The sequence below is a fragment of the Miscanthus floridulus genome, chromosome 16, assembly GCF_019320115.1.
Source record: "Miscanthus floridulus cultivar M001 chromosome 16, ASM1932011v1, whole genome shotgun sequence".
NCBI lineage: Eukaryota > Viridiplantae > Streptophyta > Magnoliopsida > Poales > Poaceae > Miscanthus > Miscanthus floridulus.
In genome coordinates, this window is record NC_089595.1 from 112,177,093 (window position 1) to 112,249,181 (window position 72,089).

The window sequence follows — 72,089 nt, forward strand, 5'->3', positions numbered from 1 at the left end:
CTACCTTGCATATCTGCTAGGGCTAACAAACTTGATTGGATGGACAGGATTATATGTTCCATCTTGGGTCCGTCAGTTCTATGCTACACTATGGATTGACCCGCAGCACAGATACATTCACTTTGCATTCAGAGGCAGAGATTACAGGCTGACGAGCATTAGGGTCAGGGAGATACTCAGGCTTCAGGAGCAGCCTGTCATGCTACATGATGTTTGCTATGGACAGACAGCGCCTCCCAGACGCCCTCATGGCGGTATGGTGCCTCCCACAGATTTGGTTCGCCACTGCTTCAAGGAGCCTTTTGGCGAGGGGTCGAGCAAGACTCCCAGTGATCTCACTCCTATAGCTAGAGTGTTGGATGCCATTATGAGGAGGACCTTGATTCCGAGGATGGGGTATCGTGAGGGCTTGACTCACTTACAGCTATGGCTTCTCAACTCTCTAATGCAGCAGACAGTGTTTGACATTTAGGATCTCCTTCTATCAGATATGGAGAATACTATTGTTGAGGGGTTTAGAGGTCATCAACAGTTGCCCTATGCCCATTAGATCACATTTCTTATTCACAGGGCAGTTACAGTGAGGCTACCTGAGATGCTAGCTGAGTACAGTGGTGCTACTATAGAGTTCCCTACATACAACCTGACTCAGATGATCCGCCATAGTACACCACAGGCACCTAGTCAGTCGCGCCATCGTCCAGATGTACTAGAGACTGCAGCCTAGCAGGATGCTATTATCAGGGGTATTGCAGCTACTGAGGAGGAGGAGCTTGCTCAGAAGGAGGGGATGGTCAAGAGTGACCCCAGTGACAGCTCAGACGAGGACTACCGGGACATTCCTCAAATGCCTGCACGTCGACATGATCATGAGGCTGGTAGCTCTAGTTCAGCTCCACCTGCACCATAGATAGACCCCGCTCTCCTTGCTATACTTGAGTGGATGAGGCAGGATCAGGCACGCCAGGCTCAAGAGACCGCTGCCACTTTTGCACAGTTCTAGACTCGGTAGGACGAGTTTCAGAGACAGCAGCTGGCTCTTCAGCAGCAAACGTAGGCTCTACAGTAGCAGCAGTAGGCCATGTATCAGTAGTAGATCCTCATGCAGCAGTAGCTACTTGGATTTATGCATCATGTTGTGACAGCTATTGGGGCTCCACCGCCATAGCCTTTGCCCTAGCTTGGTCAGATGGCCACTACTTCTATGACTCCAGCATTACAGTCTAGTGGGCTTCAGAGTCAGGGACAGCCACCAGCATAGTTTGCTTCACCTACAGAGCAGGTGTCCTAGTATTTTGCTTCGCCAGTGATAGCCTTGCAGTTCACACCTCTTCAGATGGGCTTCACACCAGCTGAGACGTCCTTGCTGCTAGTGCCAGAGACTACAGTGTCCAGGAGCCTTGGTGCATCCTTCAGTGAGTTGATAGGGCAGCCTACTCCTCCATATCTACATGTCCTAGGTCCTTCTACAGTTGTACCTATTAATAGGACTACAGAGACGCTCCCTTCCTTAGTGGCATCATTAGAGCTAGCTGCTTTGATCATACCAGCACAGCCTACAGCAGCTCCAGTTTCCTGATCTGACCTAGACTGCTTCAGCATTGCTTCCAGCTATAGAGGGTCAGACTGCTTAGAGCTTAGGGTCAGATGATGACGGTGCCCAGTTTCAGCTTGCTCCTCGTACCTCAACGCCCGACTCATCCGCTGCAGCCCCGCCGACCGACCCTTAGGTTTTGGTGTTTGATGCCAAAGGGGGAGAGGGATTGAGTATGTTAGACTTAGGGAGAGCGACATATCTAGGGGGAGCTTAGTTTACCTATTAGCTTATCTATTACATTTGGAGTTTTTATGTGTGGTACACTATTATGCATTCATCGTGTGTTTACCATTATGCATTAAACTATATTTATGTGATAGTGATAACTACGTAATTGTGATATAGGACATGTGTGCTCTCTACTTTGAATTATTTACATGTCATATCATTTGTGCTAAGCTCATTTGCTCTTGCTTCTGCATTTTACTCCGATGCGAATGAGTTGTATTACTTGTACTCATGCTTATTTCATATCTTTTGAGTACATCATGTTGGCTTGGGTCATATAAGCTTGCCTACCACTTTTGTTCTTATTGCCAAAAGCTTATATGAACCAAGCATGTCAAAAACCTCAACTCTTTCACATACTCGAGGTAGTATTGTCATCAATCACCAAAAAGGGGGAGATTAAAAGCATCTAGGCCCCTAGTTGGGTTTTGGTGATTAATGATAATACATGATTACTATGACTAACATATGTTTTGTAGAGGCAATTAAGTTAGGTCATGGTAATGGAGATCGATTGGGCTATCATGGTGGTCATGCCCCTTCGATGGAAATCATTTCGGTTTTCAAAGGACGGACGACAAGGTTAAGGATGGACTAGTTCTAAGTGTCGTTTGGAGTTGAAGAGACACTTAGAGTAGTTTAGGACTTTGTTTTTTCTTTGGCCATACTATTAAGGGGGTATGGACAGGTAGCTTGACCTAGGTGAGTCTAGTGAGTTAGGTGTTGTGCACACTTGCTAAATCTAGCACTAGGTAGCTCCAAAATAGCCCTTAGATCCAATGGAGCAAACTTCATTCACGTATGATCGAGAGTTAGAAGTGAATGGAGGGTCAAATACTGATTGGACGCTGGCTCTGGTTTGACCGGACGCTGGTTCAGGGTTCGGTCAGTTCATTTGACTGAGGTGTTTTCATCTGGTGCGACCGGACGCTGAGAGGTCAAGTGACCGGGCGCTGAGGGCCAGTGTCCGGTCGACTCCAGTAAGGTTCCAGAGAGGGAAAATCTTGACCGAACGCGTCCGGTCAGTGCTGACCGGACGCTGGCCAGCATCCGGTCACACTGTAAACACTAGAGTTCAGGGTAAACTGACCGGCGTGTCCGGTCAACATGACCAGAGCGTCCGATCACCCCGTAGAGGCACATAACGGTTCGTTGGTCTTGGCCGCTCGGCTTGATCTAGCTGATCGAGCAGGTTGATTTGGATGGCGAAGCATTGCTGCATGCACCTTTGGTAGGTGGCACCAGCGTTCTTCAAGCCGAATGGCATGGTTATGTAGCAGTACAAACCATACAGGGTGATGAACGAGGTTGCGAGCTGATCAGACTCTTTCATCGTGATTTGGTGATAGCCCGAGTAGGCATCCAGAAAGGAGAGGATCTCGCAACCCGAGGTGGAGTCGACTATCTGGTCTATGCGTGGCAGAGGAAAGTGATCCTTTGGGCATGTTTTGTTGAGGCTAGTATAATCAACGCACATTCTCCACTTCCCGGTCTTCTTTTTAACAAGAACAGGATTGGCAAGCCAGTCGGAGTAGAATACCTCTCTGATGAATTCGGCTGCCAGGAGTTTGGTGATCTCTTCGACTATGGACCTATGGCTCTCATCGTCGAAGCGACACAGGCGCTGCTTGGTGGGCCTCGAGCCTGGGATGAGGCGCAACGCGTGCTCACGTGACCTCCCGCGGTATGCCCGGCATGTCAGAAGGCTGCCATGCGAAGACATCGTGATTGTCGCATAGGAAGTCGATGAGCTCGCATTCCTATTTGGCCAGGGGCTGGGTCCCAATCCAAACCATCTTGGTTGGGTCTATGGGGTCGATTCCCACCACCTTGGTTTCCTTGAGCGGACAGAAGGCCATTGAGGAGGTTGGTTTGTTGCAGTCTGGGACTGCTAGGATCAATGATTCCCTAAGCCATGGGAGCTCAGACGAGTTGACGACCGCAGTGGCAAGCTTATAGTGCTCACGGTCGCACGTGAAGGCGTGCGAAAAGGCGCTACTCATGGTGATGATGTCGTTTGGTCCTAGCATCTTCAGCTTGAGGTAGGTGCAGTTGGGGATTGCCATGAATTTTGCGTAGAATGGCTGTCCCAAGATGGCATGGTAGAACCCTAGAAAATCCACCACTTCGAAGGTGAGGACCTCCGAGCGGAAGTTGGCCCGGTTGCCGAACGTGATGGGCAGGTCAATCTGCCCAAGCGGATATGCCTACGCTCCTGGGATCACCCTGCGGAAGGGAGAGCCCGCTAGGTGGAGCTCCGACCGGGGGATGCGCATGGCGTCGAGGGTGTCGACGTAGAGGATGTTGAGGCTGCTGCCTATATCCATAAGCACCTTGGTGAGGCGCTTCTTGCGGACGATGGGGTCGACGACGAGCGGGTAGCGTTCAGGTCTCACGACGTGGGAGGGATGGTCCCTCTAATCGAAGGTGATCGAAGATTCCAACCAGCTAAGGAAGGAGGGGACGGCTGTCTTGGCGACGCATGCCTCCCTATAGCGTACTTTGTGCTGGCACTTGGACCAGATGGCGTCGGATCTACCAAAGATCATAATGCATTCATCAGTGTTAGGGAAACCGTCTCCGTCCTTGCCCGCCACGCCTCCTTTCTTGGTTGCCGCCTCTTTGCCGTCCCCTTCTTTCGGCCCGCTGGCCTATCGTAGGAAACGTTTGTGGAGCTCGCAGTCCTTGTAGAGGTGTTTGATGGGGTAGGCATGGTTGGTGCATGGACTATCCATGAGCTTGTTGAAGTGGTCAGGCAGTCCCTACTGGGGCTGCTTACCCGTGCGATCAGCCGTGGCGACCAACACGGTGTTGTCTGATCGGTGTAGATCCTTTTTGTTCTTCTTTCCCTTCTGTGTGGAGGGGCCCTCGTCATGGTCCATGCGCTTGGCCTTGCCTTTTTCCCAGCCCCTGTTAAAGACCGCTCCGACCGCCTCCTCACCGGAGGCGTGGTTAGTGGTGATGTCGAGCAGGTCGTGGGTGGTATGGGGCTTCAGGCATCCAAGCTTGTGGATCAGGGACTCACAGGTCATCTTGGAGAGGAATGCGCTGATGATGTCCACGTCGACGACATCAGGGAAGGAGTTGCATCATTGGGAGAACCTACGGATGTAATCTTGTAGGGTCTCGCTAGGCTCCTGCTGGCAACTCTTGAGGTCCTAGGTGTTTCCAGGGCGGACATACATCCTCTAGAAATTTCCAACGAAGACCCTCTTGAGGTCCACCCAGTCACGGATGCTGTCGTGCCGGAGGAATTCAAGCCATGCCTGAACATGTTCCCCCACACAGATGGGGAGATACTAAATGATGAAATAGTCATCATCCACCCCTCTGGCTTGACAGGTGAGTCAGAAATCTTTGAGCCAAATATTAGGGTTTGTCTCCCCGTTGTACTTGGTGATGTTGGTGGGCGATCAAAAGCGCTATGGGAATGGGGCTCTCTGGATACGCCGGTCAAAGGCACATGGTCCTAGGCCCTTAGGGCTGGGACTCTGGTCATCCGATCAGCGATCGTGCCTGGGGCACGTTTCACCGCTCCCCTCGATGGTTCGGTCCGGATCCATGTCGCCTGCTCTCACCACCGCCCGGTGGACGTCATCATCATTCCAAGCCCGATGCCGATTGCTAACGACGCTGCGAGCATCCTAGTGTGGACCGGGCCACTCGTGTACCGGCGGTCGGTGCAAGGCAGGTGCCAGGTTGGACCAAGGCACAGTTGTTGCCTCCCGAGCCACACCTGGCGGATGTAGCAGCGAGCGGATGGAGCGATCTATCTAGTGCGTCCCCGCTCCACTGGTGGGGAGAGAGAGCGCGTGTTGGAGTCATGATGCGGAGCTTTCTGCCTATTGAACGGCGGTGGCTTCTACTAGAACCTGAAGATTCTGGTAGACCGTCCACTCCTAGGGGTCAACGGGCTCGGGAACACACACATAGAAGCATTGCTACGGCAGCCATGTTATGGCTAGCCTAAGCAAACTATGGGAGATCATTCTCCTCATTCATGATGTCGTGTTGGACCTGACGGGTGTGACCCCAGGCGTCGCCCGCTAGGTTATGCGCATGGGGTGCAACTTGCTGCATCGAGCTTGCTGGCGCAGGCGGCGGTTGGTTCTGCCGCCATTGTCATAGTTCCTCGGCATGCCCTTACGCAAATGCAAGGGCCCCCACACGCAGGTCTAGAGGGGTGTGAGTTTGCACAGACTCCGCAACTACCAACGACTATCCTAGAACATCTGCCATAGCACACTCCAGGGACGGACGGTGGCTAGGTGCTACATCGTCGATGCTGGAGCCATCGCTCTCACCCTCGTCATCTAGAAGTTCGGGGAAAGTGGTAGGAGCATAGCTCACCATTCCCACAAATTTGGATGTGAGGGGAAGGTGGTAGCGTCCCTCAGAGCCCCTAAGCGCACGCGTTCGTGGGGGACACGAGGCCATAGGGGAACCGATCGTACGGTGTCCATGATGCAGTCAATACGGTCCCTCCGGATAATCGGCGGGAGATAGTAAATAGAGAGTAAATTACAATATGCATATTACTCACAGCGGGGTCTGACCAGAGAGTTTGCTCGGAATGAAGCGCAGATGCCGTGTCGTCGATGTCATGCGTCCCGGAGCCGATGGAGGGCACCCCTCCGACGGGTGCTGGAATGAGTGCCTCCTCGCGGAGGTGTAGTACGCCAAACCGGTCGGCGATGAAGTCTAGGCTTCCAAAAAGGAAGGCCTGGGATGGCTCAAAGACAGGCAGAACCCACATCCCAACAGGTGGGAGTGCGGGAAATTCCAGAGAGCCAAAGCGAATCATTTTGCCTAAGTCCGCCATGGCAAAGGTGGTGGAAAAGTGGGTCATCCGATGACCAAAAAGTGTTGAACGTACAACGTCTTCCCCACGGACAACGCCAACTATCGGTGCAGAAAGTGACCAATAAGTAAATATTTGTAGTTTTGTCGTACGCTATGATCGGAGGTGGCCTAGCACTCAATGACACATGGTTTATACAGGTTCAGGCAACGTGCCCTATGTCCAGTTTGAGTCGGTCGGTGACTTTATTCCTTAGCCTAGGTGCTCGAAGTTTGCAGTGGGGTTATAAACGAGAAGGAGAAAGATGGGGGATACAAGAGGTCCGTTAGACTCCGGTCAGAAGGACCAAGAGCAACAGGAGCTTCGCTATGAGCTAAGTGTTCAAGCGTGTGCTTGAGGTTCAAACCTGGTGGTTCTGTGGTTGTGAACTAGTGAACTTGATCGATCTAATAAATTTGGAATGACTTGAATGTTGGGAGAGAGCGCATCCCTTTTTATAGATGAAGGAGATGGCCTTACAAGTGAGGGGGAGAGAGTACGTATGTTTCTGAGCCTTGCTACCCACACCGGTGGGTACATGACGATGGTAGGCGCCCATAATACTGTTGTATGTCAGATGCATGTGGGAGGTGGTGTTGTCTTCTTCAGGCATGACAGACGTCGACGCCTACCACACTGTTGATACCTGAGGCATGCAAGGGGTTTTTACCATGTTCGTTCGGTACAGTAAAAGCCGGCGCCCACAACACTGTCGATGCCCAGAGGCATGTGGGGGGCCTTACTGTATGGGAGTTGTAGGCACCCACAATACTATAGAGGAAAATGTTGACGCCTACAACACTATTTGTGTCGGGGAGGTTGTAGAATACTGTTTCTGTAGGTGGACATGGTACGGTCCCTGGTATCGTGGTTTGACTTGTGCGCCCTACCTTGCTTTCCCCATTCATTCCCCGGTCCCTTCCGAGCGGGCGTCCCCGGTTGGTTGGTCCCAGTCAGTTCTGATGGCGCCAGTCAGAGATGAGCAGTGAGCAGGTTTTTGCGTACGTCGGTCGAAGACTTGGGGTCAGAGTCAGAAGTAGTGTTTTGGCTAGGCCTTCCGGTCAGAGAGGCCATCCGGAGGCGGGCTAGAGACCGAAGTGAGCCCTCTGGTCAAAGAGGTGGGCTGAAGTTAGAAAACAGGCATTGCTCCTCCTCGGCCAAACCTTTCGGTTGGTGATTGGATCGCCCTTCAGGCCTGTTTGTTCAGATACTTGGGTCAGCCCATGAGTTGCGCGTTGTCTGCTTAGGTCAAGCCTTTGTTGGGAAGCCGGTCCACGAGGGACCCCGGGCTTATGAACCTGACAGATCATTTTCTCACCTGTCGTCTGCTCAGTGCTCACCAACTCCGTGGTTCACGACAAACGAGAGCCGGCGGCTTGCCAATGAGATCACGTGCGAAAAGGGTGGCATGTCACGTGTCACAGTGGCTTTTAGCATAGGAAAGAGCAGCCGATCTGGGCCGAGCTAAAGGTGGGCCTCCTAGCTCATGCCAGGTCTTCAGGCGGGCCACCGGTGGATGAAATCTGACGCGTCGCTGGGCTTCCCACCGCGGCTGAGCTGAATCCACTCCACCTGACGCTTGAATGCTTGATGCCGAAGCGTGATGAATGAAACAAACAAAAATCTTGAACTCCGGTAAGAAAAACAAAAGTCTTGAACTTCACACGAGAATTTGGTTCCACCATTCTTTTTTATGCCGCTTTAACGAATAGGGTTTTATACAGTGGCGGGTGGAGACCGGAGAGTAGTGCACCATTGTATTGTACCATCGATAATGCTCCCTACTGAGCGTTCATCTGACCGGATGGGATGGATTCACCTATCCCACGTCTCGCGCGCCCCACCCGCATCTCGTGACTCGTGCTCTTACCCACGCCTCGTGACTCGCATCGTGCGCTGCTCGCATCTCACGTCACCCGCGCCTAGCACTCCGCCGCACCTTGTGCTTCCCGCCCGGACTTGCGTTGCGTATAGCTGAGTTCCATGGACCATAGGTGACCTCTGCGTCATGGCATCGAGCTCCGCGTTGGCGTTGAGCTCCACGTCAATGAGCCTCTATTGGGCGGCAACAAGTAGATGAGCACATGTTACAACCGTATGTTTTGTGTGTTTGTATGTTGCATATGTTTTATTTGGATGTTGCGAAAGTAGATCTAGTGTTGCAATGTCTATACACGTATGTTGTAAGTGCATGTTTCAAATGTTTCAGCTATTTCCAAACGTATGTTGCAAGTAGTTTATCTGAATGTTGCACATGTTGCACTGACTAAACACCTATGCTGTAAGTGTATGTTTTCAAATGTTTCAGTTGTTTCAAACGTATGGTGCAAGTGTTTTATCTAGATATTACATATGTTGCAGTGATCATACACGTATGTTGTAAGTGTATGTTTCAAATATTTTAGCTGTTTCAAATGTATGTTGCAAGTGTTTTATCTGGATGCTGCATATGTTGCAGTGGCTATATAAATATGTTGCAAAAGAATGTTCTAAATATTTCATCTATTTCATACGTACATCGCAGCAAATACTTTATTTTAAAAGTGTACCATGAGAAGGCGCGAAAAATAGGTATAGGCAGATGTGATCCTCGCGTGCGTGGGAAGCGAAGTGAACATGGCAGCAAGCGCATACATATCTCTACTATAATGGACCAATCAAAATTATACTGGGTCCCTCGAAAAACGTCCCCCGCTGAGAGCTTCCAACTATTATGCATCCAGAAAAATACACACAGAAATTCATCTCCAATAAATCAAGGACTAATAAAACACCTAAATCAAACGATTCAATATGGGATGGCAGGCTTCTCAACCCAGCCTTCGTAGTTCTCACCCCCACGCCCTCCATCCCACGCACGGATCCAAGCTGCTCCCCCACGCACGTCGCGACCATGGAAGCCTACGCCGATGGAAAAAAAATCAAACACACCACTCCTGACCCCCAACCACGCCCTGGAGCCCAGCGCGTCTCCAACGGCGAGGGATCACGTGCGCAGGCACCAGCACCGGATCCGATTCCGCGCCTTCGGCTAGGCCCTGCCCGCCCTCCACCCGCGACTGCGTTGGCCGTCGGCGCGCCCTCACGGCCTCCGGCCCCTCTCGCTCCTCCGCCTCTACCGGAGTCCGCCCCTAGCTTGCTCGCACGCCCACGTCGCCATGACCACCTCAGGCTCAGACGCCCGGCGGCGCCAGGCTGGGGGACGCCCGACAGGACGCGCGGCGGTAGGTCAGCACGCTCGGACGACGTCCACGGTGGGTGATCCACACCTATCGCCTCGACGAACTCCACCAGCCTTCCTAGATCTGGTAGGATGGCGCACCGGTGTGGTCCCTGGCAGATTTGGGCAGACGTCCGTTGGATGGGGAGATGCAGCTTCCCCGTGGGCGAGCAGCGCGAGGTCGCCCATCGACTCGGCGCCCTCACCGAGCGGCGCGAGGAGCGGAAGGTGATCCCTCCCGTGCGGTGGTGGTAGGCTGCCGTCGCCTGCGCGCTTCAGGACATCGCGTGCCCCTCGTGAGGCCTTGCTGCTGACCACCCCCACTCTGACTGCTACTCTCTCTGATTGCTCGCTGTAGAGGAGACTCGAGGGTGCTGCTGTGCCACGCCGCTGTTGGTGAGTTTGCATATTATCATCTCATCATCTTTGAAGTATATTTCCTCATGAAAAATTGTGACTTTTATTTTCCGCTTTTAATATTTTGCTCTGATAGTGCAACAGCCTGGATCAAAGATTGATAACTAGAGCAATTTATATTCTAAAAGCAAAATAGTAATTTAAATTGATTAGCAATTTCAGTTGCATGGATATGACCATACATGGACTTTTTTTGTAGAAACAAGGAGGGGTAATCCCGGACGGATTATATGTATATTATATATAAAATTTAAAAGTTACAAAGAGAAATAGTGAGCTAAATCTTGACATGAAGGTGTTGTGTTATCTCGTTAGTTTCATTTGGAACAAGTTAATTTCCATTACTTTCTAAATTGGAGAGCTCGGTTTGTTCTAAAAGAATGCTTTGATTTGAACTGACCAGGGGTTCTGACTTGGCATCTTGTGTGGAGTGGTGGTCTAGATGCTCTTTCTTCTCGGCATCGCCCCCGTTCGTCAACTGCAACAAAGAAGTAAGCATAATTTTAGAGCTTCTTCAATGCATTTGATTAAGTACCTCAGTGAATTTGTGTGCAAATTTTACACCTCCAGTTATTGGCGGTGTGGCTATGTTTTGTTGGTGAACTGAACAAGCTTTGGAAATATTGTAATTTGCTTCTTCTCGATTATTAATATGGAGAGAAATGGTTTATTGCCCTTGTGATGCATAAGAATTGTATGCTACATTAAATATATGTAGTTATGTACCGTGCTCAAGTCATGGTTTATTCTATATATTTCTCTGAAATTAAACCATTTCTTTCCATTTCATTTTTCTAATATATGATAGAATCTATAAAATCAAGGTATTTTGAGAAGCCCATTGGTTTTCCTGCAGAAGTACACACCCTTGTTTTGATTTGAAAAAGAATGCTCTCTTGTGGGTGGAGTATCTCATGTAGTTCAGTCTTCACTGTTCTAAAGATAAAGAGATGCAATTGTCTTAGGGCTTGTTTGTTTCCATCCAAGAATGTATAATGGGATAATGGTGTGTATGCCCTCGGTCTGGACGCCAATAGTGTTTTTACTCCTCCTTTTTAGATTTTGTGATTTTGCCATCGCCATTTTCAAGCGAATGGACCGATTGCCGTTGGTTTGGACGTCCTTTACTTATAACCGGATTTTAAGGTTTTTTTAAAATAAAATATATGGAAAACGGAGAAAAGGAAAATATTGCCCCCTCTGGACTTATGTAGCCTGAGTTCCTTCCTTTCATGTTCTGGTCCTATGGAACCCTGCCTACAACCATTGTGCACCCACAAAATTACACATAGGAATTCGTCTCCATTAAAATCAAGTGCTAATAAAACACCTAACTCAAATTCGATGGCCACGATTGGATGTGGGATGCCAGGCTTCCCACCCCCGCACCCCCGCGCCCTCCTCACATGTCTCACATGTCACGACCATCGGTGGTGCTTACAAGAATTCTCCACAAAAGACACAGGTGCATTGCCGTGTTGATCGTTCAGGCCTTATTTCAGGAGCACGTTGGTAAGATCCGAGGGCGAACATAATCTTAGTTTAAACTACTATATTGGTGACACCTCATGAAGGTTATGAAACAACTGTTGGGGTGCTCCAATACGTGTTCTAATATTTGACACCTTATTTCAGTGCATCTATGATTCCAACAAATTATTACTCGGGGCGTGGGATGGCATCTAATAATTTAAATATTGTACTGTGGATTCGGTGATCTAAGTTTGTACTATGTTGTTGGTAACATTGTTAAATGTGAAACAACCTTGTAAAGTCACTGGTATCTTGCTTGATTCATTTTTTGGAACAGCCACTAGGACATCAGTTTCGGATCCAGTTTGTTTATAACAAAAATGTTTAATATGCATTATGATTTTTTGTGCTTACAGAGAGAATATTAGATTGCTTGCATTGACATGTATTGGCGGCCGGAGAGTAGTACAAATATCTGTAGGGTTCATGATTTTCTTCTTTGTCCTTAGTAACTTGGTTTACTGACCTTTAGTAGATACCGCAATGCAGTTTTCTGTTATGTTTATGTATATTTCCCTGATGCTGTGATAGGTTCATGTTATTTGGTTTTGCAAACCCGGAAAGTTTGGAGCTCTGTTTGCATCGATTCCACTGCCCATATTTGCCGGCATGTACTGTCCCTTCTAATTATTTTTCTTTTCTTTGTAGATGTGTATGATGCTACAGTTCTGGTTGCTTTCTGACTGTGGTGATGCTTGAGTCACTTGTCCACTCTTCAGATGCTGCTTACAAACAGGAAAAGCTGGCTAACTCCTTTGGCGAATTAAAAAGTGTGGTTTCTGCAACTTTCTATAGGAATGCTACAAATAATGATGTCGCCAAACACCTCCTTGACAAAGGTAGTAGTTTAGTCCTTAATGCCGTAATTCTGTGGCATGTGGCTTCCTCAAGCTCATGCTTATTGTTTGATTAGCTTACCAGTATACTGATTGTTTGATTAGCAAACCACTCTGCTTCCTCTTTTCTACTTGGCATGCTTAGCAATGATAATTTGTTTTTTTATGTATATGGCAGATGTTTCAGGTTTCTAGCAACAGAGCTCAATGCTACATCTATTTGGGAGCTTTACCTCAAGGTAAGCATTTTTCTCTCGCAGGCTTTGCTATTTTTGGGATGTGTTTCATCTAAAGTAGGATCGTAGCCTTATGAGATGATATCAAATCAAAATATTTTTTTGATAGCTAGAAAACAGTAGCTTCTGGGTTCCGATGGATCACGTTTGTACTGGGAAAATATTTTAATTGCTAGAAAACTAAAATATGAGACTTATTTCGGCTATAGATACCACAATGTCAATGTCTTTTTTTTTTGAATTTGTGTTTCTTTTAACTGTTGATTTGTTTTTCTAGACGTCACCGTATCGTTATCACGGGCAATATATTAGTCATTGCAGTAGGTGAGGCGGGGCCGGGCCGACGGGCGCGGCAGGTGCGGCGGCAGCAGCGTGCGGGCGGACGGCAGGAGCTACATGCAACATGCGAAAAACAACGAGAGTCGGGTGATCGACTACTGCTAAATTGATTGATGTCCTAATGGAACACGCGGGTGTCCGCACGCGGGACGTCTGGGCCGGACGCTACCAAAGCCCTTGTACTACAACCGCCAGGAGTGTGGTCCACTGGTCCGGTCTCCCCCTCTTTCAAATCGCTCCATGGCAGCAGCGACGTGCTTACATACCTGTTGAAGTGTATCCGATATGTATAATACTTTTTTGGTGTATCAACTCTCTATTCATATATTTACTTTATTATATATATACTTTGTATAATAGTAAATATTTATACTTTATGCAAGTGATAAGAGATAATATAAAAGATTTTCTTCCTTTTTTATTTTCTCAAGATTTTGAACCTCGCCATAGAGGCCTGGGCGGCCATGGAAAGCTAAGCTAAGTCTAACGACCTTTGGATACCAGGAACTAGTAATTGTTAATTATCTAAAATTTTAATCCTATTTCATCTAAACAAATAGACTAGTGGTTAAATTAAACTTTAATTTAACTTCATCTAATTCTTAGTTCACTAGTTGATAAAGGTATGTTAGGACCTATTTGGATCCTTGAATGAACACTAAAATTTAGCAACTAAAATTAGTACTAGTAGATCCAAACAGACCTGTTAATTATTAGTTGAAGGATTGCTAGCTATTTGTTACATTAACAGATTTATAACTGCTATTCTATATCTATATTTATATCTATATCTATACCTAATAATAAAGAGGCAAAATTTTCGGCAATTTTCTTCGGTCCATCCTCCCCTGACTAATTCCGTGAATGTGGAAGTCGTCTATCCATTTTTAAAACTCTCTTGATTTATATGACAACGGCTTGGCACATGTTCTTAAAATAACTTTGATAGCTAGGAATCCTTTTCCAAATATATTCTCCGATCCTGAGTAAATTGAATAGGAATCCTAATCCTAATCCAGATAGAAAAGGAAAAAACAGAAATTAGGCAAACTTATCTTATTATTTTTGGTCTTTTTATTTTTATTTTTTTTATCTTTTTCATTGTCTGTTTTTTCCACGTGAATGTACTAATTTCTGTTAGGAGCAAAAGAGAGAGTTGTCTGTCACGCACACGGGTACCGTACGTGAGTCCTCATCCATCTTGCATTGGGGTACCATCCATTGTCTATATATGCTATTTCTTCTCCATTCTTTTTTCTATTCGGATGTCTTCTTTTTGCTAACTTCGTTGCTTTTTCCCCTGTTCCAAACCTATTCAACTAAATACAAATAAAAAATAACCGATACACAAGAAGAGGCAGATTTGTTGTACGCTAAGAAAGACGACAAACATTGAGCCGCCACCGCTAGCGCGCACAATATAGACCTACCCGTACATGACTACTCTGATGAAGGTGAACGACTAAATAGTGTGTTTGTAGGTGCATAAGGGTATATATATTGTCGTTGACGGATGCAAAGATAGAAGAACTGTGAGAAAGATGTTAACATCTTAATAAGAATGAAAATAACTATCCGTTGCAATGCACGAGCATTTTTTCTAGTAGTTCATATGCACCTTAACTCATTATCCAAATACCTATTAGCAGGTGGATCCAAACATTCCATTGCTAAAAATTAGCTAGCTAAAAATTAGCAACTATTATAGCATCTCAAGAGACTCTCTATATCCTTCCTAATTACTAGAAATAGAGATTTTGATGAAAAAAATACTATCCAGCAACTTTGTTATCTGGTTATTCAAATATAGCTACCTTTTATTCTAGGTTTTTTTTGCAAGCCAAAGATAGAAAATGAGAATGGCTTTCTAGAGTGCACATGGGATATAGAAAAAAATTTAGAGGGTAAAAAGATATAGAAAGTAATTTTTATACAAATGACTCTTAAAATGGTGATTTAGAGAGTGAACTTTAGAAAAACAACTCTTGGAGATACTCTTAGTTATTAGCTAGCTATTTTTTAGGGTGTGTTTGGCACAGCTTTTAGAGGGGCTATTCCGAAGCAGCCAGAGCCGTTTTGGAGAAGCCATAATTTGGCTTCTCCAAAATGGCTTTGACTCATCTGCTTTTTACTAAAAAGCCGGCTCCTCTAGGAAAATGTTTGAGAAGGCTCTCTGGAGAAGCTAGAGCTGGAACCGAAGAGAAGCCCTAAAAACAGGTCCTAAGAGCATATCTCCTGATACTGATGAATCCAAATAAACGCTAAATGGACAAAAAGGTAAAACACTCAACGTGGAAAAGATTTAAATGCCCCGAGACATTACCAAGAATCAGACTCATACAATCATACACTGATACTTCTCCTTAAATGTTTGTCGTTTTTCTTCTCTTCTCGAGAAATAATTTTAATTAAATATATATTAAAAATATTAATATTTATGGTATATAATTAGTATTATTAAAAAGATCTTTAAATCTATTTTTAATAAATTTATTTAGATATAAAAATGTTACACGTATTTTATACCAAATTAAATCACCAAACACGACACTTAGGGGAGTACTATCGGCATATTCGCTGATTAATTTCTAGACTGGTTTGAGCTAGCTGGTGTTAATTTATTGTGAAAAAAAATACTATTGACTGGATAAATAAGTCCGACTGAAACCCAAACTGACACCGTCGTCACACGTGGCATCTCGATAGGGAAAAAGTCAATGAACATCCATCCCATCCAGATCAGATGGTAATTAATCGACGATCCGATCATTCATCCAATTGGACCGTCTCGATCCAAGAGCCGGCCGCCGGTAAAATATCCCCGCCGGCCGCCACCACCAAACCAAACCCGTCCCAGTTCCGGCCGGAGTCGTTGCCGTGTCTCTTCTCCCTCGCCACCTCACCTGCAGGCTGCAGCCGGCAATTTTGCGTTTGGCCGCCGTTCCTACGGGAGTGTTCGGCTGGCTCCTGACCTGACGACTACGAGCGACGCGCACGACTTCACGAGCGGGACGGCCACTCCTGACCTGACTCATCCCAAGTCCCAACACCTCGGGTCTCCCCCTCCTCCAGCCTCCAGGTCACGTCCTCCGTCGGCCGGCCTCGGACTCGCCTGCGCCTTCGTCGCCCGTCTCCTCCGCTCCGCTTCTTCGACCTCGCCTCCCCCGCGGGGCGGGAGCCGGGAGTGCGCGCTCGCGCCCCCTCCAGATCTCCCCGGCCGCCGGCTCGGTTGGACTTGGCCGTTGCGCCCGGGCCAAGCTTGGTTGTGTCCCCGGTGACGGCGATGCGGCGGGGCGCTGCGCTGCTCCTGGTGGCCGTCTTCGCCGTGTTCGCCGTAGCGAAGTTGAGCCGGGTTTGTGTTCCTCCCCCCGCATAAAGCAGTTGGCTGGCAGGGTGATTCATTAGCTGCGCCGCTGCTCACGCGATCTGTGGGATGTGCTCAGCGCAGGAGTGTGATGTGGATGGTTTTGGAGCTGCGTATGGGCCATTGGGCCGAGTGTGATTTCGCTCTGAGTCTAAGGCACCCCGTTAGCTGAAAAAAGCTGTACTGACGTTGATCTAGTGTGTTTTCATCAACATAAAACACGCGATGTAGATAAGGTTGGTTGGTGTACAAAATCTATGTGTCCAGATCAGATAGTCACTGCTTGCACTTTAATTGATCCCAAATAGGTTGCTCCATTATTCAATTATAACTAGTGAAATACTGATGCTGTAACCATAATAGGTTGCCCCATTATTCAAGTATAAAACTGCAGCATCAGTTAAGCTTGAGAATACTGATGGTGATAATCTAAATAGATGCATCACATAATAGTTATTCTGCTAATTCAAGTAACTAGTGGGAATACTGATAGCCTCGGGGATTGCAAGGACAGTTCTGAAACACTTATTAAGTGAACCCAGCTTCAGATAAGCAAGCAGGCTGTATCAAAGGGGCATTTGGCTAACTGATGCTGTAGCTATGTGTTGGTCTTCTATGTGATGCATCTTTCCTTTTGAATTCAGGGTAGTGCTGATACGCCACCAGCCGAAACAAATGGTGATAGCTCTAGTGCACAGTCAGGCCTTGGGAAATTGGAACAGCATGATCAGACAAATCCTAATCCTAATAAAGAGCATGTGATCCACCAGGAAGGAGTCAGCAATGATATTGGTGACAACAATAAGAAGGATAACTCAACAGAAGTAACCAGCATCAGAAGAGATGACTCGGTACCGCAGCCAAAGGACAAAGATAACAGCATAACAAAGCCTTCACAAGCACGAGATTTCTTGGAAGATCCTCTTATCAAGGAGTGTGATCCATCACATAGATGTATCATTGAAAATAAGAAATTCATCGCCTGCTTGAAAGTTTCTGGAGAAGGTAGTTTTCCAGCTGTTTGGTCTTTCTTCCTTATCTATCAGTGCACACCATACATTTTTTTATATAAAAATATTAGTTGTCTCTATCAAGCTTCTACTCTTTGAAATTACAACTTATTTCTTTTAAGGACTGGTTGTTATTGTGTTATCGTAATTAAACTAATACCATTCTTAGTATACATAAATCTGACATTCAAACTTATCATTTCTGCTTTGAAAGTTACTATTGTAACTATTCTAATTTGAACTTCATTTTTGGTATCCTTTAGTTCTGCACTTGCATCCATAAAATATTCTGTAGTAATTTCTAATTCAGATACCGCAGACAGTTTTCCAAATAGGTTTCAAATTTTAAGGCCAATTAGAAAAATACATATGTTCGGTAGATTTGGTTTTATTTAAGTCGTTGCTAAAGTTTAGCATCAAAGGAATATTTGGACAACTATTTAGAGTTTGCTGTCAGCATCTGGGCCAACAGTATGGCCTCCTAAAGAATTTCCTTAATGACCCATCACCTTTTTCGCTCTGACAGCAATTTTTTAAAACATTTTGGTCCTCTTTATGTGTTCTGAGATTTTTTCTGTTTCATATTTTCTCTGCCCATTTTCCTTCTTCCGTGCTCTGTTTATGTTTTCCACGTAAACTAACATTTTACGGTTGGGGCCAGACTCATCAGCTCTGTCACTTCTGATGGACAACAGAGGCATAAACCCACTTGATGTTAGCATCACGGCCACAGATTATGTCACTTTAGCTGAAGATGCCATCCATGTTGAAGCAAAGGATCACAATGAGGTATAAATGAGTAATGTAACTTTGTAATTACTCCATCGATTCTTCATCAACCTCATCTTTACTATCCCCGCATCTTCGTTTCAGGATTCTAATCAGTCAAATTTGTTTAACTTGATCCATCAATACATGAAAGGCTACATAGACTGACAACACATGATTGATGTTCTTAGGTTCATCATGGAAAATACTTTCATTATATATAATTTTTTCCATATAAAAAAGGTAAACCTTTACAATAATTGCAAGTAAAAATGTCATATTGGAAACTGTTTCAATGTCCTAAACGACTTCCATTGGAATCAGAGATAGTATACTGATGGTGTTTCTAGTTTTATTTTTCTATTGTTGTCTAAAACATTCTTAATTGCACTTGTTTATGTACTTATGAAACCTATCTCGAGCTATCAGCTTTTAGTAATGTATTGTTGTGCTTATCTTGGAGATTTGGTTCGAATGTAAACACTCTACTGAGCCTTTGTCTTGCTCTTTTTGTGGTTGTTTTTGCCTTAGACACAGGTGAGAGTTTCTGTTAGTGATGATGCAAACAAGGCGACAATAGTCCTCAAAGTTGCAGAAAACTCCTGTAACATTAGCATTCACAATGCAATCACAAGGGAGACTGGCAGAGTTATTCGGATGCCACTTACATCAACATACACGCTGCTGCCTATCTTTCTTCTCCTTGCTGTGGTGGGAGTGTGCATCATGCTTCGGAGGACACGCAAGCAAGATGGCGAACCTGCATATCAGAAGCTAGACATGTCAGACTTACCAGTTTCGGTTGGAGGCAAGAAAGAACCTGATCATCAGTCTGATAAGTGGGACGACAACTGGGGAGATGACTGGGACGATGAGGAAGCTCCGATGACACCATCCAAACCTCTGCCCAACCCTTCGTCCAAAGGTCTCGCTCCGAGGAGATCGACAAAAGATGGCTGGAAAGACTAGTTAGCCAAATGACGCCACTTAAAGGAGCATTGCGGAAATAGTTCCAATGCATATACTATAATTTTGCCTTCCTCTTTGTTGTTAAAGTTTTCTGGTGGATGCTATGTCAGAGAGTGCAATGCATTGATACCAAGCAGAATATTTTGTAAGCTCCCACTGCCAATTTGAGTTACTGAATATAATAGTTTTCACAGGTGCACTTATGTTCTTGTGAGGTTCTATTTGTATTGATCTTTCTCCGTATATAAGACTTATGAAATCTATGGAATTCTTGTGAAATTTCTACGTTCTATGAGGACGTCTGGTGAGTCAAATGCCGTGTAAAATCTTGTAGCACCAGTTTGAACTTTGCAATGGGCAGTGAGTAGGGCCGTTACTGGACTTCCGACCCATCTATGCTTTAGCCCAACAACAACAACAAAGCCTTCAAGTCCCAAACTAATTGGGGTAGGCTAGAGTTGAAACCCAGCAGAAGCAATCAAGGTTCAGGCACGTGAATAGCTGTCTTCCAAGCACTCATATCTAAGGCTAAGTCTTTAGGTATATTCCATCATTTCAAGTCTCCTTTTATTGCCTCTACCCAAGTCAACTTCAGTCTTCCTCTGCCTCTCTTCACGTTACTATCCTGGCTTAGGATTCCACTATGCACCGGTGCCTCTGGAGGTCTCCGTTGGACATGTCCAAACCATCTCAACCGGTGTTGGACAAGCTTTTCTTCAATTGGTGCTACCCCTAATCTATCACGTATATCATCGTTCCGAACTCGATCCCTTCTTATATGACCGCAAATCCAACGCAACATACGCATTTCTGCGACACTTATCTGTTGAACATGTCGTCTTTTCATAGGCCAACATTCTGCACCATACAACATAGCAGGTCTAATCGCCGTCCTATAAAACTTGCATTTTAGCTTCTGTGGTACCCTTTTGTCACAAAGGACACCAGATGCTTGCCGCTACTTCATCCACCCCGCTTTGATTCTATGGCTAACATCTTCATCAATATCCCCGTCTCTCTGTAGCATTAATCCTAAATATCGAAAGGTATCCTTCCTAGGCACTACTTGACCTTCCAAACTAATATCTTTCTTCTCCCGAGTAGTAGTGCTGAAGTCACATCTCATATACTCAGTTTTAGTTCTACTGAGTCTAAAACCTTTGGACTCCAAAGTCTCCCGCCATAGCTCCAGTTTCTGGTTCACTCCTGTCCGGCTTTCATCAACTAACACTACATCGTCCGCGAAAAGCATACACCAAGGGATGTCCCCTTGTATGTCCCTTGTGACCTCATCCATCACTAAGGCAAACAAATAAGGGCTCAAAGCTGACCCTTGATGTAGTCCTATCTTAATCAGGAAGTCATCTGTGTCTCCATCACTTGTTCAAACTCTAGTCACAACATTGTTGTACATGTCCTTAATGAGCCCGACGTACTTCATTGGGACTTTATGTTTGTCCAAAGCCCACCATATAACATTCCTTGGTATTTTATCATAAGCCTTCTCCAAGTCAATAAACACCATGTGTAGGTCCTTTTTCTTCTCCCTATACCGCTCCATAACTTGTCTTATTAAGAAAATGGCTTCTGTAAGGAAAATGGACACTTGACTCATTTACTTTGGATTTTGGTGTTTGATGACCAACACAACCAAATTGGACTAATGAACTTGCAAGTGATTGTTTTGTAGTTCAATAGAATGCAAGACGTGACTTGGACGAAGGCGACGTGATGATCCGATGATCAACACCATAAGCAAGACCTTAGGAGCACAAGAGAAGACTCAAGATATCAAGCAAAGTCCAAGCATGAAGATAGGAACCAAGCCGTATGCAAGATCACGAAGAAACGAGCTCACAGAAGTGACCGGATGCTGGACCGGACGCTGGAAGAAAGTGATCGGATGCTCCGATCAAGAGGCTCGGCAACAGGCGTGACCGGATGCTGGACTGGACGCTGGCGGCAGATCGACCGGACATAGGACAGCAAAGTCCAGCTGAGTATAGAGAGGTTCCAGAGTGGCGAAACTGCGACCGGACGCGTCCGGTGGCAGGTGACCGGACGCTGGCAGCGTCCGATCAATTGATCGCGGCTCCAACGATCGGGACGACCGGACGCGTCCGATTAGGACGACTCCAGCATCCGGTCAGTAGCAGAAAAGCGAGATTTCATCCCCAACGGCTACTTTCTTAGTGGGGCTTATAAATACAACCCCCAACCGGCTATTTGAGGTGTGTGGAGCTGAGGAAATATACCAAGGATGTTGATACACCATTTTAGTGATCCTTCACTTGCATAGTGCTTAGTGATTCATTAGGTGATTAGCGTAGGTGATTTTGCGAAGTGCTTAGGTTGATTAGACCACCACTTATGCGCTTGCTCTAGATTTAGGCCTAGTGTTTAGTGAGGTTTGCATACCTTTTACCACTCGGTGCTTGCGCGCACCATTGTTGTACATCGGAGGGGCTTGTAGTCTTGCGAGATCACACCAACCGTATTTATGGTGTGGCCGCCACCGTGTACCAGAGGAAAACAAGGTCCGCGGCGTTTTGGCCGGAAGCTTGATAGTGAAGACGGCGGGGAGCATCCGAGAGAGGCTTACCGGAAGGCACGTCGGAGACCCACTTGCGCGTGGAGAAGGCCCGAGGCTATCCACGGAGTTACCCGACTGGGAGCTTGGCCATTGCGAGGGATTCCTTATGAGGGGCTCCAACGAGGACTAGGAGGAAGCTTGCGTGCTTCTCGATACCTCGATAAAAATACCGGAGTCGTCGACGGAAGTTTGCATATCTCTACCTTGCTCTTTAGCTTCCACACTTACATTGATTGTATTACTTCTTTTGCGGTAGAGATAGCAACACACTAATAAAACTGTAGTTGCATATTTAGATAGTTTATCTTTTGCATAGGTTTTGCTAATAGTAGAAAAAGAGGCCATAATTTAGAAGTAGAATTTTAAGTTGCCTAATTCACTCCCCCTCTTAGGCGTCACGGTCTCCTACAGCTTCCATGGTTGACCTTCCGGGCATGAAACCAAATTGGTTCATAGAGACCCGCGTTATTGCTCTCAAACGATGCTCAATAACTCTCTTACATAGCTTCATAGTATGGCTTATCAACTTAATTCCCCGGTAATTAGTACAACTTTGAATATCCCCTTTATTCTTGTAGATCGGTACCAATATACTTCTCCACTCATCAGGCATCTTGTCCGATCAAAAAATATGGTTGAATAGCTTGGTTAGCCATACTATAGCTATGTCCCCGAGGCATCTCCACACCTCGATTGGGATACCATCCGGTCCCATCGCCTTACCTCCTTTCATCCTTTTCAACGCTTCTCTGACCTCAGATTCTTGATTCTCCCGCACAAAGCGCCTATTGGTGTTATCAAAAGAGTCATCCAACTAAAATATTGTGTCTGTATTCTCACCATTGAATAATTTGTCAAAATACTCTTGCCATCGATGTTGGATCTCATCCTCCTTCACCAAGAGATGCTCCTTTTCATCCTTAATGCACTTAACTTGGTTGAAGTTCCTTGTCTTTCTCTTATGAACCCTAGCCATCCTATAAATGTCCTTCTCTCCTTCCTTCGTACTCAAACGGTGGTAAAGATCCTCGTACGCTCTACCCTTTGTCACACTTACAGCTCGCTTTGCAGTCTTCTTTGCCACCTTGTACTTCTCTATGTTGTCCACACTCCTGTCATGGTATAAGCGTCTATAGCATTCTTTCTTCTCCTTAATAACCCTTTGGACTTCCTCGTTCCACCACCAAGTATCTTTAGCCTCGCCTCCACTTCCTTTGGTTACTCCACACACCTCTGAGGCCACATTTCGAATGTTGGTTGCCATCTTCTCCCACATATTATTTATGTCCTCTTCTTCTTTCCAAGATCCATCTTTGATAATCCTTTCTCTGAATACCTCTGATGTCTCTCCTTTCAGTTTCCACCACTTTGTTCTTTCAATCTTAGCTTGTTTATCCCTATGGGCACGCACCTAAAAACGAAAGTCTGCCACCAAAAGCTTATGTTGAGAAATAACACACTCCCCTAGTATCACCTTGCTACCCAAGCATGCTCGTTTGTCCTTTCTTCTTGTGAAGACAAAGTCAATCTGGCTAGAGTGTTGTCCGCTACTGAAGGTCACTAGATGAGATTCTCTCTTTCTAAAGAAAGTGTTGGCTATCATCAGGTCAAAAGCTACCGCGAAGTCCAGAACTTCCTCCCCCTCCTGATTCCTACTACCATACCAAAAACCTCCATGAACTGCCTTGAAATCTGTGCTTGTAGTACCTACATGCCCATTAAGATCTCCTCCTATAAAAAGCTTCTCACTACTAGGTACAACTGTAATTAGGCCATCTAAGTCTTCTCAGAACTGTCTCTTAGCACTCTCGTCGAGGCCTACTTGGGGGGCATACGCACTAATTACGTTCAAGACCATATTACCAATGACAAAGCTTGACTAAGATAATCCTATCTCCTTGTCTTCTCACTCCCACCACACTATTCTTGAGGCTTTTATCAATCAAAACTCCTACTCCATTTCTATTCGCAACTGTCCCTGTGTACCAAAGTTTGAAACCTGTATTGTCCACCTCCTTCACCTTCTGACCCTTCCATTTAGTCTCTTGAACGCATGATATATTTATACGCCTCCTAGTCGCGGTATCAACTAATTCTCTTAACTTACCTGTAAGTGACCCTATATTCTAACTACCTAAACGGATCCTAGTTGGTTCGACTAGCTTCCTTACCCTTCGCACCCGTCGACTCAGATGCGAAGACCCTTGCTCATTTGTCACTACACCTGGGCGTCGATATAGCGCGCCACTAAGGATGCGACGACCCGATCCTTGATCACTTGACACCGTGCCCAGATCGCGACACGACGCGTCACGGGGGTGACGACCCGACCCTTGCTCATTTAACACCATACCCGAGTTCCGATATGGCGCGTCGCTAAGAGGGTTACGCCCCAACGGTTTTCTTTCGGGTTTCATCTCCATTAGAATAGCTAGATTTAACGTTGGTTCACCACGTCTATCACAACCTTCCTCCTTTATCAGGGCTTGGGACCTGCTATGTTGAGACAACATAGGCGGACCATCTATGCTTTAGCCCGAAATGCAAAATTGAAATACACATATGGGCTGAACCTCCAAACTTACATGGGCCCTGGCCCGCCATCTCGACGTCGAAGCCACAGATTTATCTCAAAACCCCTGCCTGGCCTGTATAGTTTTACCCTTTCCGCTAAACCTCTCTAGAACCCTGCGCCCCAATCCATGGCCAGACCCTGCGGCGCCGCGCTCCAGCGGCACGCGGCAGTGGCCGTCCTTCGCGCGGCGGCCGCCGCTGGCGACCTGTCCAAGGGAAAGGCGCTCCACGCCCGGCTCATCACAGCCGGTAATTTCGACGTCGTCCTGCACAACAACCTCATCTCTTTCTACGCCAAGTGCGGCCGGCTCGGGCTCGCCCGCAAGGTGTTCGACGCAATGCCCTTCCGGAACGCCGTCTCCGGAAACCTCCTCATGTCCGGATACGCTTCCTCGGGGCGCCATAAGGACTCGCTCGCGCTGCTCAGGGTGGTCGACTTTGGCCTGAACGAGTACGTTCTGTCAGCGGCGGTGTCCGCAACCGCCAATGTCAGGAGCTATGACATGGGGAGGCAGTGCCATGGGTATGCTGTTAAGGCTGGGCTGGCTGAGCAACGCTATGTTTTCAACGCAGTGCTATATATGTACTGTCAGTGTGCTCACATGGAGGATGCAGCAAAGGTATTTGAGAATGTGTCTGGTTTTGATGCATTCGCATTCAACTCAATGATAAATGGGTTTCTTGATCGGGGGCAACTGGATGGTTCATTTGGGATTGTGAGAAGTATGACTGGGGAGGTTGAGAAATGGGATTATGTGTCTTATGTCGCAGTTCTTGGGCATTGTGCTAGCATGAAGGACTTTGTGCTTGGGATTCAGGTGCATGCCCAGGCTTTGAAGAAGAGGCTAGAACTAAATGTGTATTTGGGGAGTGCACTTGTTGATATGTACGGGAAATGTGACCATGCTCATGATGCTAATCGTGCATTCGAGGTTCTGCCAGAAAAGAATGTTGTTTCTTGGACAGCTGTTATGACTGCTTACAACCAAAATGAGCTGTATGAAGATGCATTGCAATTGTTCTTGGACATGGAAATGGAAGGAGTTCAACCCAATGAGTTCACTTATGCTGTGGCTCTCAACAGCTGTGCTGGCCTTGCAGCCTTGAGAACTGGTAACACCCTTAGTGCCTGTGTTATGAAATCTGGGCATTGGGACCATCTGCTAGTCGGTAATGGCCTCATGAACATGTACTCAAAGAGTGGAAGCATTGAGGATGCGCACAGAGTCTTCATTTCCATGCCACTTTGTGATGTAGTCTCTTGGAATTTGATGATCACAGGCTATGCGCATCATGGCCTTGCAAGGGAAGCAATGGAAGCATTTCACAGTATGCTATCAGCAGCAGTGGTTCCGTCTTATGTCACCTTTGTTGGAGTATTGTCAGCTTGTGCTCAGTTGGGTCTTGTTGATGAAGCATTCTACTACTTGAATACTATGATGAAGGAAGTTGGAATTACACCTGGGAAGGAACATTATACTTGTATGGTTGGTTTGTTATGCAGAGTTGGACGGTTAGATGAGGCTGAGAGGTTCATAGTGAATAACTGCATTGGCACAGATGTTGTTGCATGGCGATCACTGCTAAGTTCTTGTCAGGTATATAAAAATTATGGTCTTGGTCATCGAGTAGCTGAACAGATTCTTCAGTTGGAGCCCAATGATATTGGAACCTATGTTTTACTCTCTAACATGTGTGCAAAAGCCAACCGATGGGATGGCGTTGTGAAGGTTCGTAAGCATATGAGGGAGAGGGGCGTTAGGAAGCCACCTGGTGTTAGTTGGATTCATGTGGGAAGTGATGTTCATGTTTTCACATCGGAGGAGAAGGTACATCCACAGATGGACCAAATCACTGAAAAACTTGAAGAGCTGATCGACCAGATAAAAGCTATCGGATATGTTCCAAACTTTGCAGTGGTCCTACATGATATTGAGGATGAACAAAAAGAGGAGCACCTTATGTATCATAGTGAGAAATTGGCTCTAGCCTTTGGCCTTCTTCACACACCTAAGGGTGCAACAATCCATATCATGAAAAACCTCAGGATATGTGATGATTGCCATGTTGCTATCAAACTCATATCAGTTGTCACTAGCAGGAAAATAGTTGTGAGGGATGCTGTTCGATTTCATTGTATAGAAGGTGGGGTTTGCTCATGCAGTGATTATTGGTAATTTGTGGTGCAACTGTCTTGATACTTGATAGTGTGTGGCCTGTTGAGTCAGGTTAGTGAAGCACGATGGTAGTGCTTAAATTCCTGAGCATTCTCACTTCATGCATTCACTAAATTACCAGCTGGGCTTGCAAAGTTGCGCTCCTACAATAGGTTTTAGGCAACTAAAGCTGTACAACCTACAAATTGGTGAGAACTTGGAACAAAGACTTAAACGACCCATTTCAATGATTGAAATAGAAAGGATATTCATGCTCGGTAAATCAAGGATTTCTTGACAAAATAGAGCTATAAAGACTGGCGGTAAGGGTCCACTTGTAAACATATGAAGATTACTGCAGAAACTATAGCTCTTGTTCAAGGTTTTGATCATGGAGTGCAACATAGATACTGTATTTGTTAGTCAAGCTGCTCAGCTGCATCAAAAGGACATTGCTGGTAAATGTGAAATATCAAAACATGTATGAACGTAGGAGTGGAAAAATCTAATTGGAAAATGGATCTATAATTCTTGGAGAGGCATGCAAATATACATTGAGCAAATTAGGCCCGATCGCAAGGTACAAGTCAGATTGTCTCTACGGTAGCACGGTCGTAGATTGGCGAATAACTGCCAATCTTCTTGTGCAGGAAGCGGAACATGAAGAGAATAGAGGGAACAATGAAGAACTGTGTGGTCTTTTGGATAACATAAGGAATGGCTGCAAAGTTATTCCCATTGCCATCAGACACTCGATAGGTATACAGAGTATTTGTAGATGTATGTTAACCTGCTGTGGAATAGTCCACCATGCTAGCATATGACAAAGGACACGATAAGCAGGAGGCTCCTTTCACTCCTTAAGGATAGGATCAGCTTGTGACTGGGCACAAAGATTCAGTGTGAACATGCATGCAGAGGATGCAGTGTGCATGCAAGCAACCCATCAAAGCAGCGTCGCTTCATCTTGAAGAAGACACGTGAGTGGAATAAGATGAGAGAGATTATTTTGTGAAATGAATATTTTTGTATTTCCTACTAACAGTATTCACACCTAATTTACATGCATTCCATTCTATTCCTATGACTGACATGTCTTCCCTCAGTCTAGGTTTTGGCCATGAAGTTTGAGAGAAGAATAATATAAGCCATCAGCTAGAGATGTATCTGCCAAAGATGTCCATATCTGTGGAGTTTAACCTATTTATACATTTTGGTCCGCAAGGTACGTTTGATTTTTTAGAACCTATAATCTTTCCTTAAATTAGTGAGCATGGAATATACTATGTTTTAAACATCTTGATTAGTACTTAGTAACAGTTAGGGGTGGCAAATCCATTTCTTCCTTGCCTTCTTAGACATTTCATGATGTTCTAGAGTATGAGCGGTTTGCTTGACAGTTAAAGCCTGCCTCCATCCGAATCCAGATGTGAGATCGTAATTAGACCCATTTGAGCACAAATAATAATCACGGGAGCCAGTAAATTGGTCCCCTCTTGGCCTCTTGTAAGATTTCTCAAATTTCTTCCCATTTTAGCAACCCTGGAGAAACTGAATTCGAGAGGACGCATGTCGAGAACTTTGGAAAACCTCTTTCTTGTGCAGGTCGTCCAGTAAGTTTTTGATGAGCTGACCCCTTTTTGTTTTCATTTTGGCGTGTTTGGTGCCTGGCAGCAGGTCCAGGGAAGAGGTTTTGCCGGAGGGCACACCAGGAGCCCAGGAAACGTGTTCCTGATTGCGGCAACCGACTGAGTGGAAGGGAGCAGGTGGTGGATCGTTCAGAGCTGCGGATGGCTTCAGGCTGCAGGATCGGCCTGTGCCTGGCGTAGCAGAATCGTCCGGCAACCCGTTGGTGAGGTGCTGAGCCCCCAGTTCCCCGGAGAGCTGATGGAGCGCCTGTGAGTCTGTGACACCTGATGCTGATGCGTGGGCCTGGCCCCTGGGCACTGGAAATGTGTATGCAAGCGAACTGGCGGTAGTCGCTTGGATGCTGTGGAAACAAAGGAACGAGAGGACCTTCAACAACCAGTCGCTGTCGGTGCAATCGCTTGTGCAAGGAATTGCCGAGGAGTGTAGAGTTTGGGACCTTGCCGGGTTCAGACGATTTGCGCTCGTTGCTTCCAGCGTCTCCAAATATTCTATTTTCATAGTCTCCTAAGGTGTAATCGGTTTTTCTTTTCTTCGGTGCGGTAACCCTGGGTTTACTGCTTTTGTAACCTTTTTCAAAAACTCTACCTCCTCTTAGTGAAAAACGTACCTCGGTCGAGAAAAAAAAAATTACTGACAGTTACAGTGAAGCAAGAGCCAGTTGACATCAGTCAACTTGCAGTGCGTGTTTCTAGGGTCATGAAGTCCACGTGTGTTGGGAGCATTTCTTGGCAACCTGCTAGTCACTACGCCAGTACGCCTGGGAGTGTGAGCCTGGGGATGATGCCAATATGCCATGAAGCCGCAGGTCGATCGAGTCTGCAAAGGAGGTTGAGGACAAGATCCGGATCAGAGACAGGAGAACCGAGGTCCCGGAGGCGATTAGCAAGGGTCTTCATCTTGGTGCAATATTGAAGCACAGTCATATCACCCTGATAAAGTGCGAAATTACGTACGCACCAACGCAGACGCTTGCTGTTGTGGAAGAGAGCCTTGATGTCCTTCCATAGGCTGTCAGCTAGATCTTGGAGACGGTGAGCAGGATCCCGGCGAAGATGATGGAGTAGAGCCAGAAGAAGACAGAGGCTTTTATTTGTGTACCCTTAAAAAAGATGTCACACTTCTACGTACCCCTCAAAAGTTGGTCGTCATCTACATGCCTTCGCTCGAACTTTTTTTTTTCCTCACGCCATTCCGTCGGCATTTGCTCCTAACGGTGGGTAACGGCTCTGGAGAATGACTCAGTTGCCCTTGGGCTTGTATGAGCGTCTAAACTTTTTTGTTTCCCCTGTGCCATTGCCAGGCCAATTGGCTTTGGCGCCAGAGACGCCGCTGTTGGCGCCAAAGGACAGGGATTTGGCGCCAAAGAGCCTGCCCTTCTCCTTCTATATATTGGTGCCAAAGGCCAGGGAGTTGCCACTCTCTTGAGCCCTCTCTCTTTGACAGCCATGTCACAAGGTAGCAGCAGTTATGGTGGTGCGCCAAGGCGGCGTGTGCTTTGCCCGAACTGCAATGTGCTCGCCAATCGCTTCATCTCGACGACCAGGGCCAACCCCAACCGGGCCTTTCACAAGTGCCCTTATTTCGCGGTTTGTGCTTCTCTCTTTGGTCAACATTGTTTGTCTTTTCCTCTTTGCTCAGTCTCTATGTTGGATTTCAGATTGGAGGATGTCAGTACTATCAGTGGAAGGATGAGATGGAGGAGACAGCTACACCAATCCAAGCAGTTCCACTGCAGGCAGTGGCAGCACCTGGTGGTTTTCCCACAGCTCCTCCTCTGGCCATCTTGCAGGAAGGTTCCCAGGCAGCTGTAGTTGAAGGCCATGCACCAATGGACAAGAGGGTGCAGCAGCAGCTTAGGAGGATTGAAAAACTTGTGTATTTGTGCTTGGTGCTTGCTTTGTATGCTATTTTCAAGAAGTAGGCTGCTGTTGTGTGTGTGTGAGAGAGAGTTTTCATGGATGTATGGATCAATCAATGCATGAATGAATAGATGAATAAATGAATGCTTCTCATGGTTCATAACAACATTAAGATAAAGAAACTAACAGTTCACTCATCCATCACATAACTGGTAGCATAAAGTGTTTCATCACCAACAGCATATGGTGTTTGATCACATCACTTACAGTTTACACATAGAAACTAAATTACTAGAGTTTGTTCACATCACTAACATGAACCATCAATTCAGACAAGGTTTTTCATGACAGCCCCAAAAGAACATCAAAGTACCAAAAGATCATGCGTCAGGGCTAAAAAAAGAACATCACAGCACCAATAGAACATCACTAGAGTTTCTTACTGTAGCTTCTTTGGTGTCAACTTCTTCACTGCTCCCTTATTTCTTCTTGGTGTGCATTGTGGATCCACAGGCTCAAGTGGGAGGTCATCAACTGGCTGGCTGGGCTGGGTGTCCACTGTAATGGAGTCCTCATTGAAAGGAACCAGATGCACAGATAAGAGTGGGACTGAATCATTTGAACCAGTTCCAGACCTGACAGTCAACAGTATGCATTAGATTTCCACCTGGTTGAAATGAAAAGGATGAGGCAAAGAACAGGTACCTTGTAGACACACTAGTAGGAGCTGAGGTTGAACTAGTGGTGGCTGGTGCTGCACCCTTGTGTTTCTGTGAGGAGGTTGAAGAAGAGGATGACTTCCTCTTCCTTTTGTTATGGATGGCATTTGCCACTGCCTCATTGAATGGGAACTGCATCTAGGATGGCTGGGCCACCACAAGACTCATCTCTGTGTTGCTTGCTGCAGCCTTCTTCAACCTCTTCTTTGGTGTGCCCCTACAAAGGAAAATAGATTAGCTTCTGTGTATGCAAAGGAAAATGATCAATGACAAGAACTGAACCAGGACTAGATTGTTCTAACTGGGCCTTAAACCTAAACAAATTATGGAAACTCTTGCCCCAAGGCCCATAAAGTTGATCCATTGCAAGGTATTTACCTTTGTACACTTTCCTGTAGCTGATCTGAACCTTGTACAGATCCTTCAGCCTCCTTTGCAGCTCTTTTGCACCAACATTTCCATCCTCTTTCAACCAATCAATTACCTTGCTGCACACCCAAAACTGACTAAGTCCTACACATGATCCTTGTCTCCTAGTGCTCTGGCAGCCATTTCCATGCTCATGTGGGTTCACCTTCACCTGGAAAAAAAGTTGAAAAGAAACACATGTTAGCAGCTAGGTACATGCAAGGAAAACAGGTAGCAGTCAATACCACAAATTGAACTAACACATCACCTGAATGCCATGTCCATCAGCTGAAGTTGAGGCATGCAGTCTCCACGGGCATCCCTCATTCCTCAGAGAACAGTGCACCGTATACCTCTCTGTATCACTCTTGTCAATTTCATAGTTGAACTCATGTTTAACAACATGACTAGCTAAAGCAATCTTAAAAGAAGCCATATCTAGGTAGATAGTTCCCACTGTCATAGGAGGGTCATCTTTGTCATATTCAACATCAGGAAATTGAAATTGCTCAGGCTCCCTATCAGCAACTTCCTCATCAGAGGATTCATCTATTTCTACTTCCTCATCTTCCTCGTCAGAGGGTTCTGCTATGCTTGGAGAAATAATTGAAGGAGTGAATGGGGGCTCAACAGATTTCCTTGGGCTACCAGACTCCCAATCAGGAAGCATAGGCTGAGTACCAGGACTATGATATGCAACAGTCAACAAGCATGTTCTGGTTGCCCTATTTTTTTCAAACATTGCTAGCATCTCTTGGTCATTGCGCACAGGTATGTGAACTTTACTATGCATGCACCAGTAAAACAATGTGGCTACATCACCATAGCTAGGAGGATACTTGTCAACCAAATCTTTCATAAGCCCAGTTAACAAAGTTCTGTCTGCATCCACCACTTCATTCACAGAAACCACTTTGCACGACAATTGGGACCAACAATCCGCATTTCTAGGTTGTAACTACTGTTTGGGTCCATCCTACAGATGAACAAGGAGCACGTAATCAATAAACCCTAAACACGATTCGGTAGCGTAATACACTAATGCAATCAACATCAATACAAGGAGGGGCGAAGTCAAGGAGGGAGGAGGAGTGGTACTCACCCTTCCCGGAACCAATCCGGCCTCTCGCCAAGTCCGTTCCACGGCATGCCTGCTCCGCCCGACCGTCTTGCTCCACGGGGCTAGGATTTCGAGGGCGGGCCACCAACACCGACTGCCGCCGTCTCCAGATCCGCCACCGCTAGGGTTCGCCGTCGCGTCCTCCCACGCTCGGGTGAGAGAGTGAGGAACGAGAATGGGGAGAGACTGAGAGAGAGGCTCGGGTGAGACTGAAGGAGATGCGGCCCAATATGTCAGTGACCCAGAGGGCAAGGAGGATATTTTTCTAGCCCGGTCCCACATGTTAGAGCCGCCAAATGGCCAAAACCTAACAGAATGCCGACGGAATGGCGTGAGGGAAAAGAAAAGTTCGAGCGAGGGCATGTAGGTGACGACCAACTTTTGAGGGGTACGTAGGAGTGTGGCATCTTTTTTAAGGGTACACAGGTAAAAGCCTCAAGAAGACAATGGCAAAATCATTCTGGCTCCAATGACCATAGTTGGCCTCGGCCAGATCAAGAACCATGAGGACGTGGGTCTTGGTGTTGATCAGTGGGATTTGAGTTGGTGACGACATGCACCGGGGAAGAGGTACTGTCAGGAGTGGCGGCGCCATCGCCGGACCAGGAGGAGGTGGAGGAGATCATGCCAGCGAAGGAAGGGGTTGCAACGGAAGGCAGGAGGATCAACATTAAGCTGATACCATGTAATGTAGGAGATAAAAACAGGGAGTGCTGCAACACACATTATATGTTCATCATCAATGCACATGTACAAGAGGCCGCTAATGGACATTAGCTACACAAAATCGATAACACCCTGTTGTTAGAGCATCTCCAAGTTTCCTATTTTTTCCTCCTAAAACTTGTAGTTTTACAATTCCTAAAAATGTATTAGGAGGGAAAAAAGAAAGCCATCTCCAAGAGTTTCTAATAAATTGCTTTTAAAAAAATTAAATTTGGGTCTCACATCTATTTTTTGGCGGCTTTTTTTTTCTGTCGCCAGGCGTCACGGGGTGTGTCGAACCCCTCATGTCGCGACCTCCTTGCCGCCGCCGCCGTCAGTAGCAGCAGACAAGCACAACAGTCGGCCAGTAGCAGCAGACAAGCACAACAGCCACCAACAGGCAATCGTGCCGGTCTGTACCATCATCTGATGGACAAGCACATCATCAGTAGCCGGCCACAACCAGCCTTGGCAGGGCACAGCGAGCCATGGATGGCCACAGGCACAGCCGGCCATAGGTACCCATGGCGGCCACCGACGCTACGCGGTCATCAGCAGGCAAGCCATGGCCGCCCAAATCCAGACCACAGGTAGCTGGTGCCCAGCAGCGTTCTCTGCGGCGCCACCAAGCCATGGCCCAGGAGGCGAGAACAACAAAACAGCAACAGAGAGAGGAAGGACGCGGCTACCCAATTCAAACCTAGCGGCGGCGGCCTGCAAACCTAGCGACGGTGGCAAAACGAAACATAGCGGGGGCAGCGGCGGCAAGCTGGAAGACGCAGCGGTTGCCGTGCAGGAAGCCCGCGACGGCGTCGATCGTCTACGTACTGACGACGTCGATCGTCTACGTACCGGCGGCGTCAATCGTCGAAGTTCTTTGGCGTGATGACGGAGACCAGCGCGGGAAGGATCGGAGAAAAGCGTGTGACTCCAAAGCGCGAAGGCGGAAACCGCGCGGCGGAAGGATCCGTGCGACTCATGAGCCGCGTAAAGTTACGCAGAACTGACTCAGTTTTCGTAAGTGCCTAGGGATGGATTAGGAACTGTTGGAGAGAGATTTTTTCTAATTTTTCTAAAAATCAAGGGATTATTTACATATTTACCATCGTTATGATGTGAGTGGTATAAAAAGTACCTTGTCAGTGACTCATGTGTCAGTGACACAGTGTAAAATGTCATCCGTAATAATGATAAATATGTAAATGCACCAAAATCAAATATTACGAAAGTAAATAGGAAACTCCTGGAGATGCTCAGGAAAAAAAAAAAAAGAGTCGATAACACCCCAACTACATACAGCCTGGCCCAATTAGCCTAACCTCGGCGGCGGCCAGGCCGGCGCTTCTGCGTCCCTCTTGCTTCGCCTCGTCTCGGCTCTTCCTCCGGTGCAGCTTGTTCCCGGCGGCGGACTCCTCGAGATTCGAGACACCGCTCCCCTTCAACCCCCAGTGCATGCATCCTTGCTACCGAGGCTGGTCTCCCCGCGCAGCAACCACCGGAGCTGAGCCGAGCCTGGTCCGCGCCGTCTCCGTCTCCGTGCATCTGCTTGCTCTGCCATTCCTCCCGCAACGAGTCCGCACCGGAGGTAAACGGTGGGTCGTCCCTTCCCGACCTTAATTACTTGATTACTATGGTATATGATATGATTCTGGCCCTAACATTTTCCAAATTTTACTTTGGAAAAAAGGACGTGCAGGGAAGCTTGGTGGAGGTTGTGAAACTGCGAAAGAGTGTGGCGTTATTTTTTTATTAGCAGCTTGCAGCAGGACCTCTCTAGCAGTGGAGTATGCAAGCCTGCAGGATGATGATCTCTTGCCACATCACCAAACTCATGGTATTATCAATTTTTTTTCTAAAGTTACCTGCTACGCCCTCAGGGCAGCTTCATTTTGGATGTGATTTGTCTGGACTCAGGAGTCCATATTTAAACATGGATCTACAACCTGCAAGATGAAAATGTCGCGAGCATTTCTTGGATATTAAATGGTTTTCATGTTTCCAGGAGAGAGGGGAAAAGAGAATAGAATAAGCCCAACTTTTTATTTCTGAAGTATATAATAAGTTGTCGACAGAATATCGTCGGTAGTCCTCCGAGGGGTATTCCACGAAGGTAGATTGATCGGCAGAGGTGCGCGTAATCAAGAAGAAGAAGGCAACAGAGACACAAGAGTTAGACAGGTTTGGGCCATCTGCACGACGTAATACCCTACTTCTATGGTTTGTTAATTTGTATTGGCTATCGTATGATATTGCGTGTGTTTTGAGGATGTCCCCTATCCGCATTATATAGCCGAGGGGTAGGTTAAAAGTCGGTTAGATCTAGAAGATAACCAGTAAGTAATAACAGATTACAGGAATCACGGGATCGAGCATATCCTAACAGATCTCGTAGCATCTTCAGGATATTGCCCTTGATGTCTTGCAGTACGTGCCGAACAGTACCGTGCACCATAAGTCTTCGTCTTGTGGGCTGAACCACCCCTGACGGTGTAGCCCATGTAGTCTGTCATGGGTATCCGGGGTCATACCCCCCACAGCTAGTCCCTGAGCGCCTTGTATCCGCTGTGCAACGCCGTCTTGAGCTTATCCGAGCAGGTGTAAACAAAGCCGAGCAGTCAGACTCATAGTCCGACCACTCTAATGAGTCGTCGAGCAGTTGTGGACCGTAACCGACCAGCATAACTGTCCGACCGAGCCCGGGCTTACCTAAGTAAGGCTTGCCAGAAGGATATAAGGAGCTCAAGTTCAAAATCGAAAATTTCCTCGCTGTGAACCATGTGTGCCCACTTAGAGTCTGACCACGAGAAAGGGAGATAATCTTCTTCAACTTTGGGAGGCACGGAGTCTTCCAATGAACAGATTAAAGAAAAACACACTCACCGGAATGTGAAGTGTGCCCACTTAGTCCCCGAGACTGACAGTAAGTGACGTAGTCACGTGGTGCCAGGGTCCAGAAAGTAGAAGAAAAACAGAAGACCAGCCGAACGGGCAACCAGTCCACGGGCTGAACCCTGAAATGAAAAGCACACATTCACCGTAAGGTGAAGTGTGCCCACTTAGTCCCGAGCCTGACAGTAGGTGACGTGGTCACGTGGTGCCAGGGTCAGAAACAACAGTAACCAGGAAAAAAAGTCTCCAGTATGGTGAGAAATCAAATCATAATGATGACGTAGTCCCCGAGCCTGCTGGAAGATTTTGAAGATATCTTGTAGCAGGGTCAAAATTTTTTTAATGAAAGCTTGCCAACATCATCTGCCATGTACTTCACAAGATCCCGGACATGCTGCCCAAGATCAGCACCCTGATCCGAACAGCATGGAGCAACTTGATAGCACACCGATGAGACGTAGCAAGATCTGACCACCAAGGGAGTCCCCAGCTTAGCTGGCGACGCTTGCACGAAGAATCTGAACATCGAGGAGTCCCCAGCGTAGCTGATGATGAAGCCCATGCGATGAGCAGTCCAACCAACTGGTCGGCAACGAAGTGAACGCCGAGCAGGAGTGAGTGCCGAGCAGTCTAACCAGTTGGTTGGCGGTGAAGTTTGTCCGATAGGTGGTCCGACCACCCGGACGATGATCATCTTGTTCAGTCCCTGAGCGTAAGCTCGTTGACTGAACCGTGCCCCTGCGAAACAAATGTGTAGAATGAGTAGTACATGATGTAAAAATAAAATATATGAACTCCGGAGAAAAATCAACAACGGTGATAAAATAGCATATGCAGCTAGGCAATTAATTGGTGTGAACACTTAGTGTTATTCTGAAGATGTGTTTATATTTAATATAAACCGTCCGACTAGTTAGTGTGTAGCTGAGTCTCCAGCCCTAGCTAGCCTGTTAACCATAACGTGGGGCGCGGAGCCCGTGTGCGTGTAGGAAGAGCAGGGCGTCGCTAAGGAGCCGCTGTCGACCACCCCTAACGCAGAGGACAGGCGCTCGTACATGTGTAGGGAGAAGCCAGAGATAGGGCCGTCTTTGGGAACATCCGAGCATCAACATGGCTGTTCGGAGATTTGCCTTAGGCTTAGCTGTATGTCATCTTTAAGATGATATACATGAAAGAAAATCATTTGGAGAACAAACATGGACAAAACAGCTCGGAGAAATATTATGGAGATACATGAAGGTTGAGGAATATTTAGAAAAATGTTAAAGCATGACTTAGCTTTAAACAGAACATCTGGTCGGTGGCGTATAGCGTTATCTAGTCGGTGTGTACGAAATTGCTCAGCCCTCGAGCTTTCCGAACTGTCATCATGGCGACGGTTACGGTTGTCATCATTGCGACGTGGCAGGCGATCGGAGCGATTAGTCCGGGCGATGTCGTCCTTATGTTACTGGTCGGTGATGCGGGCAGCTCGCTTAGTGGTTCACTTGACGGCTCGGACGGTTCGTTTGACAGCTCGGATGGGTACGCGGAGTCATAGGCGAACGGACGTAATCAGAGCCTGACGGAGTCAATCCGCGTGGGGAGGCGAAGTCCTTGAGCGTGTCCGACCGAGGCGAGGGCGCAGTCCAAGATCTTCCTTGCATGCCTGAGATACGTGAGGTTGCCAGCATCTTTGGTGGAAACACTGCTCCACATCGCGTTATCGTCGGCCGCCTTTCCTGATTGCTGGTTGTCGTGATCCACGGAAACGATCTTGCGTATCCGATCAGAAATCACGAGCAACAACAAGATGTGATTAGGTTTCTCCCAACCGAATCATGCAGACATACGGATATATCTGGAAGTATAATAACAATATTTAATTAGGAAGCGACTTGACTTAGCTTTCTTAGATTGCTTGACTCCGATCTTGTTGTCGAGTGTTGCGTCTGTTGGAGGCGTAGGGTTGGCGTTTTTGTTGACGCGAGCTGTGCGGTCCTCGTCGGTTTCTCCATCCCGTGGAGGACTGTCGATGCTGACATTAAAAATCCCGCCTCCACGGAAGGGTGGAAAAGGAGGTTGGACGACAGCGGTTTCGGCGACAATCTCCGTAGAGCCCTGGGACTCAGAGTCTGGATTTTCCTCTAGGATGGTGTGGAGGGATTCTTCGAGATGTTGGCCGATTTGCAGCATATTGATAGTCGGCGAGAGCTGGTCGGCGATCGGATCGGCGAGAGGATAGATGTCTCCAATCTGGTCGACGAATTTGTCCCTTAGGGCATCCTGATGGATGGTGGTCATTTCCCCTAGAGTTTCCTGATCGGCTTCCGATAGATCCAAACCGGAAAGTGGTCGGCGCCGAACCGGAGTGGTCAGAGCCAATTCCGTGAGGGAGAGGCAGTCGGCGAGCTTCTGGCCGACCTGATCGATGGATGCGATCAGATCGTCGTTGCCGACCTGCTTTCTCGAGTAGCGGGGCAGCAGGCGGCGAGTTGTTGGTGAAGACGACCTCGGAGGCGGTTCTGAGATCGGATCTGCTGTTGCAGGCGTTGGTGTGGTCGGCGCAGAATCGATCTGCACCGGCTTGATGATCTCTCCGTCTCCGTTAGCATTGATGATCCAGGAGATCGATCCGATTGTAAAGATCTGGCTGGGCTTTAGAGATGACGAAGAGCCTGAAAAGTGTACCATCTTGTTCGTCATGGAAACAGCACGCACGCTCCTACCTGGTGCGCCAATTATCGACAGAATATCGTCGGCAGTCCTCCGAGTGGTATCCCACGAAGGTAGATTGATCGGCAGAGGTGCGCGTAATCAAGAACAAGAAGGCAACAGAGACACAAGAGTTAGACAGGTTCGGGCCGTCTGCACGACGTAATACCCTACTCCTGTGGTCTGTTGGTTTGTATTGGCTATCGTATGATATTGCGTGTGTTTTGAGGGTGTCCCCTACTCGCCTTACATAGCCAGGATGTAGGGTTACAAGTCGGTTAGATCTAGGAGATAACCGGTAAGTAATAACAGATTACAGGAATCACGGGATCGAGCATATCCTAACAGATCTCGTAGCATCTTTAGGATATCGCCCTTGATGTCTTGCGGTACGCGCCGAGCAGTACCGTGCACCATAAGTCTTCGTCTTGTGGGCTGGACCACCCCTGGCGGCGCAGCCCATGTAGTCTGCCATGGGTATCCGGGGTCGTACCCCCCCCCCCCCCCCCCCCCCCCATAAGTCCTTTTGGATGGCTCTGATTAACACCGGGAAGCATTACAAGAGTTTGACAGTTGAAAGACACTACTTAAGACTGATGTGATCAGACGTGGTTTGGATTATTTTGATAGACACAAAGCACAAGTTTTTATGAGTATTTGACAAGTTGTGAGCCTCCACAGCAATCCGAAAAGGCGGAGCAATAGGTGACAGACTGTAGAAGTAGCCAATTGAAGACTCCAGATGGCCTCTGAATGAAGAGCAAAATGTCTTTTACTACTTTGATTTTGGACCCTGCAATGAGCAACGGCACAATTTGAATCCGCCATTCTGAATCTGAAAGCGGAAAGTTCAAATCATCTACATGAAATGTGGTAGCGGCGGCTGACATCCAACAATCCATTTTGCTAGAACAACTAGAAAACTTTATTCTGGAACAAGATGAAGCATTTTGTGAAACACTAGCCTGAATAGCAAGAACCCACACAAGTCTCAGCCTGGATGTAGCAGACAGTAAGGCATCAGGACGTCATGCACTAGAAAATTCTTGGGACGTGTTAGTTGATTTTTTATGGTGCTCCTTTACCAGAGAGCTGGGGAGGAGCTTGTGAAACTTGTCTCTAATTGCTTGCAACTCTTTAAGAGCATGTCCGATCGGTGGGCGATCTGCTGGTGTCTCATGTGAACAGAAAATTCCAACTTGCAGAATGGAGGCAATGAAGGGAATTCTCATATTGCTAATACTGCCAGAGTAAGAGATGCTTGCTTCTTTGTTTTCTGTCTCTGTTAGTAGCTGTTGGTCCATGATACTACTCACTCTGTCTGGAAACGCCATTTGAACGTACTTGCGGAGTCCAATGGCTTCTCCAAATTCACTGTCCGTTGGACTTTTTCCAGTGAACATCTCCAGCAACAGTATTCCATAGCTGTAGACATCACCATGCTTGGAGATTTCATTGCCCAGTCCATACTCTGTCGACCAAAACGACATCTTTTTAAGAAAGTTGTCCCTGAAGAATTAGATATGCTCATTGAATGTTTTATGTTCAGTATAAAATTCATTTACAAAAACTACATTTAATAATATAATTTAGTTCCATGAAATTTTAGATTCCGGCATTCTGCTCCTTCCAATTCTCAAAAATTCAGTTTTGTTGAGCTGTACATATCAACGTGAACTAAGGTACGCATTTCAGACTATATATATTGGAAGAAGATCAATTAGAAAATAGAAGCACACCTGGAGCTGCATAGCCAATCGATCCTCTCATTGATGCCCAACCACTTGACTGATATGTGTCTTGATGTAGAAACCTTGCAAGCCCAAAATCACCAACATGAGCAACCATGTCACTGTCCAGGAGAATATTGCTTGGCTTAAGATCACAGTGAATAATAGGTGTTGGCTTATACTGGTGAAGATAATCAAGTGAGTATGCCACATCAATCGCAATGTGTAGCCTTCCAATCAAATCCAGTGCCTTATGTTCACCATCTTCCATGATATGTTCGTGCAGCCACTGGTCTAAATTTCCATTTGGTAGAAACTCATACACAAGGGCCTTGAAGTCACGACCCTGAAAATCAATACTGGAGCAGACTGTCAAGATCTTCACAAGGTTACGATGTCGAGCACATCTTAAAGTCTCGCATTCTGCAATAAAACTTTGAGTTGCTCCACGTTGCGTGAGGTTGAGAACCTTAACTGCAACTACTACATGCTGGTCGTTGCTTCTCATTCTCCCTTTGTAGACCGAGCCAAAGCTCCCTGCTCTGATGAGGTTCTCAGATGAGAAACCATCTGTTGCATTGGCCAATTCAACATAAGATACTCTCAGGTGTTGCTCATCGATGGCTGGCCTTTGTAAGTTTTCTTTTGTTTTTTGGATCTTTCTGTAGAAAGACAGTGCAAGTGCAAATATTGTCTCAAAAAGAAATGCACTGCATACGGAGACTATTATGGCTAGTTCCCGTGATGGCCTCTTGTTGGTGTGGATAGAGCAGGGTGGCAATTTCAGTTGAGGGATACCACCACACAGGCCACCGTTTCCTGTGATCAAGATTGCAGTTGCGTTGAGAAATACCCTGTCTTTTGGCACTCCACCTTTCAATTTGTTGAATGAGAGATTCAATGAAGAAAGCCCTGGTAGCTTGCCAAGTACTTCTGGGATTGTCCCAGATAAATTATTGTAGGAAAGATCAACCACCAAGAGGCCTCTTAGGTTTCCTAGGGACACTGGAATTGCCCCTTGAAGCATGTTTACAGATACATTAAGATTTTCCAAGCTTTGACACTCACCAATGGAGGTTGGAATTTCACCAGAAATCATATTATTAGATAAATCGATTTCGTTGAGATTTTTGAGATTTCCCACTTCTGATGGGAAAGGACCTGATAAGGAATTATGTGCGAGATTCATGGATTTCGACAGTGTTGATATGAAAAATAGTTCTTTGGGTATCGGACCGGAAAGATTGTTGTGAGAAAGATCTAAAACCTCTAAAGGACAGTTGCTGAGACTGGAAGGTATAGCCCCACTTATCGCATTAGTACCGAGGATAAGGGTAATAAGTTCTGTAAGATTGCCCAGAGATACAGGGATGGGTCCTGACAACGCATTATTTGATAAAGATAACCTATTGAACTTCTTGAGTTTGCTGAGAGATACTGGAACAGCGGATACTAGCATGTTATTACCCATATCAAGTTCATTTAGGTTGATTAGGTTCCCCATTCCTTCTGGTATTGGACCAGTTATCTTGTTGTCTTTTATGGTAAGAAACTTCATTTGTGTTGAAAGATTACCAATTGAATTTGGCAGCACACCTTCGAGTTTGTTGGAACTCAAAGCTAATTTCCTCATATTGCTAGAATTGGTGAGACCTGTCAGGAAGCCCCAATCAGCATCATTTCTTGCTTCAAAGTAACTATCTGCAAGGAACACCACAGAGAGGTTCTTTTGGTGAGTTCCCAAGCACTGGGGAATTGTGCCCGACATGAAGGTGGTTACTATTTCAATGACTTGAAGCAGGAGGCATTGCATATGGATGACGGCAGCGGACCGTGAAATTGATTGATTGATGCAAATAGTAATTTTAGTTTTGATAGCTTGCTGCCCATATCAGGTGGAAAATCCCCAGTGAAACTGTTGAAATCCAATAGCAGAAGTTCAAGAGAAGAGAGATTGAACATCGAATGAGGCAATGATCCTTCTAGTGCATTTTTGGATAGATATAGTTCGGTGAGGTCATGGAGGTTTCCAATTGACTGTGGTACGGAACCTGAAAGATTGTTCACTGAGAGAGAAAGGATCTGAAGCAACTCAAGGTTTCCTAATGATTCTGGGATTTGACCCACTAGACTGTTATACTTGAGACTTAAGTAAACTAGTGAAGAGAGGTTTCCTAACCAAGAAGGGATGTTTCCCGTGAGCTTGTTGTTTGCCAACTCAAGTATTTGGAGAGATGATAAGCCTTGGAGTGGTGGGATGTGTTCTAGGTTAGTGTTGGGAATAGTAAGAACGGTCAATGCTGAGAGGTTTCCAAGTGAAGCAGGGATACTTCCATAAAACAGATTGTAACCTAGATCTAACTCGCCGAGACTGACAAGACTGCCTGTCTCTACGGGGATTTCCCCAGTCAAATTGTTGAATGTTAGGCCTAGGTATTTGAGATTCACAAGGTTACCTATACTGGAAGGTATGGTTCCTGTAAGTGCATTAGACTCAAGATGGAGTATTTGGAGATTATGCAGTGAGCTGAACTCTCCTGGTATCACACCCTGCAACTTGTTATCGTTGATTGAAATATCGACAAGGTAGCTGCAGTTGGAGAGTGATGGTGGAATCTGCCTTTCAATGGAGTTGTAGCTAAGCTGCAGATCCTCAAGGTCATGGAGATTACCGAGTTCTGGTGGCAGGATCCCATGGAAGTGATTCGATGAAAGGTTGAGCAGCCTCAGGTACGTGAGGTTTCCCCACGCAGGAGTGACGGTGCCAACAAGGTTGAGCTCGCTAAGGTCCAACGCCACCACACGGCCATGGTGGCTTCCCTTCAAGCCACAAGACACGCCCTGCCACTGGCACATCGGCACAGACTGGTTGCTCCACGTCGCCAGCGCTCTCGATGGGTCACTCGTCACTTGTGACTTGAATGCCGTGAGAGCGAGGTGATCGGAGAAATTGGAGGTGGATGCCGCATGAGCTGCGAGGACAAGTGAGGTCTGTGTCATGCTTGTGGTACAGCAAGCTAGAGAGACAAAGGCCAGCAAGAGATACTCAAGGAACAGCACCATTGTTGCTGCGTTGATTGGGGAAAGCTTAGCTGGTCTTTTGTGCTTGTTTTAGTGCAAAGCAACCAGCCAGAGATCAGGCTAACTTATATGGTTGGAGGCAGCAGACAGTTCAACAGATAAAGCAAAACAAAGTTCAAAAGACTCAAAAGAGAAGAAAGTTGCAGCAAGTAGATTCCCAGTTGCCGCTTCACTGTCGGCCGGGGACGTATTTTCTCTGCTTCTGTTGTCATCAAGACGGTGGAGGAATTCTCCGGGTGTCGTCGCCCACTTTCACATTGGAAACAATCTCTAATCTTAAAACAGATTTTAGTATCATGTGCCCAGCATTGCTCAAAGCAGAGGAATATGAGAAGGGAAAGACTGCACCCATTATTGCCAGGGAGGTTATGCCTGTGAAGGCTGTTGTTCTGATCAACTATACGTAAAAACTGGATATTAACACTTAGATAGCATCTTTTGGCAAAAGAAACCTAAGATAGCATCAAAATTAGGCAAGCAATGACCTCTTACCAATGACGAAGCCAGAAAAAAAATTAGGAGGTGTTGAACAAAAGAATAGAGCCTTTTTTATCTTTTCTTAATCTTAGCCCCTCCTACCTAATACATATATGCATAAAATTTTAAGAAAAGACTTAGGGAGGCTCCACGTGCCCAGGATCGGTAGGGGGGGCTAGAGCCCCCCTAGCCCCACCGCTGGCTTCGTCACTATCTCTTACTGCTCTAGGCCGGTACAACATGTTGCCACATGATTTTTTTTTATCTTGGTTCTGATCTGGTGAGTGAACAACTGTGCTCGTAGTTATAAAAAAAACTGTGCTCATCTTCTTTGCGTTTGAGGCAAGTTGTTCAATGTCTTATGCAGATGCTCAGAAATAGAGCAGCAGTTTAGTCGCCAAAGATCATTTTCAGTTCATCAATTAATACACGTTTGTTAGGAAAAACTAGTCTATGTTTGGTTTTGGACGCTGCTATACATATGACTGCTCCGTGTGAATCAGGGAGGGTTAGCAGCATCACTTCGTCGCACGCTGCTCCAACATTCGTACGGTGAAGCATTCTCCTTTGTTTTGATGCTAGTGTGTCATTGTCAACCAACCACTCAATCGATCAACAAAGTAGCTTTCTAAACACAGCCAGTTTCACTGTCATCTTGAGGAAACAAAGGATGCTGCCACTTTCAGTCAATTTAAACTGCCAGTTGCACTTTATGCATATTTTTTTCGTAGTATATGATCAATTCATATATCTATTCCCCTTCAAAATTGATATATGATGTAACAAAAAACTACTGCAAACTGTTGTTTATCATGATTGTGCATGTGTGCCGTGAAACCGTGCATGTGTGTCAGTATGTCAAGGAATCGGCGATATATTCTCTTGTATCAGCTGAAGTGCCACCATAAAAATCAAGAACTCACAAGTTCGGCATAAGTAGTAGACCGATGTGCCAATGTGAACTCAACTGTTTGTTATAAGAGCCGATTCAACTTGCTTTTGACAGTGCAAGGAAAATAGAAGATGGTGATGTGATGCAGTTGTTTTCTCACACCTAATGGTTGGTTCTTTTTCTTCTTTTTTTTTGATCGAGGGACTAAAGTTTAGTCTCTGTCACATCGAACATTTGGATGCTAATTAAGAGAATTAAATATGATCTAATTATAAAATTAATTGCATAGATGGAGACTAATTTGTAAGACGAATTTATTAAGCCTAATTAATTCATTATTAGCACATGTTTATTGTAGCACCACATTATCAAATCATAGATTAATTAGGGTTAATAGATTTATTAGTCTCTATCTGTGTAATTAGTTTTGTAATTAGCCTATGTTTAATACCCGAAATTAGTGTAAACATTCGATGTTACATGAACTAAAATTTAGAAGGGTATCCAAAGTTCACAAAAGACCCAGCTACCCAATGGTTAGTTTTGGTTTAAAGCTAACAGAGACCGGTTTATGGTGACTGGCAAAATGAGAAAAGGCACTATAAACTATCACACAAAAGAAAGTTTAATTTGATGTCCCGTTGTTGGCCAAAATTCCATCCTGCACAATCCAAAAGATGCGATGCGACACTCCGTACGTTCTTGCTGGGGCATGAGCAAGAAAAAGAGTAGCAGCAATTCAAATTGCAGAAAATGGTTGTTTCCTCACTTCGCTAGGTTGTACTTCTGCATTAAAATACAGAGTGGTACGTAGAGGACACCACACAAGTGGCTATATGCATACATACAGCAAGTCACAATCCAGCCTTCAGAGCAACCACAATGGCTCGCTTCGCTGAAAAAAATAAGTCGAAAAAAACAAGTCGAAACACTGTTTTGATTGATTTGTTGTGAAAGAAAAACAATGTTTCGACTAAAAAAACAAGCTGAAAAGTATGGATTATCAGCTTGTTCGTTTGGTTGTATTTGGCTTATAAGTCATGGCTTATCAATCAACTAACAGTATTTTTCTTTCACGTCGAACCAGACAACAATACTTTCAGTCATGGCTTATAAGCCAAACCAGCCCAAACGAACATGACGTATGAGAGAAGTGAACATAGCCAAGTATTTAAAAAATAGTCCATAAGCATTAAAATATTTCTTATAGCCTACCTAAAACATTGTATGAGTAGTCCATACTGAGTCAATAACAAAAGTCACCCGTAACACTGTGGTCTGACTGTAAGAAGTAAACTATTCTTTCTTTCTCTCGCTTCTCTCCCGTCGTCTGATTCTTGAGCTGTTGGTGGGCATAGTTTATTTCTTGCTGTAGGTTGAATATTATGAGATTTGCTATAACTATTCACCTAGTTCGTTAGTTGGTTTCAGCCAGACTTATTCAATCAATCAACAATGTTTTTCTTTTACAATAAACCAGCACCAACCAACCCAAATCAGCTCAGAAACTAACCAACAAACACGTCGATTGTCCACTGCTATGGGGCCCAGCCATAAGGACTAGGTGGTCTAAATACATTGCTGTTGTTCTCAGTAAGGGTGCGGTAGGTTTGTGTCCAAATCGCACCATCATAGTACTATGACTTATTTGTTTTACCTAGGGCCAGTTTAGTTTCACCCCATTTTGCAAAATTTTTCAAGATTCCCCGTCACATCGAATCTTTAGACGCATGCATGAAGTATTAAATATAAATAAAAAATAAAACTAATTACACAGTTTAGACGAAATCCACGAGACGAATCTTTTAAGCCTAATTAGACTATGATTGGACACTATTTGTCAAATAACAACGAAAATGCTACAGTAGTACTTTGCCAAAAAAATTGGCATCCAGACGGTGCCCTAATAGATTGTGGAAAGCAACGTCCAGACCGTAACAGCTAACGATCTACAAGTTGGAAAAAGACATTATTGTTCAATTTCAACAATTTTTGGCACGCGCGCTGGCTATCTCTTTCAGTCACAAAATTAGTCCCTTAGTTAATACACCTCCGCGTAATCCACCGTTAGCTGGTGCCTTGTGTTTGTGTCCAATCCGGTAACTAACGGTATCTCACGGTGATGTGATCCCAGGCATTGTATGAATCTTAATCCTCCTTAATGAAACACGTACCAATGCACGCTTTCGAGAAAAAAAAAACAAAATTTGGCATGTGGATTGTTACAGTTCGTAGGTGCAGAATTACTTATTTGTTTAAGCTTTTGATTATAGAAGATACAATCTGCAATCCTTAGCTGAAAAACAAATGAGTCCTTGATCCACTAACTAGCAAATTCTTTTTTGCCAGGACCCCTCCTCCCAAAATTTTTGGCAAGAAGAGAGGAGAGGGGTAAAATATAGGAGAAGCGGAGGATCTTTTGTATCTAATTTTCACCACCTTTTTTTTTCCTCTAGTGCACTTTAGGGCTTGGACAATAAGGGGAGTATCCTGTCATATATTTTTCAACATCCTAGTCGATCATTTGACCAGTTTGCCAGCCCCACGTAATTAATATGCTTTTTCTCTGGCTACTTGCATAATGCTCTTGATTCTTGAAAGGAACAACGTACAGGGCGGCAAGATTGTCCTATATATGTACTTACACAAAACCTTATGGAATTATTTGGTGATCTATCCTAATAATACATTTTTATCAAGTCTTTTAGGGCAGAGGCACCGTGACAGCTTCAGGCGTTAACGTTGAAGTTTGGGAGAAGTAGGACAGATGTGTTAATACTGTTTGAGCAACGACAGGGAAATCTCAAGTTCTCTCGGTTTGAGCCTCTGAGGTAATCACCAAAGTGAATAGGAATTAAGAGCTACGCTAAAATATTAGAGCTGCCGCAACCGGCTAAACTACAAAACAAATGAAGCTTTTCTGCGTCCAACTTTCTCTTTTATTTATAGTAGGCTATTGTTGGTCATTCTCTATTGATTGGGATCATAAAAACATCCTATTGTAACGCCACTTCTCTTTGGCGACCGTACGTGTGTAGGATCCTAGACTCATTTGTCGTGCCCATCGGCACATGGCCTTGTGCGGTTGTGCCAATCTGCATAGATAGACCCCGACGTAGATGCAATCCATGGCCTTCGAGTTCCGTATTCACATTGATGCTGCCAGAAACACTCATAATATGCACATTAACATTATCATACATGTTTTTAAAACGCACAACATGCAAACAGGCACTGCCAAATGGTCAAAAGATATGTAGCATTCAGGTGGTGTGTGGTGGTCGTTGCTTTTGCGGTTTTGTTGGTGTTTTTTTTGTGATGGTCTTGTTGTCACTGAAAGTGCATTTGCCCTCTATGTGGTTTTTGGTGTACTGATGACATCCAAATTAGGAACTAATAAGATCTTAATGAAATATATTGCAGCTTTAGTCCCTTGAAAGTTTTAAAAGAGTTGATCTAAGATGAAATGGTATCCCTTAATTCTTCAAGTGCAAAAAGCGGACAAACCCAAACAGCTCTACAAAGCCTTTTTATTTTGTTTTGGCTTTAGATATGTCATACTATAAAGAGGGATATAAATTTAGGTGGTCTGAGGAAGATAGAGTGCTCAAGCATAAAAGTAAAATCAAATGAGAGACACAAAATCACCTCACGAACACTTGTACATAGTTTATGGACTTTTGGTAGTCGGAAGTCCCGACGTTTGATGCCGGAAGTCCCGGCGCTTGTTGACTTAGCCGCAGCCTGTCTGCGCATCTTCGCCCGTCGGAAGTCCTGACGGGAGTTGGGAGTTTCGAGTGCCGAAAGTTCTGGCTCCCTTCGAAAGTCCCGACACTTCACGATTTAGCCGCCGGGAGTTCCGACAATATGCGAGCAAGCCCAGTGGATTGTCTGCGTGAACAATGTTTTTATGTTGAGTTGAAAGTTTTGGAGATCTGTGTTGGAACTTCCGACACAGATCTGAACGGTTGGATTTGCCTTTGATTATAAATAGCTCTCCTCTCTCTTCTAACTCACAACTCATTCATTACTCACCAACCTTCGTCCAAAACAGCTCACAAGCATTCAAGGCACCCCTCTCCTCTCCTCTTTGCTCCAATCTTTGATTCCCTTAGGGTTTTGAGTGAAAGGAGAGTGGATTGAGTGAGAGAATCACTTTGGCTAGCTTGAGCACTTGATTTCTTCGTCAAGCCGGTTGGATTTGCGTCTATTACTCTTAGGTTCTTGGAACCCTAGCCAGCTAGGCGTCGCCCAAGAGCTTCCATGTTGTGGAAGAGCCTTGGAAAGTTTGTATTACCCTTGATTTCTTAGTGAAAAGCTCAAGTAACATTTGTGGTTGCTTTGAGAGAGGCAAGGAGGTGGAAGAGACTCCGACCTTTGTGGTCACCTCAACAATGAGGACGTAGGAGCTCGTTTGTGGGGTTACCGAACCTTGAAATAAATTCTTGTGTCCCGCGTGCTTGTTGTTGTTGTTGTGATTTGTGCTATCATATTTGTTCTTGTTGGTTTATCTTCCTCCCCAACTCTCCTCTTAGGGTTTGGACTTGATCTACTAAGTGGTGACCTTCCGCGTCAAAGGAGCAACCCCAACACTTCATCGTACCACTAGAGAGTGGGGTTGTAAGATATCTTTCACTCAAAGTTTATTTTAGCACTTGTAGTGCTATTCTCGTAGGTGTCGAAACTCCCGGCTGTTTGCGTTGGAACTTCTGGCTGCCGAAAGTTCCAGCCCAAACTGTCGGGACTTCCGACTGTCACTGACATTTGACTTTGAGATTACGCAAAAAATTTTAGATACGCCTATTCACCCCCCTCTAGGTATTGTTTGGATTCTTTCAATTAGTATCAGAGCAAGGTCTTCTTTTAGCGCTTCACCGCGTGAGAAGAAACAATGTCGGAGACCTATAAGATGCAAGCTGACGCCATCGAGATGGCCAAGAAGAAAGCTGAAGAGTTGATGGCTGCTCAAGTCAAGTTCTTCCAAGATGAAATGAAAAAGATACAAGATGAGATGAGCAAGATGAATGAAGAATTGAGGAAGAAGGTTGATGATGCAATAAGTGGCAAGAATGATGCAACTAGTGGCAAGAATGAAGCAAACAAAGATGCTGCTAGTTATATTGAAGCCGATGAGCATGCTCATGGAAAGGGAATATATTCAAACATGAACTTCGACTATGCACAACTCATCAAAGGTTCACCTTTACATACCCCTTCCATCAACATTGGCAAGCCACCTTACTTTGATGGAACAAGATACACCAATTGGTCCTACAAGATGAAGATGTATCTCATTGGGAAGTTATGGATGTTGGTGTGATAATTCCTACCGATGAAGATAGAGAGATAACTCTAGAAGAAGTGCACAATCTCCATCAAAATGCACAAGCCGTAGCATTACTAGTGTCAAGCCTAAGTCTGGATGAGTTTAGAAAGGTAAATGAAATGGGAAGTGCAAAGCAAATTTGGGATACTTTGAAGGTGTCATTTAAAGAAGACAAGAGTGTGATAAAAGGCAACATTGAGTTACTTCATGGTGAATTGAAAAGATTTGTGTTCTTGCAAAATAAAACAACACAATCCATATTTGATAGGCTTATGGCATTGGTCAACCGCATAAGAGCTCTTGGAAGTATCGAATGGGATGACAACAAGGTTGCTAGAAAGATATTGAGAACCTATAGAGCCAAGAACAACATGCTAGCATTCGTGATCATAGAAAGGCCCGGTTATGATGAGATGACACCCTAAAAAGTTCTTTCAAAGCTCAAGCATCATGAGTGTCTAGATGAAGATGCAATCAATGCTCACAATCAAAATCCTAATGTAATGGGATACAATAAGAATGCAGCCCTAAAGGCAACTCAAGCTCATGAAGGCAAATCTTCTAGTCAAGAGAAGAAGAAAGTGAAGGATGATTCCTCAAGTGAAGAAGAAGAGTTCGATGAATAAGCTACACTCATCATTAGAAACTTTAGAAAGTTTATAAAGAAGAAGAGCAACCGGAAGACTTACGGTGATGGGAAGAGAAGGAACAAAAAGAGGTTTTGCTATGGTTGTGGCCAAACCGGTCACTTCATAGCCGATTGTTCAAATGAGAAGAAGTGCAAGCACGACAAGGATGAAGACAAGAAGAACAAAGGCAAGAAGAGAGGTGAAGCTCATCTTGGTGAAGAGTAGGAGTCAAATGATAGTGACTCAAGTGATGATGAGAAGAAGAAGAATGGAGCTACAAACACTGCCATCCACCACTCTTCATCACCGACCATGATCTTCCCAGACTCGACTTCACCACCAAAACTCTTCCCAACTTATCTTCATCACCAAGGCTCTTTTCCAACCTCATCGACAACGACTACTACACTCCAACTTACCTCATGGCTAAGGGGAAGAAGGTACATGTCTCATCTGATCCCTCTAGTGATGAGCATGATAGTTGTGATGAGAACATAGAAGAGCTTGAAGCAACCATGATAAAGAAATTTGGTGAAAAGGCCTACACTAAAATAAAAATGCTAATGAAGAAATTAAAGAAGAGGGATAGATGCTTGGAGATGCAAGGAGACATAATCACTCAAGAGAGAGACAAGAACCTTACACTTGAAGCATCTATCGCCGAGGAAAAGATGAAGGTTGAAAAGTTAACCGTTGAATTGTCTTTAGCCAGTGACTCAATTGGGAAATTGAAAAGGAACATTCCTTGGTTAATGATCTAGTAGCTAGCCTCAAGAATGAGAAGAGTATAGCTTAAGAAAGCCTCACAAGCTTGGAAGAAAAATACCTAAACCTTGAGCTAAACTATAGTACTCTTTGGGCTAGCACTTCAACTTCTCCTAAGGCAACCGAAGACTCTAATGTCTCCACTAGTAATGGTTGTAAAAGATGCTATAAAGTTGATGTAAATGCATATACAACTAACCTTGTTGAGCTAGAGAAGAAAGACAAGGAGATTCATAGGTTGAAGATGATCTTGAAGAATGGGTGCAAGTGTCAAGAGAAATCCAATAAGACTATGTACAAGTCATCAAGGCACCCATCAATCAAAGAAGGCATTGGCTACAATAGGTATGATGGAAAGGCCAATAGAAGGAACATAATCAATGGCGTGTCTTGTGTGAAGTTCAACAAGGCCGTTGCTCTTGATGAGCTTATATGTAAGGCCAACAACAAGGTCTATATTCCCAGGATTCAACCTACAAGTGACAAGATAATCAAGACGAAGCAATCTGAGGCCCCCCAAGCCATAAGCACCACTTCCACGGTGCTATGCTAGTGACTATATGTGTTGTTGGGGCAAGGATGGCAAGATTGTAGTCAAGTATGTTGGTGCTCAAAAGAGAAAGGAGTTTATGAGGAGTGTTTGGGTGCCCAAGTTTTATGTGACTAACCCCCTAGGACCCAAATCCGTTTGGATACCTAAAACAAAAGCTTAATTTGTATTTGTAGGAATATTCCTCCGGTGGAACAAGTTGGGTGGTGGATAGTGGTTGCACCAATCATATGACCGGAGAGAAGGATATGTTCACATCATTCCAACCTAGTCATGACTAAAGTGGGAACATTGTGTTTGGTGACAATAGAAAAGGAGAAGTTCTCGGTTTGGATAAAATTGCTATCTCAAATGATAATTCTATTTCCAATGTTTTACTTGTGAATTCATTGAGATATAATTTATTGTCCGTTTCACAACTTTGTGAGATAGGCTACAATTGTCTCTTTATGGATAAGGGTATGGAAGTCTATAGAAGGGAGGATTTCTCTATTGCATTCACGGGTCATTTAAAAGGGAAACTCTATCTAGTTGATTTCACATCAAATAGAGTAAATTCTGAAACTTATTTAATGGCAAAATCTAGCATGGCTTGGTTATGGCATCGCCGACTTTCTCATGCTGGGATGAGAAACTTGGCCAAACTTTAAAAAGGCGAACACGTCCTTGGACTAACAAATGTTTCTTTTGAGAAAGATAGAATTTGTAGCGCATGCTAAGCGGGAAAGCAAGTTAGAGCTAAACATCCCGTCAAGGATGTTATGACAACTGAAAGGCCATTGGAATTGCTTCACATGGACATATTTGGACCCGTTGCTTATATAAGCCTTGGTGGTAACAAATATGGTTTTATAATTTTTGATGATTATTCTCGTTTCACTTGAGTATTCTTTTTGCATGACAAGAGTGAGGTATATGGCATCTTCAAGAAGTTTGCAAAAAGAGTCCAAAATAAGTTTGATTTCAAGATTAAGAGAGTTAGAAGTGACAATGAGACGGAGTTCAAAAACACCAACATTGAGGAGTTCCTTGATGAAGAAGGAATCAAGCATGAGTTTTTGGTTCCATACACTCCACAACAAAATGGTGTTGTGGAGAGGAAGAACCGAACGCTCATTAAAGCCGCAAGAGCAATGTTGGATGAATACAAAACTCCAACCAACTATTGGGCCGAAGCGGTTAGCACGGTATGTCTTCTATCAACCGCTTATATCTTCATAAGAAAAGGGACAAGACCGCCTATGAACTTCTAACCGGTAAAAAGCCTAAGGTGCACTACTTTAGAGTTTTTGGATCCAAGTGTTTCATACTTAACAAGAAATCCAAAAGCTCAAAGTTTGCACCAAAGGTTGATGAAGGTTTCATGCTTGATTATGGTACTAATGAACATGGATATCGTGTTTTCAATAAAACCACTAGTTTGATTGAAATCATGGTAGACATGACTTTTGATGAAACCGACGACTCTCAAAAGAAGCAAGTCAATGTTGAGATTGTAGGTAATGAAGAAGCTCCACATAAAGCCATCAAGAAGCTTGCAATTGGTGAAGTAAAGCCCATCGAAGATGAAGATGATGACAATATCGTGCATGTTAATCTTGATCCAACCACTCATCATGTCTCATCCAATGAACATGGTGAAAATTCCGCAACAAGAAATGATTAAGATGGGAGATCAAATGAAACACAAGGTCATTCTCATGAAGATGGTGTCAACAATAAGCAAGCTCAACCTCAACTCAACAATGAAGAAAGAAGTAAAGACAACCCTCCAATCGATTATGACCATGATGATGAAGATGATGATCCCATCCAAAGATCAACTCAAGTGCCACATCCTAGAGTGCATCAATCCATTCAACGAGATCATCCCGTTGATAACATATTGGGGAGCATCCAATGAGGGGTAACGACACGTTCTCGTTTAGCAAGTTTTTGTGAATATTACTCGTTTGTTTCTCCTTTGGAATCTTGTATGGTGGAAGAGGCACTTGTTGATCCAGATTGGATGATAGCCATGCAAGAGGAGTTGAACAACTTCACTCAGAATGAAGTCTAATCCTTAGTGGAAAGGCCCAAGCAAAATGTGATTGGAACCAAGTGGGTCTTCCACAACAAGCAAGATGAGCATGGCGTGGTGACAAGGAACATGGCAAGGTTGGTGGCTCAAGGATTTACTCAAATTGAAGGCTTGGATTTTGGGGAGACCTATGCACCAGTGGCTAGGCTAGAATTGATTCGTATTTTACTTGCCTATGCTGCTCATCATGATTTCAAGCTATACCAAATGGACATGAAGAGTGCATTCTCAATGGCCATCTATTCGAGTTGGTGTATATAGAGCGACCACTGGGTTTTGAAGACCCTAAGTATCCCAACCATGTCTACAAGCTCGATAAGGCACTCTATGGGCTCAAACGAGCCCCTAGAGCTTGGTATGATTGCTCGAAGGATTTCCTACTCAAACAAGGGTTTGAGATAGGAAAGGTTGATGCTACTTTATTTACTCGTAAAGTCAATAATGATATCTTTGTTTGCCAAATATATGTCAATGACATAATATTTAGTAGTACTAATGTGGCTTTTTGTGAGGAATTCAGTAGGATTATGACAAATAGGTTCGAGATGTCCATGATGGGAGAGTTGAAGTTCTTTCTTGGATTTCAAATCAAGCAACTCAAGTATGGCACGTTCATAAGTCAAACCAAGTACACCAACGACATGTTGAACAAGTTTGACATGGACAAAGCCAAGCCCATCAAGACACCTATGTCAACCAATGGACATCTTGACCTTGATCAAGGAGGAAAGGACGTCGATCAAAAGGTGTATTGCTCCATGATTGGATCCCTCCTTTACCTTTGTGCATCTAGGCTCGATATTATGCTTAGTGCGTGCATGTGTGCACACTCCTAATCTTGGCTTGTGGTATCCTAAAGGTTCCACTTTCGAGTTACTTGGCTATTCCAATTTGGATTATGCCGGTTGTAAAGTAAACCGAAAGAGCACCACCGAGACTTGTCAATTTATTAGTAGGTTTTTGGTGTCTTGGAGCTCTAAGAAGCAAAACTCCATTGCATTGTCCACCTCCGAAGCCAAGTATGTGGTGGCTAGTGCATGTTGTGCCCAACTACTTTGGATGAAGCAAACTCTCAAAGACTTCGGTTGTGAGCTAACCAAGATTCCCCTTTTGTGCGACAATGAGAGTGCCATTAAGTTGGCAAACAATCCCGTAAACCACTCTCGAACAAAGCACATAGACATCTGGCATCACTTTTTGAGAGACCACGAAGCCAAAGGAGATATCTCAATTCATCATGTGAGCACCGAAAAGCAACTAGCCGATATCTTCACAAAGCCCCTAGATGAGTCAAGATTTTATGCTTTGAGGAGTGAGCTAAATATCATTGATTCTCGTAACATGGCTTGATGTCTTGTACATGCTTTGTTTGAACTAGCTAGGAGAAAAGAATTGTGAAAATATTGTGTGACACTTTTAAAATCTAATTTATAGTTTTCATATGTGACTATTGCTTTATGGAATGTTTGAAACCTAGTCACATGTGAAAATGATGTGTCCATCATATTTTTGCCCTATATGGCATGGTGAGCTCGAGGTAGGATGTTTTCTGAAGTTTCCTGCGCCCGAAGTCCTAGCTCAGGCCAGAACTCCCGACGCAGATCTGAGTGGACGCCTCTCTAACCGCGCCCGTTTAACCTAGGGTTCATTATTTAACCGCGCATAGTCCCCCACCCCGCGCTGCCGCCCACACTAGCGCCGTCGCCGCGCCGCACTTGCACCACCACCACCCGCGCGCTGCCCATCATCCCCCTCATACCCCTCCGTACCTTCTCACCCTTCCACATTATCGTGGTGGCCGTGGCTCTATTCATGGAAGTCATCCTCGCAGCGGATTTGGTGTTTCTCCACTTCTTTCTCTCTCTTCCAAGGTACAACCTCCATGGCTAATCCTAATTTCCAATGTACCTTATGATTTGATTCTTTTCTTCCTCCCTCTCTACTTCTCTTCCTTCGTTGTGTGAATGATTGCATAGATTTGGAGCCCCATGTATGGATTGGCCACCAAAGTGCGTCGGGAGTCCTGGCGTTCACTAGAAGTTTCGACAGCCGGAAATTTTGGCTCGAGGGTCAGAACCCAACTACTGGAAGTCCTGGCGCTAGCCAGAACCTTCGACCCCTTGGTCGCTACTCCATCCATGTTTCTCCATCTCTAGGCTCTCGTTCAACCTTCTTCTGCCTCGCTTCTTAGTTTCTTTTTGTTTTTCTCCACAGCGACGGCTTCCAGTAATGATGACACTCCTCCACGTTGCAGCGAGAAGTGTTCCAAGAAGAACAATGACCCCGCTGGATCCTCTCACCCACCTAGATGCACCAAGGCGTCACTCCCTCATGATGCAACTGGTAGTCATGGGGCTCATGCTTGTGCTGCTCGTGCTCAAGCCTAGGCTCCAACTTTGCCCGCTGGTGCCGCTGCTCGGGAGTTCATTCCCGACATTGGCGATGTGCCCGTTGTTGATCCTGCTGAGGAAGCCCTTGATCTAAAAGGAAGGACCATTGCTAAAAATGTCTGCACCATGACTCCCTCTGCTCCAGGCTATTTTGGGGTCAGTCGGTTGGTTCTGTTCGTCAGTCCTACTCCTACCATCCGGGAACCGCAGCGCACTCCAAATCTAGCTGGAGGTTACACACCTCATTTGATGGTTGATTATCATCGCCATGTGGCTAAGATTCATCGTCGGCATGCCCAACCTCTCTATGATAATACCAAGGATTTGAGAATTGAGTACAGGTTCTAGCAATCATTTCATTTTGACTTTTATCATCATTTGGTCTATCTCTGCTACATCAACAAGAGCGAGGCCCCTATGATTCAGATGAAGGCCATTGACACTTTTGAGCTTAGCAAGCTACCTAGCTTGGACATGACATAGCTGCTCCGTGACTTGAGGAGGATGGGGTTGCAGCCACTGATGGAGTTCTGCAAGTCATGGAACACTGAGATTATCTGTTAGCTCTATGCCTCCTATCACTTGGACACTCGGGAGGATACACATGTCATTAATTGGACCACCGAAGGCAAGCACTACAAGGTTGATTTCATTACCTTTTCTTGCCTTCTTGGCTTGGACCGCAGGGATCGCGCCTCCACTGCCATCACTAAGATTTCAGCTCTTGCCATGGATGAGTATCAGTACATGTATTTGGATGGTCATCGTGCTGATGGGAAGACCATTTGGCTAAAGCCCTATTACTATGTGCTCAACAACATTCTTCATCAGATCTTGTATCCCAAGATAGGTGACTCTACAAATCTCCATGAGGATTCCCAGGTTGTACTTGATTGCTTTGGAGATGAGTTCACCAAGTTCTCCATCAGTCGTTATATTTGGGACAAGATCTTCATGGCTAGTGAGGATGTGGTGAAGCACTACCCTTATACTCCATTCATCATGCATATCATTGAGCACGTGTCTGGCATTTACTTCCCTTTAGATGCCCCTCACAAAGTTCTCAAGCTGTCCAACAAGACGTCGCTTCAGGCAAAGCGGGAGTTAGAAGAGGCCACTAAGGAAAAGGAAAAGGCAAAGGCAAAGGTGCCTCAGGCTCCTCCTCACATGCTTCTCCACCGCGTGCTTCACGCTCTCGTTGTGCTCATAGTGAGAAGCCTCAGTCCTCCTCCTCCTCCTCCGGTGGTAAGCCCCCTAGCAAGTTCAAGTTCTTCATGAAGTATATGTTTGGAGCTTGTTGTGCTAGCACTGAGCGTGAGCAAGAGATGCTAGTGAGGATGCATCGCATTGAGTAGAAGCTTGACATTCCCTCCACTCTGCCTTGGGCCTGTAACACCTCTGGTGTTTTGACCTAATACTAAAATTTGACATGTCATCATGTGCATTGCAAAGTATTCATTTAGTATAAAGTTTTGAATGCATTCACTAAATAAGGTTTATTTCATAATGTTGTTATTTCATGTGATGTGTTTCAAAAATCCTAAATACAGATCATGACCACAGGGGTTAAATTTCATGTGATCATGTGAGGTCATATGTCCTTTGACTCAAATAATCCTAATGGGCCATGTTACTGGTCAAAAATCAAAATCTAAGTAAAAGGAAGACAAATCAAATTTGAATTCACATTCAAATTATAAAAGTCCTTTTTGCCCCTTTTAACTAATTCAAAATCCATGAGGAATTTGGGGTTGAGGCAAAAAAGCAAAGTTGGAGATTATTTTATAAGGATCAACTTTGGTATTCAAAGTTTTTCAAGTTTACATATAAAATTTGGAGTAATTTTGAAATGATTCAAATGCTCAAATGCACCCCAAATTCAAATTTCACAATGGAGGCAGAATTTGAAAATATTTCTAGAAGCAAAGTTGTAGAGTTTGAAAAATTGAACAACTTTCATTTTTGGAGATTTTCAACTTCTTTAGAAAATTTGGGAGTAATTTGATAAATGGAAGCAGTGGCAGTTCTGTAATTATTTCAAAAAAATTAACTCCACCTCACTGCTTGCCGCCGGCGCCACGCGGAGTTCACCGCCGATCGGATTTCACCGCTTTCACGCGCTGTGACACGCCCAAACCTCCGTGGCGAGTTCGCCCGTGTGCTGTCATCACCGTACGCCCTCAAGCTTGCTATAAATAGGAGTACATCGTCGTCAATCGGAGTTTTCCCGTCGACTGTTCGCCGCCGGTGACATTGCCGCGATCGCCCAATTCATCCTCGTCGGACCACCTCAAGCCAATTGCGTTGGCCAGCAGCTCCGCCTTACCCTGCCGCTCATTCCTGACCTGCTCGCCTCGCTTCTAGCCGATCAGCACCACCGCGCGACGTCATCTTCTTCGGAGCCGGCCGAAGCTCCGCCGCAACCCACCTCACCGTGGCCAGGGCGATTCCGTACGTCTCCGCCTGCACCAAGCACATCATCGTGATCACGGTGAGCTCCTGAGCGTGTTGCTCACTCTTCCTTTGACTCTACTGCGCCGTAGCCCTAGTTACATCGACCGCCGTCGGGTCCGAGCCGCCATGGCCGGTGTTGAGTACCATCCGGTGTGCTCTTTTCTGTTCTGAGGCTTGGGATAGGATGCGCGACTTGGTGTAGATCATGTAGGAGCAGCCCGTCTCACCTGGAGAGTCACCACCGGCGCGTTTTGCTGGCCGGAGCTGGCCGCGCCGCCGTGTCTTGTTCACTGTCGCTGACGCGTGGGGTCAGTCTGTCAGTGAGCAGGGAGAAGAAGAACAGTGCTGATTTTTGTTTTCTGAATTGGTGAATAGTACTAAATCTTTGGAAATTTGTAGAAAAATAATCATAGCTCCAAAAATTCTGAAAATTTTGTGTAGCTTCTATACATGTTCTAGTATGATGTTAAAATTTTGAAACTTGAAATTTGAATAAATTTTGAATGTTCAAATATTCAGACCATTAATTGAAAAATGCAATTTCCATGATTTTTGTAAGTCACTATATAACTCCAAAAATTATGAAATTTGTTTTGGTACACTAATTTGTCATGAGGAAGCTTACATAAAAATTTGAGCTTAATTGGACAAAGTTTATTTTATACCTAATGTAGACTTAATTATTTAATTAATTATTCATTTAATTAATGTTTAATCAATTAGGATTTGTTTGACTTTAGAATTGATTGTTGACCTTGGGTCATTAACTTATAATGATCCTTAGTACCTTAATTAGTATTTGAACTAATATCTAATTTGTAATTAGTAAATCTTAATGACATTTCATGTGATAACAAAGGTCATTAACAAGTTAACTCGTCGAAACCCTAAGTGTTGATTAGTGTTGGATCTTGTTTTGGTCATGTTTTGTGACTAGTAGGGTTCCAAGATCCATTTGGTCAAGTCACATGTGTGGTTCTTGATGATAGGGTTGCAGGTTGGTTTTGTTGGCTTGCAACTGTACCGCGAAATAAAATCTATTGCGGGTGTTTTTACATTTCATGTACCGTGAAAGCATCATGTTTACATTATCATCATGTTAAAGCATATGTTATCATTTCGTGTAGAACCCGAGAACGAAACGATTCTAGTTGAGCAAGTTCTGGAAGAATCCCCGGTTGTCACGGGATTTGATAATTGTGGTACTAATCCCGGAACCTGAGATCGTCAACGAAGGCAAGCCCCGGTTTATGCATTAAGCCATTACCTTGTTACTTTGAAAAGTTTATCACCTATGTTACTTATTGCATTAAGTTGATTCAATTCAAATATTACCTACTTGATGCATTGCCTACCTTGTTACTTGTTTACCATCCTTGAAGATGTTTTCATTTACAAAGGCGTAGAATGCTTAGTATGCTTTATGATAGGCTTTCAAAGCAAAAGTTTTGATACAATCAAAGATGGCATACTGGCCAAAGAAAGAAAGAAGGTAGAATGAACTAGAGACTAGTCGGGTGACTTATCTTGAATGTTGGGTAATGTTGCCGACTATGTCGCTTAAAGGCCACTCATTGTGGATCTTCTGAACGAGACACTTTGTAGTACTGGTCACATACTCCGGTAAGCCTACTTCGGCTAATCCGATACTAAGACGAATGCCCACGCACTGGGAGTGGAGAGATGGCGGGAGTAGCGTGTACCCTCGTGGCTGGAATGTGGCCTGGATTTGAGGTGTGCTGTGCTCTCGGGTGGCGTGGAGACGGCTTAGTATAGGAGGATCCTGTAGCGAGGTTGATATATGCAAGATTAAGTTCTACATATGTCGTGTGATAAGGAATCCCCAGCTGGGACTTGAATCAATTCGAATTGCCGGTGCTCCGCGGATATGGAGACTCGATTCATTACAGAAGCAATGTAGGACTGGTGAATTACTAAAATATGAGAAAAGAATGGAATGAGAAGGAAGGAATACGAGAAATGTACATTTAGTTTGAGATAATGAACAAAAAGTACTTAGTGGTAAAACTTGAAAATAGAATGAAGAATAGTAAGCTTTTGGCAAAGAACTTTTGAATCTTGCTACATCCTTACCTTGCCCCAAACCCCTGCATCTCTAAAGTCTTACACCCCGTTACGTCGGGTTAGTCTTGTTGAGTACCTTTGTACTCAGGGTTTGTTAACCCTTGTTGCAGGTGAGTCACATGCGCAGGCTTGTTTTGGTCCCTGCTGCATGTCTGTGTTTGAAGTCAATGACGATGAGGAGTGATGAATGGCCTTTGGACAAGGCACTAGTTTGTATGATAAATAAAGTTAATGTAATATTATCCCGCTACTATGGTTGTATAACACTTATGGTATTGTAAGTTTGAAAACAACTGGTTTGTAATTATGTTATCTTAAGACTTCCGCTATCTTTACTCTGGTATATATTTGAATAAACTGTTGTAATCTGCAATGACTGTGATTGGGATCCTGTTTGAAAAGAGAAACGTGGATGATTCGGGTTTCCCGAGGACACCCGACAGACCTGTTGAGTTGTTGGGAACTCGTGTACGCTATCCGAGGTCTATTAAGACAACGATAGGTGCATGTGGGCCCGATTCCTTAGGAGGTTCTGCCACAGCTAGTATCAGAGCAGTTCCCATCTAAGATCATTGTAGGTTACTTTGGAAAACCTTCAAAATGATTTGGATCAAGGAAAGTAAACATGATATTTTGAAAGTTCAATTTCTTTCTTCTTACCTTTGATCTAGACTCAATCCTGACTTATTTGAAAAGTTTGTGGCGGATAATATGATTAGGTTTGTCCTATGTATTATGAAAATCTAGTACTTATGATTATATTAATCTTTTGTACGTAGATTCAGTAAGATCGATTCATACATCATGCTTGAGCACCTTGCATTATAATTCCCCTTAATAGTGGTTGGGTAAGTAATGTCAATCCCATTCTTGCTAACCTCTGTTATCCTCAAGCTATTCTTATAGTCCTACCCTAAATTCTTCAGGCTATGGCAAAGACCAAGAAAATCGCACGCAAGTCCACAGGACCTCATGGAGTCCCTCGTCACCAATTGGCACCAAGAAATCACGAGCTTAGGTGAAGGAAGTTCCAAGAACCTAGGAGAGGAAGGATCTTCAAGCAACCCCGCCAACGTTGAGAACCTTAACAAGGAGCTCAACACTCTTCGTCGAGCTCATGCTAAAGATCAAGAAGAACTGGCAGAAATGCAAAGGGGTATCACCATGACCATGGAGCTGCGGAATGAAGCCTGGACACGAGAAGATGCGGCCAATGAACGCGTCAATGAGTTGGAGTTCTACGTTGAAGACCTAGAGATGGACAATGCCATTCTTCATGAGAATGTCCATATGCTGTATGCTCAACTTCATCCTCCTCATGGGGATGGTGAAGTTACCGATGAAGAAATGATTGTAGCTCTAGGAGAAGTTGAGAATGAAGAAGAGGAGGAGGACCCTGAGGAGTTAGTGTACTTCTCAGATGAAGATGAGGTTTCATCTGATACAGGCACGGATGCCGAAGACTAAAAGCTCGGAGCAGTAGTAGTTCCTTTACTGCTTTCCTAGAAAACCAGGGTTGTCTTGTGGGATACAAGACATGTAATATAAATAAGAACCCTTTGTAGTATGCAACCTTTTAAAAGCTTTCAATAAAGAATAATGTAAGTAAATGTGTTTCTCTAACAGATGCCTCGTCCTATCACCCGAACTGGTGCTAGTGGCTCGCACGACGATGATGAGTGCCCAAATCCTCCACCAATGCCCTCGACTATGGCAGATGCCATAGCTGCACTCGTCAACACAACGGCAGAGAATGCCAGGCTATTAAGGGAGTTGGCGCAGAACCAGCAGGCACCATACCCTAATCGTGGCCGTCGTAATAATGGAAACGACGAGTCAACCTATGTGGATTTTACTGACACACGTCCGCCTATATTCTCTAAGGCAGATGAACCTTTAGAAGCTGATGATTGGCTTAGGACAATAGAGCAAAAGTTCGAGCTGATTCACTGTACTGAGGTTCAAAAACCAAGGTTTGCGGCACAGCAACTCCGAGGAGCTGCTGGTGCCTGGTGGGCAAATTTGATAGCAGTACAGCCCATTGGTCACCAAATCAACTGGAGGGAGTTCAAGGATGCCTTCAGGGCACATTATATTTCGGACGGTGTGATGACCATGAAGTTGGAAGAGTTCTTGGCTCTTAAGCAAGGGGAGCACCTGGTGATGCATTATGTTGGGCGTTTCAACCACCTGTCTCAGTATGCTATTGAGTATGTGAACACGGACAGGAAGAAAAAGAATCATTTTCTTCGAGGCTTGAACACTAAACTTCAGACAATGATGGCAGCCTATGGTAATGCAACTTACCATGAAACAATCAACATTGCTATCGCTTCGGAAGAGAATTACCAGCCGACACAAGGAGGCGAAAGAAGAAGAAAATATTTGCTTCCGGATCATCAAGTGGCAAGCGTCAGAAGATAGTATACCATCCTCAGAATCATGGCCGTACGCCATTCCGCCCACAATAAGGCCAAAGCAGGCAGCAAATCTTCATTCGCCCTACAACTAATACACCTTATATTCATCAAGCACCACAGCAGCAGAACCATGCCAATAATGCAAACCGCAATGCTACTCCCTAGAATCACAATTTTCCATGCTATAATTGTGGTAAACCCAGGCATTTTTCCCGAGAATGTTCGTATCCTAGGAAGAACAATCCTGATGCAACCAAAGCCCCTGCTAATCAAGCTCCAAATCAGTACAAGGGCAATGCTCAGAACCATCAAAAGGGTTCGGCTAAGAAGAAAACTGGAAGGGTATTCTATACGCAAGTGGAATCTATTCCAGAAGGAGAACCAGTTATGATGGGTATGTTTCCCATTGCTAAGCATCCTGCAATTACCTTATTTGATTCTGGTGCATCCCATACATTCATCAATCGTACATTTGTTGTAAAGCATGGGATAGCTATTGGGGAAACAAAAGAACCCTATCATATACAGTCGTCTGGGGGACGAATCTGTACAAGGGAGGTAGTTCAGCATGTACCTATTGATTTGGGAGGATATGAGTTCCCTACCAATATGCTGATATTAAAGGATCAAGATATAGATGTGATCCTTGGTATGAACTGGCTAACTCAACACGGGGCTATCATAGATGTCCTGCGTAGAACAATAAGGGTAAATGCACCTGACAGTAAAACCCAACTTCTCATCCAACTTCCCTTTCCTAAGAGTACAGTGGAAATAGTCTGTGCAACTATTGTTGAAGGAGCCGAGGAAATTTCAGTGGTATGTGAGTTTATGGATGTCTTTCCCGATGACCTGCCTGGTCTGCCACCAGACCGAGACGTAGAGTTCAGAATTGATCTGAAACCAGGGACAGCACCAGTGTCTAGAAGAGCATATAGGATGCCACCGAAAGAATTAGCAGAATTAAAAATGCAACTACAAGAGTTGTTAGACAAGGGTTTCATTCAACCCAGTTCATCACCTTGGGGATGTCCTGCTATTTTCGTGAAGAAGAAGGACCAAACCTTAAGATTATGTGTTGACTATAGGCCATTAAATGAAGTCACCATCAAGAACAAATATTCCTTACCCCGGAATTGATTTGCTTTTTGATCAACTTGCGGGAGCTAAAGGTATTCTCAAAGATAGACTTAAGATCAGGCTACCACCAGATTAAGATCAGACGTGAAGATGTGCCGAAGACAACATTTACTACCCGATATGGTTTATATGAGTATCTAGTTATGTCTTTTGGGCTAACCAATGCCCCAGCTCATTTCATGTACCTGATGAACTCAGTTTTCATGCTTGATGTTGGATAAGTTTGTCGTGGTGTTTATTGATGACATTCTTATCTACTCTAAGAGCAAAGAGGAACATGCAGAACATCTCCGTATTGTTCTACAAAGATTAAGAGATCACCAACTATATGCCAAGTTCAGCAAATGTGCATTTTGGTTGGAGGAAGTACAATTTCTGGGTCATGTGCTATCTACTGAAGGTATAGCTGTTGATCCGAGCAAGGTAGAAGAAGTCCTTAATTGGAAAGCACCTACAACTGTTCATCAAGTTCGTAGTTTCCTGGGGTTGGCAGGGTATTACCGTCGGTTTATCCCTGACTTCTCCAGAATTGCGAAGCCAATTACTGGACTATTGAAAAATCAAATTAAGTTTGTATGGTCAACAGAATGTGAAGAGGCCTTTCAAACATTGAAGAAGTTGTTGACAACTGCACCAGTATTAGCACAACCTGATATCGAGAGACCATTTGATATCTATTGTGATGTATCTGGAATTGGTATTGGCTATGTTCTTATGCAAGAAGGCAGAGTCATAGCATATGCTTCCAGACAACTCAAGAAGCACGAAGAACATTATCCCACCCATGATCTTGAATTAGCTGCTGTAGTCCATTCACTCAAGATTTGGTGACATTATTTATTGGGCAATATATGTCATATCTATACGGATCACAAAAGTTTGAAATACATCTTCACTCAGTCAGAGTTGAATATGAGGCAAAGAAGATGGTTGGAATTGATCAAAGATTATGATTTGGAAGTGCACTATCATCCGGGCAAGGCTAATGTGGTTGCCGATGCCCTGAGTCATAAGAGTCATTGTCATTGCCTAATTGTAGAACCGATGCAGCAAACATTGTGTCAAGAGATGGAGCATCTGAATTTACAAATCATAGAACCAGGTTCCCTGTCCAATATTGTAGTTGAGTCCACTATCAAAGATCAGATCATTGCTGCTCAATAGAAAAGTAAGGGCATAGCCCATATTAAGGATAAAGTCAGATCTGGAAGACCAACATGTTTCAAGATTGATGAATCAGATGTTGTATGGTTCAAGGATAGGTTGGTAGTACCCAAAAATCCGGAGCTGTGAAAGCAGATTCTTGATGAAGCTCATTCTACAAGATACTCCATTCATCCGGGTAGCAACAAAATGTATCATGATCTGAGAAAGAGATATTGGTGGACCAAAATGAAAATAGAAATAGCTCAATATGTAGCCAAGTGTGATATTTGTCAGAGAGTCAAAGCGGTTCATATGAATACTGCAGGTCCATTACATTCTTTGCCAGTTCCATCTTGGAAGTGGGAAGATATTTGTATGGACTTCATAGTAGGGTTGCCTAGGACATCTGCAGGCTACAATTCAATATGGGTTATTGTGGATCATCTAACCAAAATAGCTCATTTCTTGCCAGTCAGAGATAAATATCGAGCGGAGCAGTATGCAAAGATTTATCTTGATAGAATTTTCAGTCTGCATGGGGCACCCAAGACCATTGTCTCTGATAGAGGGTCATTGTTCATATCCAAGTTTTGGAAATGTCTACATGAGTCTTTAGGAACTAAACTTATCCGTAGTTCTGCTTATCATCCGCAAACAGACAGACAGACTGAAAGGGTAAATCAAATTCTTGAAGATATGTTAAGAGCATGTGTTCTTTCCTTTGGTGTTAAATGGGATGAATGCCTTCCCTTAGCTGAATTCTCATATAACAACAGCCATCAAGAGAGCATTAAAATGGCACCGTTTGAAGCACTGTATGGCCGTAGGTGCCAAACACCTTTAAATTGGTCAGAATCTGGAGAACGTTGGTTCTTTGGACCGGATGTGGTCAAGGAAGCTGAAGAGAAAGTTAAACTCATACAAGCCAATATGAAGGTAGCTCAATCCCGACAGAAAAGCTATGCTGATAAGAGGAGACGACCGCTAGAATTCAAAGTGGGAGATTATGTCTACCTCAAGGTATCACCGATGAAAGGAGTTCATCGATTTGGGATTCGGGGAAAGTTGGCACCCCGTTATGTAGGTCCTTTTCAGATCCAACAACGATGTGGACCAGTCGCCTATCGCGTCAAGCTACCAGATCACATGTCAGCGGTACATGATATCTTTCATGTGTCTCAGTTAAAGAAGTGTCTTCAAGTACCTGACCAAGAAATCGACTTTGGTGATGTAGAATTAGAACCTGATTTGACTTATGCCGAGTACCCCATTAGAGTCTTAGATCAGAAAGATCGAGTCACTCGCAGACATACAATCAAGTTCTACAAAGTACAATGGAATCAACACACAGAAGATGAAGCTACTTGGGAGTCCGAGGATTACTTAGAAGAGAACTTTCCTGACTTCTTTGCTTCTATCTAGTAGCAATACCTTGTCTATATTGTAACTTGTCTTGTTATTAACAGAATGGAAAACCCCCTCGCTAGCCTTTTGAATAAAGTTGTAATGTGTTAGCTTGACACATTTCCTTTTCCATTATTTAGCCTTAAGTTTTAAATCTCGGGACGAGATTTCTTTAAGGGGGAAGGGTTGTAACACCTCTGGTGTTTTGACCTAATACTAAAATTTGACATGTCATCATGTGCATTGCAAAGCATTCATTTAGTATAAAGTTTTGAATGCATTCACTAAATAAGGTTTATTTCATAATGTTGTTATTTCATGTGATGTGTTTCAAAAATCCTAAATACAGATCATGACCACAGGGGTTAAATTTCATGTGATCATGTGAGGTCATATGTCCTTTGACTCAAATAATCCTAATGGGCCATGTTACTGGTCAAAAATCAAAATCTAAGTAAAAGGAAGACAAATCAAATTTGAATTCACATTCAAATTATAAAAGTCCTTTTTGCCCCTTTTAACTAATTCAAAATCCATGAGGAATTTGGGGTTGAGGCAAAAAACAAAGTTGGAGATTATTTTATAAGGATCAACTTTGGTATTCAAAGTTTTTCAAGTTTACATATAAAATTTGGAGTAATTTTGAAATGATTCAAATGCTCAAATGCACCCCAAATTCAAATTTCACAATGGAGGCAGAATTTGAAAATATTTCTAGAAGCAAAGTTGTAGAGTTTGAAAAATTGAACAACTTTCATTTTTGGAGATTTTCAACTTCTTTAGAAAATTTGGGAGTAATTTGATAAATGGAAGCAGTGGCAGTTCTGTAATTATTTCAAAAAAAATTAACTCCACCTCACTGCTTGCCGCCGACGCCACGCGGAGTTCACCGCCGATCGGATTTCACCGCTTTCACGCGCTGTGACACGCCCAAACCTCCGTGGCGAGTTCGCCCGTGTGCTGTCATCACCGTACGCCCTCAAGCTTGCTATAAATAGGAGTACATAGTCGTCAATCGGAGTTTTCCCGTCGACTGTTCGCCACCGGTGACGTTGCCGCGATCGCCCAATTCATCCTCGTCGGACCACCTCAAGCCAATTGTGTTGGCCAGCAGCTCCGCCTTACCCTGCTACTCATTCCTGACCTGCTCGCCTCGCTTCTAGCCAATCAGCACCACCGCGCGACGTCATCTTCTTCGGAGCCGGCCGAAGCTCCGCCGCAACCCACCTCACCGTGGCCAGGGCGATTCCATACGTCTCCGCCTGCACCAAGCACATCATCGTGATCACGGTGAGCTCCTGAGCATGTTGCTCACTCTTCCTTTGACTCTACTGCGCCGTAGCCCTAGTTACATCGACCGCCGTCGGGTCCAAGCCACCATGGCCGGCGTTGAGTACCATCCGGTGTGCTCTTTTTTGTTCTGAGGCTTGGGATAGGTGCGCGACTTGGTGTAGATCATGTAGGAGCAGCCCGTCTCACCGGAGAGTCACCACCGGCGCGTTTTGCTGGCCGGAGCTAGCCGCGCCGCCGTGTCTTGTTCACTGTCGCTGACGCGTGGGGTCAGTCTGTCAGTGAGCAGGGAGAAGAAGAACAGTGCTGATTTTTGTTTTCTGAATTTGTGAATAGTACTAAATCTTTGGAAATTTGTAGAAAAATAATCATAGCTCCAAAAATTCTGAACATTTTTGTGTAGCTTCTGTACATGTTCTAGTATGATTTAAAAATTTGAAACTTGAAATTTGAATAAATTTTGAATGTTCAAATATTCAGACCATTAATTGAAAAATGCAATTTCCATGATTTTTGTAAGTCACTATATAACTCCAAAAATTATGAAATTTGTTTTGGTACACTAATTTGTCATGAGGAAGCTTACATAAAAATTTGAGCTTAATTGGACAAAGTTTATTTTATACCTAATGTAGACTTAATTATTTAATTAATTATTCATTTAATTAATGTTTAATCAATTAGGATTTGTTTGACTTTAGAATTGATTGTTGACCTTGGGTCGTTAACTTATAATGATCCTTAGTACCTTAATTAGTATTTGAACTAATATCTAATTTGTAATTAGTAAATCTTAATGACATTTCATGTGGTGACAAAAGTCATTAACAAGTTAACTCGTCGAAACCCTAAGTGTTGATTAGTGTTGGATCTTGTTTTGGTCATGTTTTGTGACTAGTAGGGTTCCAAGATCCATTTGGTCAAGTCACATGTGTGGTTCTTGATGATAGGGTTGCAGGTTGGTTTTGTTGGCTTGCAACTGTACCGAGAAATAAAATCATTTGTGGGTGTTTTTACATTTCATGTACCGTGAAAGCATCATGTTTACATTATCATCATGTTAAAGCATATGTTATCATTTCGTGTAGAACCCGAGAACGAAACGATTCTAGTTGAGCAAGTTCTGGAAGAATCCCCGGTTGTCACGGGATTTGATAATTGTGGTACTAACCCGGAACCTGAGATCGTCAACGAAGGCAAGCCCCGGTTTATGCATTAAGCCATTACCTTGTTACTTTGAAAAGTTTATCACCTATGTTACTTATTGCATTAAGTTGATCAATTCAAATATTACCTACTTGATGCATTGCCTACCTTGTTACTTGTTTACCATCCTTGAAGATGTTTTATTTACAAAGGCGTAGAATGCTTAGTATGCTTTATGATAGGCTTTCAAAGCAAAAGTTTTGATACAATCAAAGATGGCATACTGGCCAAAGAAAGAAAGAAGGTAGAATGAACTAGAGACTAGTCGGGTGACTTATCTTGAATGTTGGGTAATGTTGCCGACTATGTCGCTTAAAGGCCACTCATTGTGGATCTTCTGAACGAGACACTTTGTAGTACTGGTCACATACTCCGGTAAGCCTACTTCGGCTAATCCGATACTAAGACGAATGCCCACGCACTGGGAGTGGAGAGATGGCGGGAGTAGCGTGTACCCTCGTGGCTGGAATGTGGCCGGATTTGAGGTGTGCTGTGCTCTCGGGTGGCGTGGAGACGGCTTAGTATAGGAGGATCCTGTAGCGAGGTTGATATATGCAAGATTAAGTTCTACATATGTCGTGTGATAAGGAATCCCCAGCTGGGACTTGAATCAATTCGAATTGCCGGTGCTCCGCGGATATGGAGACTCGATTCATTACAGAAGCAATGTAGGACTGGTGAATTACTAAAATATGAGAAAAGAATGGAATGAGAAGGAAAGGAATACGAGAAATGTACATTTAGTTTGAGATAATGAACAAAAAGTACTTAGTGGTAAAACTTGAAAATAGAATGAAGAATAGTAAGCTTTTGGCAAAGAACTTTTGAATCTTGCTTCATCCTTACCTTGTCCCAAACCCCTGCATCTCTAAAGTCTTACACCCCGTTACATCGGGTTAGTCTTGTTGAGTACTTTTGTACTCAGGGTTCGTTAACCCTTGTTGCAGGTGAGTCGCATGCGCAGGCTTGTTTTGGTCCCTGCTGCATGTCTGTGTTTGAAGTCAATGACAATGAGGAGTAATGAATGGCCTTTGGACAAGGCACTAGTTTGTTTGATAAATAACGTTAATGTAATATTATCCCGCTACTATGGTTGTATAACACTTATGGTATTGTAAGTTTGAAAACAACTGGTTTGTAATTATGTTATCTTAAGACTTCCGCTATCTTTTACTCTGGTATATATTTGAATAAACTGTTGTAATCTGCAATGACTGTGATTGGGATCCTGTTTGAAAAGAGAAACGTGGATGATTCGGGTTTCCCGAGGACACCCGACAGACCTGTTGAGTTGTTGGGAACTCGTGTACGCTATCCAAGGTCTATTAAGACAACGATAGGTGCATGTGGGCTCGATTCCTTAGGAGGTTCTGCCACAGGGCCTTGGAGCCACTTCATGATCCGATCGAGCTTTATGATGAGGCTTGCAAGGAATACTATGGTGAGTCGTCCGATCAGCCCCGTCCCCATGGCAAGTTGTAAATGGATGTCGATGATGAGAAGTACCGAGAGGAAGATGATGATGACGACGATGATGGTGGTGGTGGTGGTGACCGTGATGATGACGAGGCCTACGATGATGAGTAGTCATTTCTCTCACGCGGCCTACCCCTTTTGGCACTTGTTGATAAAGGGGGAGTGTTAGGCTTTGATCTTATTGTAATAAGTTAGTTGGTCGCTTGGAGCTTGTGAGACTTTAAAACTGTTAGCTTGTATGAACTATGTCGTGTGGTGGCACTATGTGATGGACAACTATATTTGTGTGATAGATGATTGTAGGACAAGCAATGTTTATCTATATATCTATTAGTCTCTACATGTGAATGGTGGATGTTATTTTGGATGGCCATGTGTTGTTTCAAGTTGTTACTTTGAGATCTTGGCCATCATATTTTCTTTTACTTGTTAAGTGAATATAACATGTCATATTGCATTCTATTTTTTTACGGATATGCACTTGCGTTGGCTAACCGAAACAACTGCGGAATTAAAACAATTGGTCTAGCCAAGACTATACCCCTCTATTTATGTTCTCTAGCACCTTGCAAATATTCTAATTAAGAAACTAAGATGCCAGGCTAGCTAGAGCTCACCTAACCAATTCTAGAAGCAAGGTCACACAAACCTATGCCGCTAGTACTTCAAGCAACAAGGGAGCTCCTACACATGCTAGTAAGCAAAAGCATAAAGCCACCTAAGCTCACTAGCAATGCTCAATAACAAGGCAACCAATACCAAATTAGAGAGCGCAAATACTTAGCTACACAAACTAAGCAATGTGACTAACAAGGGTACACAAA

General features: G+C 44.6%; 2 protein-coding genes, 2 long non-coding RNA genes and 1 pseudogene across 5 annotated transcripts; 4 read left to right on the forward strand and 1 right to left on the reverse strand.

Moving 5' to 3' along the window:
- Window positions 1-16,054: 16,054 nt before the first annotated feature.
- Window positions 16,055-19,560, forward strand: LOC136512625 (uncharacterized). Of its 2 annotated transcripts, none has more exons than XM_066506586.1 (4): window positions 16,055-16,598; window positions 17,255-17,615; window positions 18,282-18,409; window positions 18,926-19,560. In XM_066506586.1, the coding sequence occupies exons 1-4, from the start codon at window positions 16,530-16,532 to the stop codon at window positions 19,355-19,357; spliced, it is 990 nt and encodes a 329-aa protein (XP_066362683.1). In that variant the 5' UTR covers window positions 16,055-16,529; the 3' UTR covers window positions 19,358-19,560. The 2 variants fall into 2 exon arrangements, with proteins under 2 accessions (XP_066362683.1, XP_066362682.1); XM_066506585.1 differs by having other exon boundaries at window positions 16,057-16,598; window positions 18,920-19,560.
- A 5,092-nt stretch (window positions 19,561-24,652) lies between these two features.
- LOC136514450 (pentatricopeptide repeat-containing protein At5g39680-like) lies at window positions 24,653-27,345 on the forward strand. The gene has a single exon (XM_066508403.1). It carries the CDS (start codon window positions 24,653-24,655, stop codon window positions 26,699-26,701), a length of 2,049 nt encoding a protein of 682 aa, XP_066364500.1. The 3' UTR covers window positions 26,702-27,345.
- A 62-nt stretch (window positions 27,346-27,407) lies between these two features.
- LOC136511411 (uncharacterized) lies at window positions 27,408-28,848 on the forward strand. The gene is made up of 3 exons (XR_010772695.1): window positions 27,408-27,660; window positions 27,787-27,905; window positions 28,358-28,848. It is a non-coding gene; the product is annotated as an uncharacterized lncRNA (long non-coding RNA).
- A 5,625-nt stretch (window positions 28,849-34,473) lies between these two features.
- LOC136510116 (uncharacterized) lies at window positions 34,474-35,264 on the forward strand. Its single transcript, XR_010772617.1, has 3 exons — window positions 34,474-34,733; window positions 34,829-34,975; window positions 35,144-35,264. It is a non-coding gene; the product is annotated as an uncharacterized lncRNA (long non-coding RNA).
- Window positions 35,265-39,752: 4,488 nt separating this feature from the next.
- LOC136511297 (receptor kinase-like protein Xa21) lies at window positions 39,753-43,576 on the reverse strand (annotated as a pseudogene).
- Between the last annotated feature and the right edge of the window lie 28,513 nt (window positions 43,577-72,089).

Bases quoted from the DNA above. Each gene is read 5' to 3' on its own strand.
- LOC136512625 (XM_066506585.1), top strand. From the start codon at position 16,530: ATGCGGCGGGGCGCTGCGCTGCTCCTGGTGGCCGTCTTCGCCGTGTTC. The intron at 16,599-17,254 runs GTTTGTGTTCCT...TTTTGAATTCAG, and splicing joins CCGTAGCGAAGTTGAGCCGG to GGTAGTGCTGATACGCCACC. The intron at 17,616-18,281 runs GTAGTTTTCCAG...GGTTGGGGCCAG, and splicing joins CTTGAAAGTTTCTGGAGAAG to ACTCATCAGCTCTGTCACTT.
- LOC136514450 (XM_066508403.1), top strand. From the start codon at position 24,653: ATGGCCAGACCCTGCGGCGCCGCGCTCCAGCGGCACGCGGCAGTGGCC.